We start from the raw sequence: 72,089 nt of genomic DNA on the forward strand, positions 1-72,089 counted from the left end.
AGGAGCAAACTCGGGGAAAGACATCGATGTGGCTAAGTAACCACCCAACTAAATTTCAATAACTTCTGGATGACAGTTGGCTGTTTGTTCTGCGGAAGTGTGTTAGATGGTGTCGGATACGCGCTCATTTTTTCTGTTAACTTCCCTAAGCTGTGAAGCTAAGTTTTCGTTCAGAGCAGGATTAATTTTTATTTAAATCTTCCCGAAAATGCTGTATTTATTATGGCGCTACCGAATTTTGTTCTCGTGGATATCTGTGCTGGATCATCATCGGAAGAGGGCTACGCACTTAAATGCTTGAATCCCATCTTCCTCCGCTCATTGATGTCGCCAGTATTCTATTAGCTACTCTCACCATTTTCTTTAATTTACAAGTTTGGTTTAGTAAGTAGCAACAATATAAAACCCGTAAGGGATAACAGGCAGTAACTTTGGTGGATTTGAAAGCAACCATTGTTTCATACGGAAACATAAACCCTCTACAGACGTCCCATATTAGCAGCGTAGTGGTTGCTATGGTATAACCATTTCTTAGAATTGCAGGTTTAGAGCTTATATAGAGAATTAGTAACTCAGCGCTCCACCACGTAGTCCGCTAAGTTATGAGCACGGACGATTCCATCGCAATGGCTCTGTTTGAGGCTGTAAATTTTACCTATCACCTAACATTTTTCTCTTATCTATCTTACATTAATCTTAACCTGTCATAAAATCACAGAAATAAGCCATCCATTGAGGGTGTGAGGAATTTTAACTATATTTTTGCTTCGAATTTAGTTATTGCTCATTTTGGAAGAATTCACCGCTTTTTTATTTAATAAAATATTTCCTCGTTTTTCATAATCACTGAAAGACATAATTTCTACGCCGATTTTTTTTCATTATTATTTCATAGCTTGTACTAATAGTGGTAAGTAATTCATTCCCAACATTTTTAATTTTACCTAGTAATTTTTTTTAATTATTGTTAACATTTAATTGTCAGTTTACGATACGCCGTATTCCACGTGTTATCGGTCAGAACCTCAACATTTGCCATATCTTCTTTCCAAATTGTGCGTCTTAGAAAGGGTTTTCCAGTTCCTTATGAGCATATCTATAAAATAAATATTCATAAATTTTTATTAGACTGTGCATATATGTGTTTGCCAAGGCATGATTATTTTCAAATATTACATTTCGCTGGGATATTCATTGCGTTTCTTAACATCCCTATCTTCTTGCGTGGGCGAGCCAAGAGAAAGGATAATTATCTTCATCTTCATTCAATGCCCACTATTTCTAATATGCGGTACTTTGTTGATTCGTAAGCAACTTCCTTACTTTAGTACAATCCAAAGTTAATATTCGACCGAAAAACGCCGTTATTACGAATCTTATAAGATGATGTCTGTCGTATGCTTGAAAATTATTGCCAGTAAGTTTGTTACGGTGGTTTTAATGAAAAACTTTGCGACATATTTTCTACTGTCGTTCATCTGACGCATTAACCCTCTAAATAAAAGCTCTATCCTACCGCTCATTGTGACTAATGATAGTTCAGCTTTTCCAAGTATGAATATTACTCTGGAGAGCCTAATTCAACTTACCACTGATTTTTTTAAAGTAATCTTGGATTTTTACTCACCATATGTACACATGACCGTAGTTAGTATAATACCGGCTTATTATTGCTCTGAGTCAAGCAATGATTAGTCTAACGGGGAATTAATGAATGCAGGTAGTATGAGGAAAAGTCGTAATGAGCAGCATTTAGTTAGATTGCATCGGCGATTTCCTTTATCAACTGAAGAATTCATGCACTCCTTAATTCCTGCTTCCTCCATAAAGCTAGGTGTGATTATTATGCTATAATTGGGACAAAAAACGTTGATTGCCATCAGAAATTTTTTTGGTGGTACTTAACTAAATCGACGATTTTCATCTTTGCACCACCTTGGTCATTGGTGATAACCAACATTGGTCATGAACAATATTTTTCTCCCCAATCCGCTTTTAACGGAGTCGGCTGTATAGCGTTAAACCCCCCCGACACATTTAATTAACCATACCTTCGTTAATGGGTGGAAAATGAGCGTGGCGTGTGAAAGGGTTTGTAATGAGGACTAAAGGCGAGGATGAGAGTTAAGTGGGAAATTGAAGTGAGCGATTCCCGGGAAATGTGGCGTTGGAGGGAATGGGAAGTGCAGTCGTGTCGGAGCGATGTGCCGTCTGTGCATTCGCGAATATTACATTATAGCAGCGGTTCGCAACCTTTTTTCCTTCTCAAAACCCTCTATACAAGGTGCATTCATTAAGTAATGTGACCATAAAAAATCATTCATTGAATGCATTCGTACAAATAATCAAAAAATCTTCTAAATATCACCCTCTTGCATCGATAAACTTCTGAAGGCGGTGTTTCCATGCATTAAAGGCATCTAGGAAGGCCTTTAGCGGAAATGTCCTTAAGGGATGCGTTCGATCGTGTCCCAATGTGCTTTCCTTCCAATGCTCCTTTTCACTGAAGAAACAAAAAAGTCAGCGGGAGTCAGATCAAGACTGTAGGGAGGCTGGGGATCCAATTGGGTTTGGGTTCTGGCCAAGATGTCTACATCTACATAATACCCCGCAAGCCGCCTAAAAGGCCTGGTATATCAAACCTGGAAATATACTGTGGCTCTAGTATTATGTTCTCTGTGTCGCTCTTAAATATATCCATTCTCAATTCTTCAAGCAATCTAAGTCTAGCGGGCAGCCTCCGAGTCTCAAGCAGTTTCCAGCATAATTCGCTTAACATCTGAGTAACGCTGTCTGTATATTTCGTTGACAATGAAGGCGCTGTGACTCGGCGCGCGTTCGTGTTGAACTTTCCATGCGACATTGATGTCGCTTCGGCTGCTTGCGACCCTCCTGTTCAGTCTTTTGAGATCTTCCAAGTAGAGAGCTGAGTTCATTGTGGTCCCAGTGGATACGAATTCGTGGTGGATAATACCTCTGACGTCAAAGAAGACAATGAGCTTGGTTTTGATCCTGGTTGAATCCATGAATATGACAGGAATAGAAGAAAAAACAACTTTGCTGTTTCCACATAGTATTTTTTTTTGACATCGACCATGGTTTCGTTACAGAGTAACATTATCATGGTGATAATGCTACTCTGATACTCTCACCTTGATAATGTTACGCTGTCGAAACTGTTACTCCAACGAAACCATGGTCGGTGTCAAAAAAATTACTATGTGGAAATAGCAAAGTTGTTGATCCTTCTATTCTTGCGGTCATGGATTTTCACCAAGTTACGCCCGCTACTATTAATTATATTAATTCCGTGAATATGAGGTTGATGGTCGTCCACTTCTAGGTTCGTTGGTGTTCTCCTCTCGGGCCTCCATGAACGACTTGTGCCATCGGAAAACTTGCAATTTGGACAAACGATCCCTCCCAAAGGCCGGCTTTATTAATGAAAACATTTCGGTGGCTTTCTCAAGTTTAACGCAAAAATTGATAACGAACCGTTGCTCCACTTTGTGCCGTGTTACATGAACCTAGAACGGGGTTCACGGGAACGCACGTCCCGACTCTCATGTAGATCGCAGCCGAATGAGCCCGGACGCGATTTGAATCTAACATCCCCCTCCACCCAGGGGCGCAGCTAAGAATTAAGGCTGGAGGGGGTTTAGGCGCAACTAATACTTGGGGCTGTGGGGGTTATTGCATACCCACCAGGTTAAGCTGGAGTTGCGGGGGCCCTCCAGAAAATTTTAAGATTAATGGTTCAAAATGGCGAGTTTTACGTCTTTCTGAGGGATATTTGATTAATCCTAACACTACTCCATAAGTAATCCAATTAAGTAAAATGGATGAAACTTAAAAAATTTTTCTCAGCTCTGGGGGTTTATCCCCCAAAAACCCCCCTTGAGGTGCCACTGCCTCAACCTAGACCAGAAGGTTAGAGCACCCTTGGACGAACCGTTGCGTCAGGAAAAATTTAGTCTCATTACTTATGGAACGCACCATGTATGTATACATGTGTATAACTAATACTATACCCCCAAAAATGTAACTTGTATATTTTATTACATAATTTCCCAACGGGTAGGAGGTTCTTTCAGTTATAAATAATTGTACACATAGAAACTTTGTTATAGATACTCCATTTAATATGTATACATATTTCCTGGTTAAAAGATGCATAGTTCCTGGTGTCCGCCATTACCGATTATTTTCGGCGTACCCTCCACTGGTTCATCGCGAACCCCAAAGGGGTACCACCGTTTGGGAACCGCTACATTACAGGATTCACAAGTCGATCGCTACAAACATGAATACTGCAAAAGAGGATCCTCAAGTCAGCCTTTAAATGTGGAGTCAACAACCATTTAAATAGGCTTACAAAGGTCGCCACTCGCGTAGCTGACGGACAAAGTGATCCGAGTCTCACAGGGAAATAAGGTATAATTAGATAATAACCTAAATTTATGTACATGGTGATGAGATCTATCAAATTCATAAAATTTCAATGCTATTCCTCGCTACTACAAAAATTGTGCTGCAAAATATTGGAAAAAAGTGGATAAAATTTCACTCACCGCGACGCGGACATTTTTTTTAAACCGATTAAAATGCGACGGAAGTGGTAACAGAAATCACCTTTCTTTGGGATGGAATTGGGCCTCTATGCAGTCCCCTTGGAATCGGCTAGAATCGTTGTCGCTCCGCACGCGTTAAAATAGGATTTCAAAATCGTCACTACCAGTCATCTATATCGACGGCTAAGTTGTAATAACACGTATCTCAAAATTTGGCCGGTTTGAGATAGGTATCTTAAACAAAGTGTAATGACATTTAAAAAATAAAATCCCTGCGAAAAACAACTTTGGTAGGACAACATATTGTCCTACAAAATGGATAAACGCGGGCTGAAGTGGACCTGAGGAAGCCAACTGGAACGTTGGCGAAATATTGTCCTACAAAATGGATAAACGCGGAAGAATACCCGGAAAAATCACTAAATATCAGGTATTGGGAAAGACGAATAAATTCTATATTAACAGCGTTAATTAATTGAAATTAATATCATTCATCAGTATGATATGAGAATCTTGATGCATAATTTAAAATTCAATTGGCATCGGCCAATCGTCTCAAGCAGCAAGTATGGAATGTCTAGAGGATGTCGCGTGCGGTATTCTTGATAACCTCACGAGTCCTTGCTTCTGATTGTTACAGTGTGCGTGATGTTATCCTGTATACGTTATATTTTGCCCAACCCCATAAAAAAGTTACATGGCTTCAGGTCTGGACTTCTTGCAATGAGCCCGAGAGACTCATGAGGTCCGCGTCCTCCTGGAAACTGCTCATTCAACCATGCACGCAAGAAATTTGCAAAGTGTGGTTGTGCGCCATTTTTCATAAAAATTATGTCATTAATGTTACCCCATGCAGATGCAGTGGATCATCTGATAATCAAAACCTTATTTGATGTCCCACAAGTACGCATTTTTAAAATTTTGATTATTTCAATATTAAAATTTCTGCAGCTGTTTTATAATACGTAATTATATACCAGTCACCCCGTATGTAACTGATATTGAGCCAAAATATTATATAAACTACACAGTTAATGCATGCGAGATGATTGTCAACTAAAAAAGACCATTTACACTACGGTTAATAGAGAAAGTCACACTGAACGAGATACAGCTGCCTAGTGGCGCCTCCGAAGAAAATGCGCGCGAATCGGCAGCAGATATTACGCCTAACCGCCAGGTTCTTGGACCTCCTTTCATAAAGTCCCCTTGTGTACGTTTATCTCCCGTCCATCTCCGCCGACGGGCCACGTTCGAAATTTTTCTCTCCACAGATTTGAGTTCCATTTCGCGTATCGATCTCCTAGCGATACCATAAACACCGTTGGTTTCATTTCTATCAATGTCATTTTCGCTCGCTGAGAAATGAACAGAAATGAAATGAAACCGTGGAACACCAAGAATGAATTTCGTCATTTGGCTTAGCCGAGATTCGAACCCGGAAAATTCCAGTAGCCGGTCACGTAGGGCATCAGTAACATTATCAGTCCATCTCATTCCAAGCCGATATTCAGGCTGTGTTTACCAAGCTAGGTGTTGACGTTTCAAGTTCAGGTTGTGGTGCAGGAGACGGGGGCCGTCAAACTTATTAAGCATAATTGCCAAATCTCTGTGATTTACATATACATGCAACGCCTTTATGTTCCTGGTAGATATAAAAAACGGTAAAAATCTTTTTCTTTTCATTTAGTTTTTATATCTCATTTTCCAGGTTTTCAGGGTGAATATTTTATCCGAAAGCGCATCGCAAAAAACTCTATGGAGTTCTTGGACGCATTGAAAATTAACCATTCATTAATTATATTTTCTGTCCATTTTTTATAGCCACACACTGTCCAAGTGTTCGGCGTGTTATGCCATAATCGGAGTCAATAATGTTGGTATAGAATGCAAATGTTCATAGAACGATTGTATAAATTGCCAATAACTTCGGTCGATGGGAGAATAAAATAGTGTTGAAGAGCCAGTGTTTTACTCTAGTATGGAAAATTTCTTACTTTACTTCATGTATGGTGTGATACGTAGACATCTCTATTAATGACACTTTCACTGGATGAAACGTTTGGTTAGGTTGGTTGAATGGTTTGAAAAAGTTCGTCGAGCTACGCTTAGGCGACTGGGAAAACGATCTTGAATGCGGAACAAAGGGAAGAAATGCCCTTGCTCTCTTTGTTGAAGAGAATATGGAGTCAGAATTGTTCTTCCAATCCAACATAACTCTCCTTACCTTTTGTTTTCGTTACGGACGTCATTTTTTTAAATAGCTCATGACAGTAGCACAAAGCAAAAGAGAGCTAATGGTGGCGCCATTACAACCGAGGAGAATGGAATCTTCACTCTTCTTTATTTTCAAACTCATTCATGAGGAAATGGGACTTAGCTGCATTCTTTTCATGTACAGAAGGTCTCTCGTTCAGTGTCATGAATTTTTGCGCCACTAGATACTCGTATAAGAATAAAACAAGAATACCTTTTGAATGAGAAGATTAAGAAGACGAGAGCATATTACGCTATTTTTAACGGAACCATTGGGAGCATCAACGTGTGATGGTCACGGGCTAACTCTGTCACTGCCTTCTCATGTAAAAGATGAATTGACACTCCACGCTCCATAAACGGAATTTACGTTTCCTTCTCGACGCCCCGCTTACCTGATAGCACTGGCATCTACCTCTTATAAATCAATTCCGTCTGCGAATGAAGATATTGTGTCATCCCCCCTTGATTAATATATATGCGTCAAGTCACAAAGGGTTTTTATGTTGAGACTACTTTACTACCGTTATTTTCTCCATTTGCATTTTTTATCCTTAATGACAATCATAAAATCTTTCAGAATCACTATCTTCTGTATGTTTATTTTGCTATCCTTATTGCCATGTTATTGTAATGAGAATTTTGAAATATTGGCAGTGTATTTATTGGGGCTATTGTACTCCTTTTGCATCTATTAATGCAGTCTGCTCATTTCTTAATGTTTAATATTTCATATCATCAAATGGATGACGTCTAGGACTTTTTCAATCAGCAAAATGTCTTGGTAAGTAGGTGATCATTATTCTAGTATTGGCGAAAGAATTTCTTAATTAGGTCTAACCTTTGATTTATAAACAAATTCAAACTCGTTTTGCATCCAATGAATAATGTGGACTCTTTGATCCAGCAAATTAGAGTTACCTCTAATGCTCCTTTTTTATATCACATATTTCAAACCTCCCTTACTTTTTTCATTGTTGGGGTATTTGACTTTTTTCATGGGTATTCCGTCTCATTAGCCATAGATATATCTTTGAATGTTCTTAGTTGTATATGCCGTGTCCTTCCCCTCCATATCAACATTGTCTAAATGCATTATTCGGTCAAACCTTTAAATTTGTATCCTTCTTCATGTTCCATTCCCGGCGAGTTTATTTTACGGCGAGATGAACACATTACCCCTTATTTTAAAAAGCTGTCCTGGTTTGATCTAAAATCAAGGATAAAATATAGCATGGCTTGTTTTATGTTCTCTCTCTTCAAATATGGTAGCCCTCTGTATTTAAAGGATCTATTTCTCCCCAGTTGTAAGCACACAAATTTTGTTACAAGACAAGATCCCTGTTTTTTGTATGCCCCACAGTTCCGCACAGCTGCAGTGCAGAAATAATTTACTGCTGTTGCCTCAAAGCTGTGGAACGATTTGCCGAAACAGGTTAAAGAGACTGCATCACAGAAAATATTCAAGAAAAGGATTGTCGCCCACCTACTCTCTGGCGACCCATGAACTCGGATCATGTAATTTAATTAATTAATCTGCTCACTGATGTAATTAATACCTATTGCTCTGTGAGAAGTAGTGATTTAGTTCTTTTTTTTCATTTTTTAAGCTTAATTTCCTTTTATAAAGTTGTGTCATTTGTCTCCTGGTATGTTTGATGTTCTTTTTCTGTTAGAAAAAGAAATTATTCTTATTCCAGTTCGTTGTTAAATGAAAACACTGCATATGTCAATTGGTAGTAATGCATATTGCCACTTCCTTTATTTGTTTTTTCAGATTGGTTTATTTTTATGTTGATTGTACTGCTCACCACTTTAATAATTTGTGTGTTCCAAAGCAGTTAAAACTCCTAGAGCAATACACGAGATAATTATTATTAATTATTCCCTTATTTTCTTTGTAATTTAGCTCACCGAAGATGTCATATATTGTCTTCCGGATGCGAAACTACATATATCATATCATTCCGTTCCACTACAACATCATACGCAGTAAGCACATTATTTCTACAACTGAATCTGATTTATAAGTTAGATCTGCATCATATTTGCCAATTTTTGTGGCCAAATTTTTCCATTCTTTTGCGTAACTGCTTTTAAATCATTATGGTTGATTTCCAGATTTCCAGTCAGATTTTTTATTGTGACCTCCCATGGTAAATAAACCAATGCATTTTGGACACCTTTCCTTTCTCAGGTGTTTAATGGCAGTCATTTTTCTTATAATTGATGACTGGTGAAAATTTTAATGTCAGTCATTCGGCTGGAAAATTATGGTTCCGCTGAGTTTAAGAAAATTTAAACTTGTCCATCTGACGTTTTCCGAAATGGGTCAATTCTTTTTTCGGCAAATTCCAAGCTGTAAAATATCTTAGGCGGCAAAAATACGATGACTATAATAATAACGAAAAACTCTCGAAAGACTACATTTATCGTTCGGCTCAACTTTTCTGCACACAAGGAAGAGGAATCTTCAACTTTTGCAAGCTGGCATTAAGAACCGCACAAAGGGGATACTTAGCAACCATTCCGTCCACTTCTTTTCAGACTATAAATAAGTGTCGGTTTTATTACCCGGTACACTTTATCCTTTGCGCGGCTCGGAAACTTCTATCTTTCGCTTCGTCAATGGGAGAATAAAAAATTATAATCGCTCCTCGGCGTGGAAAAACTCGTCCTTCCCAGCAGAACGTTATTCCTCAAAGAGGAGGCTTGTTGCGAGGGAATCACGGATTTTCTGATTGCGGGAAAAGGTAAGCGTGGATGTAAATTGTGAAGGCTTTTCCTTCCGAAATGCAGGCGTGCCTGCTTCAGCTCAAGTCTTGCAGTGATTCTAGCGATCGACCCTCCCTACCTCCGTTACGCATCCTTGGTTAACGTCCATCTCCCAACTCTAGGAAGTCGTCTGCCCATCGATTGTACCCCTATTTTTTTGCTAAGTTGCTCAGGGCTGTAGGAGAGCGAGCAGGTGGAGTAACGAGTACTGAAAGCCGGTCGTCTCCTCTCGCTTCTGGCCAAAGAGTACCCGCTCTTGATCCTTAAGCACCTAAAGCTCTATTTTTTATCATCCTCTCTTTCATTTTTGTTGTTGAGAACCTTCGCAAAGACCTTTGGTTTTCATCTTTTAAAGGTCTATGGAACAATCGCTTCAATGGTGGATTTCATCGCGTCTTTGTCACCTTTTTTTTTAAGTTTCCTTGGTATTTGACGAAATTATTTCTTTTTGAAACTATTGTTCTATACAAGGAGGCAAAGAATTTATCATCATATGCATAGAAATTTCACGCGAAATTTTTAAATGGGAGGCACGTTTAAAAATGTGAACTCTTTTCTTCTCCATGACTCATAAGCGTTCAAATTGTTTTAGCATTGTAAAAAGTTAAATAAAAAGATCAGAGAGCATCCTAGTCTGTAATTTTTCTGTTGGAAAATAACTGACAAATATGAAGAATTTTAAGAATAATTCAGAATAAATAGTAAATATCCCCTTGTCCTTAGAATGCGTGAATACTTACAGTCCTCTCGATCCCTTCCAGCTTATGGAGCAAAATTCAAGTCCCTTCCATTATATTGAATGAAAGTGGCCTTTTTCTAAATCGTGGACTGCTAGCCTGAAAATCTGCTTGAATAGATACTTAATTTTATTTTTTAGAATCGGATATTATCGGCTTGAGTGTTATTGCTACGAGTGTAAAATAATTTCCTCCTGTAGCAGGTATCAAGAATTTATTTCCTCTCTAGTGCAATATTTTCATGAGCATCTAGTGGCTCACCATTCTTTTGTCTTGAGGAAATTTAAGAAAAAAATCCTAAATTCCAATGGGAAAACATAGAGGAGCGCTTAAAAGGTAGATTTCTGATGCCGCTTTGAATTCATTTTAATCGGTTATCAAAAATTTCCTCCGTGCGGCGTTGGACACAGAGAGCGTCCAATTTTTTCCATTATTTTGCAATCACATACAATAGCTTGTATGATACGTGGCAAGATGTAGAGGTAGTTTTTAATATTAGTTGCATGAAATATTGCAATATTTCCATAGGATTTATTGGAGGCGTTTTGTTGCTACAAAAACATTGTTACAAGGACTTGATAATTCTGCTGGGACAACAAAATGCATCGCGTCCGAATATATACTGTGTAAATATTGCGATACTTCATTCAACCAATACGAGGAATAGCATTGAAAAGTCATAAATTTATTAGATGACACCATCCTCGACATCAATTTCGGTGAACAGTCATAACTATACCTTATTTCACTGTAAAATTCGGATTTCTCTGCCGGTTAGCGACGCGAGTGGCGAGTTTTATAAACCCATTCAAATGGGCGATAGTTGGCAATACATTTACAGGACGAGTTGAGGATATTGTCTTATTCAATACTCTGCCTATATTCAATGCGGAGATACTAGTCAATGAAGAAAAATACTAGCATCTCATTCTATTCATAGCTTTTCCGTCATCGTCTTTCTTTTCCTGCCTCATTCTCCTTAGGAGCATAGATGTCATGGCAGCGAAGCATGCTAATTATAATTTGTGAAGGAATATTGAAAATAATTCCATTTATTTTTATCGTTGCACAAACTCGTGTATTAAACAACTGCAAGCGATGTTACTGCATTGAGGAAAAGTCCCTAAGCAATCATTCTGCACAATTGTTATCTTCTGTTTACGTTCTATTTTTATGTATATGCCTTTCTTTAAGTCATCTATCTCTGAATACTCCTCCAACCTTCCTCTGTAATTTTAACCCAAAAGCCATCATTCCAATTACTTTGATACAGTCGTCAAGGTAAATAATCTTTCCGAGCACTTATTTTTTAATCTCTTGCAATGAATTTGTTTTTCATCCTTATGGTACTGTGCTCCACATACAGAACTTTGAAAAAGTTTTGCTGTCATGGGTTTTGTATTTATACAAAGTTCATTATCTTGCCTAATGGTACTTAGCTTGCACCATTGTACTTAATCTCTGAAGGCCTAGTTACACAATCCATTAATAAGTAAGAGTTAATGTTTGGATGTAAAAATATACAAATGTAATTCTGATGAACCAGAACGAAACATATACGAATACATAGACCAACTTAGAGCAGGTTTTATTATATGCTCATGAATTTGCATAAGTTGGGTGGTTACGCGATGCATGTCTGCGTCCATGCATTTGCACACTTACTCTTACATCTCAATTTATCGTGTAACCAGGCCATTATGTGAATTTATCGTTCAGTGTAACTAACTGTACTTCTCAGATGCTATTAGAACGACCTTATTTATTTTAAGTTTTCTTCTTCCAACCATTTACTCAAAGGCACTTCCACCTCCACTACCCTGATCAACTTGATTTTCTTTATGCTTTATCTCTTCCCCTAACCTGCTCTCTTTCTTCCAAACTATTTTTGCATCATCCACTGAGGTTCGTGTTTACTTACTGCTATCATAGGCAGTATATCCGCACTGTAGCATTTTCAAATCCAATTTCCTTCTCGTGATCCATAGACTGAGCTCCTTCTTCGATCCTCCCACAAGAATGCATCCTCAGAGATCGTTCCGATTTTTTGGAAAAAGTTATCACTGCCTCCTCTCCGAAACGTGGCAATTTTCTCCGTACGCGACCATTTCCCATTGCAAACAATGGCAAGTGATAGCGGAGGCCGGGGAGAAGATTTCGGGATTTACAATTGTGAAGTCGTTACGGGATCACTTTCCAAAATTGCAGTAAAAGACGCAATCATTGTGTTCACCCACCCTTCTGTTGCCTCCTACTTTCTTGGAGCAACCCACTTGGAGTCGCGGAACCCGCTTTCATCGCAGAAACCAGTTCCAATGCTGGAGAATAATAAGTTCTCCGGAATTCTTGGCGGAGAGAGTCTTAAACGCAAGGATGTGCGCGTTTGGGCGGCACCCTGTTTCTGCGGGTCCCCCAGGGGAGAGTCGTGGGCTCGCTACACCTTCCCCCCAGGCCATTCGTCTCTCCCCGCCCTCTCGCTTCGTGTCTGCGAAAAATTGACGATCGCGATGCACCTCATTTTCATATACACGGTTTAGGAATCTCTCCAGGCCTAATTTTGTGTTCGTATGCTATATTTCTAACGGCAATTATTAAAGTATTATACCAATTAATACTCTCGTTATTCGATGCTGTAAAACGTCATTGTCTGTCACCAATTGGAAGAAACATGTCGATAATTGTAGCCCTAAAGTAGAAAAAAGTTTTTGAAAAATCAGGTGTATTTCGGGAACAAACGCACATCGAAACCAAGCCATAATAACCACCACTTTTTCTGTAACACCAAGGATGACTTTCTGCGGTTTGAAAATGAAATATTCATTGCTTATTTAACAAAATGTATGGTTTGAAACGAAATGTATGTCCAGAGGGTAGACTTTCGAGTAAATGAGGAAGAGTAAGGAAGAGAATAGGATTTTTAGATAGATTAAAAAATAATAGGCGTTATAATGAAGTAGAGAGGGAAGCCAATGGAGAGAGGGGAATCTTCCAGAATACTTCTTCAGTTCTTCATGGAAAATCTTCTATATTATTTCTACTGTATAGAACCCTTTTTCTCAACTTATACGCAACCAAACTCTACAAATGAGGTACCAAAATTCACAGAATTTATCAGAGAACATGCGACGGCATATCTTACTACTTAAATATTGCTATTGTTTCCTAAAATTAGTTTTTAAATAATTAAAAAAAAAAAACAAAAAAAAACAAACAAAAAAACAAAAACCGGTAAATATTCCTGACGTTAACGGCGCACAAACTGATACATTTGTGCATTTGCAACAATTTCTCGCATTCTTTAAACAGCTTTTATCAAAATGCGGCTGATTCCACATTCAAGTCTCCTGTTGATACGTAAGTATGAGTCATCATGTGCGTTTAACAGAGGATAGTGTAATTACTTCCAATGTTGTGTTTAAAGAGGCCCACTGACCTCAATTTCTACATGAACATTCCAATTAAATTTGTACATAAGACCCTGTCTTTTTTTTCTACATTTTAAAATTAGAAAAGCGCCTATCCCTCTGTGGACCTGCATTGAAAAGAGCGGGGGAAGCCCGCTGGCAGCGGGCGCAGCACGCTCGTTACCTAAATTGGTATAATACTATAATGATAATATTAACACATTCAATGCGGGCCCGATTTTCATGAACGTCGTCAGAGACGGCCGATAAAATAAGAAAGAAAAATAGAGAGGGGTTTTCGCGCCATAACTTCCGTTCAAATACTGCTATTTACAAACGGTGCACACAGTTCGAAAGAGGGAAGCTTACTAAGGCCATGCACACGATCGGAAGACTCGGAAGTGAATATTATCCACGCACGGAGCCCCGTCCGACCGGAAGAGCACGTCCATTGACGTGCTCCAAACCTCTGTTCAAGGATATCTCTGACTTAAGGACTGCATTCCATTATGCAGCAGAAGTATATGCATTTCTATAAGGATAGAACATCTAGAGTACGTACAATGTAACTTACGGACACGGACACTTTTTAGGCACAATTTTACTCTTTTACGTACACCATCACCATGGGTTTTCTGACCGATCTCTAAAAAAATTAGGAGTATTTTATAAATAAAAGGGTTTCATCCAGCCGGCTTAAATTGCTACCCTATAATGCTTTCCGGGTAATATTAACCGTAAAAATTAGGTTTCCTTTAGGTCACCTCCGATTTACGAACACCTCTCACTCACGGGCACATTTTCGAAGACCGTTTGTGTCCGTATATATGAGTGGTTTCACTGTAGTAACAATCCGCCTTCATTGAGCGACATTAGGACTAGTAAGTCCCATCTTCCATAAAACCCCTTGTCATACATTAAATATTTACTGACGATTACATAATCAAGTTACTCTCAAAATTAAATAAAGTCAAATTAATAAAAAAGGGATATCGAAGTTACATTTATCAAGTTTAAAAAGATGTGAATGAAAGTGGGAAAAACTTAACGATATCGACTTTCGCCCTCGTTGTAAAAACCAACTGCAGGAAAACGCCCACACAAGAAGGGCGGCGTGAAAACCTATTGAGAAAGCTAATGTAAGCATGGTTGTATACAAATACAAGAAAATTTCACCCATTACCAGGTAGGTTTCCATGGAGTACTTAGGAAGCATTCTGACAGTCCGGCCTCCCTCTCCATGGCATTCCCTCCTAAATTCACAATGAGGCCTACTTCCCTTCATTCTATTTAAAAATCCTATTCTCTTTCTTCCCCTCCTTCGTTTACCCAACATTATACCCTCTAACACCTTTTTCAACATTCTCTCACCGCTAAGTACTCCCTCCATTCATACCTTCGGTCTCCTCCTCATCTAAAAGCTGCCTCACCCACCATATCCAGCACTTCGTCGTTCCCCCTCCTCTTCGTCCACTTCACCTTCTCCATTCTTCTCCACACCCACTCCTTGATGGTCTCCAATCTTCACTCATCCTCTTTCCTTAGTGTTTCCGCGCCGTAAAGCGCTACACTACAGATCAGACTCCTCACTAACCTTTTCTTTAAACTCTTTCAAAACGATCCTCTCATAAGACCCTTCCTGTTCATGAACGCCTCCATCGCTAACTCAACTCTATTTCTGATATTATTACTGCTGTGTCCGTTTTCTCTAATATGCTGTCCAAATATTCGAATTTAAATTAAAATAACTAGCCTTTAACCAACATTCATTTGTTGTAAACGTATCGGGGAATCAACGCAACTGTGCTACCATCTGAGAAATATTTTTCTTAATTTGTAAATTTAGCCCTATTTGGAAGCATACACCTGAGTTATCAAAAATAGACTCAGAATATTGCATGTTTGAATTGAAACCCGGGTAATTTTAATGGATAAACATGAAATTTTATTACTAATCCAATTGTGTATTTTGGTGGGCATTGAGTTACCTCAAGCCCCGAAAAACTCTGACAGGTCTTGGAATTACAACTTTTTTGGAAGGAAGAAAGAAATCTAAAAATTTTATTCGTCCTTCATTTAATAAATCAAAACCAGAACTAATACTTCCACGACTAAATTAAATTTCAAAAGTAAAAATAGCTGCAAGTTTTACTAGTACCAGCATGACTAGTATCTTGCAAGCAATTAGTTACACAAAGAACTTTTTTCTTTTCCCACGTCACTATACATGAGAAACTCGCTTAATTAAAATTAATGTTGTTTCGTTACACTTACCTAGCAGTAATAGTCACTTTTTTCAGCCGGAAATCACTTAATTGATTTATTTTGAATTCATCGATTTCGCTTGTATTGCGCTTAACCATCAATTTATTGACTCAACTAATGCTAGAGACCGAATTTTGTGATTAAAAAATACTTTCATTAATGGAGGGGAGTATATGAAGGCGCCGGAAGAGAAATGTAAGGTAAGTTTGGGTGTGCCAGTGGTTAAACCTCAATTTATTATTCAGGGCGGTTCACCAACCGTGAAATTATTCAATGTTCGTATCTTAAAGCACGCTACAGTTATAAGAATCAACCTTGAGCACATAAGCTTAAATTCGCTGAAATAAATGCATTTTTCATTGAAACTATGCTTTGTGCATTTAATTTTGCACATTTAGGATATTTTTATTGGCGATATCGCGGACCATTAATTTAGCATTAATTCAGTGAATAATTTTTGAATGACAAATCATAGGCTAATAAGTTAAATTACTAGTAGAATGTCTTTCATTCTCATTTATTATCTTTCAAGGCTTGCCACCAAAACATAGTTATTTGGGATTATGAAGACTGAATACTGTGCATGCACCGAGAATAAACTTCTGATGACTAAACCACATGCCAATGATCCCTTAGCAGAGTTCTGAGATCCCCAAGAGTTCATACCAAAACCAAATATACATGAATTTTCTTAATAACATTATCAAATCATCGAGCTACCACAATTCAGCTGCCTTGGCAAACTCAATTGAAAGGTATAACTTAATGGTGAAATGTTGAGACTTAAAAGTTCTGGTATAAATGTTTCCCTTGCACTGAAGAGTAGCAGATTGACTTAAGTTAATAACAGATGAGTGCACAGGCAGGAATATCCATATTTAATGATCATGGGCAATTTCATCGATTATAAAAAAGAACGATGTTATCCCTATGTAAAAAGAGTCGGCATAACCAGTATCAGAACCATTGCGTGTACAAAATGGACGATATGAAAAGTATTTAAATCTGTATAAAAATACAATACCTTTTTAAAAAGGTGATTCAAACGATTGCAGGGTGAAAATGGGCCTGCGTTACATAAAATGATACTTAAAATGTAGATTCCATTGAGTTTTTCTATTCAATAGATTAACGAGGAAAACCGAGTATAAAATGGTATAAATTCCTTAAAGATTTAAATCAGGGGCAGGATTTTTTGCAATAAATTTATTTCCGTTATACCGATGCAATGTGATATCGTTCAATAAGATTTTTGACTGTTTAAATTATTTCAAGATAAAATCATCTGTGTGAAATCTTTTTTTTTATCGCCTCATGTATTCAACTTTATAGCCAACTAAAAAGTTTGGAGACAATCCGGAAGTTTAAAATGAAACCTTAATTTTCTGGTTTGTTTCAAAGGAAAAATGTTCGGTAGAAAGGAGAAAGGATCTGGGATTTATTAGAGAATAGAGTGAACTACGCCTTATCGGGAATTGATGAAGTAAGTTCAATTTGGAGACATTTGGGGCGATTCGAAAAATGACGCGTGTAAACTATTATAACCTGAGGAATGCCTTTAATACTTCTTAAATAATGACTTCTGTCAGGAACTGAATTTTTTGCTTGCTTGTCAATATATCTATACCGAGAGTCATGTAATTTTAACATCTTTTCTTCCATCAGCGTTTTTCATCAAACGAAATTAAAACTCTCATTATCATTAGTATATTCCATATTAGAGGCAGTGCTGTTTATAAATGTACTACTTTGTTTCTCAGACAAAGTTTTCCCTATTCAGGAATTCAAGTGGAACAACGCTCTAAAGTCAAAATTTGAAAGAAATCCCCTCTGATTTTTATACTTGTGAAAATATGGTATGCAAATTTTCAAAATGCAGTTTTTCCCACGCCTAGTTGCGTTCATTGAGTTAAAATAATATATTTCTCCTGTTAAATCTGTTTGTTAAAGCAGCAGATTATAAGTTATAATATTCAATGTAAAGGCCATATCAGCTGCTTTTCAACTATGAAATAAATAATTTAATTAAATAATCAAGACCATTTGTAGGTCATTTGAAGGGCAAGTTTTAATTATTTGAAAGCACTATTTGTACTCGATGCTACTTCCACTGTTTTAGGCTAATTAAAAATGATGCGTGCTTTCATCCAATATTTAAAATAACTGCGGGGTCCATTAGTAAAAAATTACGGCTCAAGTGTCATTAAAATATGCTGACGTCATATTTCAAGAAATTTACAGTGCTACTCGATGATCAAATCAACCGGTTTGCCCATAACTTTTCCTACCCTCGTTAAGCTTCATGCCGAAAATGTCGTTGAAGTATTCAATGTGATGCTTTATCGCCGTCGAATTTCCATAAAAAATTGATGGAAGAGTGTCTTAATATTCTTTATCATTAAGGGTGCAGGTGTTACAAACCCGACAGCGATACAACTGCTCATGCAGAAAACATTAAATATCAGCGATTGGCATAATAAAGTTGCCAATTATCGATCCAAGCTTCCGCTTCGCCTTCCTGATGTAAACGAAAATAAGACGTATCGTAATTGATTTATTCCAATCAGTATTAATCATATGATTCGTCGATCGATCATCATTTACATAAAATTCGTCGATCGATATAACAATAATGTTAATCATAAATTATGGAATTTTATGCAAAAAAGAAATCAAAAATAGAAAGTACAAGATTTGTATGCATGTGTGTAATTATATGAAGTTATTTCGACCTGATAGTGTAGATAATTAAAATTAGAAGGACCTGTATATTTATTTAAACAATACTCCACTAAATTCCTGCATTCTTATAATACTGCTCCGTATGCACCAAAAAAAATATTAAAAAAAGGTTTCTACGCTTTCAATGGAAATAATTAGTGGCCTGAGCTAGATAAAAGAAATTTAACCCGCATAAAATAGAAACATATTAGATATTCTGATTTGCAAAACAGACGATCCTTGCTGTGGGTGACGCTATGCTGTTTAGCTTGCTCTTACCTACATGGGAGTCAATCTGTCTCAAGAGTGACCGACAGCGCCAAGACTTACCAAAGACCGAATAAGCGTTCTGTGCGAAGTAAGACAAGTAAGAAGAAGAACTGAGTCACTAAGGGAAAAGGAAATAATTCAGGATAAAAACAACAGATCGTAAATTCCGCACTTGCATTCAAAAATTTGGGGTAGGTACCTTTCAAGGTCCACATTACCTTGAAAATGACATAGTATGTTGAAACCATGGTCGGTAGTTGAGTTTTGTATAAAAATGTGGAATATACCATTTTTAGCTTTTTATCGTGGATATATCAAACTTCCATCAAGTCAAGTCTGAAACTATTTTATGCGTAAATAATTCAGCGTTGCAACGTTCGCCTTTAGACTCTTGTGGGACTGGATTTAACGTCACATCATCTTCATAAGTTAGCAAATTGTATTCTTTCACTTATCTATGCTGCTGAGAAACTCGTCTTCAAATGCTGAACATAGAAATCCTCCTAACAAATAACATGCTTTGATAGGAACATGATATTTTTTCCAGTAAATATGCGGAAATTGAAATGTATTTTCAATATCTCCCGACTTCTACCCTTGGCTATCCATTATCAATAAAATTTTATCAACTATGCTAGGGTTCTCCAAAGTTTTCAATCTAAGGCTTACATTATTTATACATATTTCCCACATTTATGTGGGCCGAAGGAATATAAAAAGTGCCAGCATTTTAATTTACTCAAAGAATTAGAGTTTAAACATGGAAATTTAAAAAAAATATCTTGGAAAAAATCAGGGTTATATAAATAGATTCTTGCCTTTAGTTTTATACACCCAAATTAGTGTGGCGAATGATGCTATCGTTTTAACTTTTTAATTTCTTTGTAATCAAGTTCCAGATTAGGTGAAACAATTGTCATAATTGAGTTCAAATTATCATCAAACGAATTTGCTCGATGGTTAGATTTCACATGCTTCATTTTGGAAAATGTTTGTAAACACAAGTATTCTGCTCCAAACACGGACAACACTTAAAGCAAACTTTATCAAATTTGGAAACTGATCTATCTGCAGACTTATATAAAACTCAATCAGATTTCCTTCTCTATACTTTCCTTTCATAACTAGCCGTAATAATTATTTTTTAAGGCCAACATACAGGGATTTGTTTGGCGGGCCGGATGTGGCCCGCCAAACCAGCATAGTTTGAAGACCCCTGATCTAGGCAGCAAATGATGCTCTTGATGAAGTAATGGAAACATTAAGAGATAATAAATTAATTTATTGAAAGTTGATTACACTTTGAACTTTTTGATAATTGATGAACTTGCTGTTAAATTTTTCACTAACTTTTTATGAATTATGAGGTAGCCAATATATCAATCCATTGATATTGATTTTTGAGTTATCTTGTGCGATAGAACATGATCTACTTTCAACCCTATTTTAAATCCTTCTCGATGCTTATTTTTGTAACCAAAACGACGCTGATGGCTTTAGCTGTTGTGCATCGTGAGCGTATCACTTCTATTTTTCCTGAATTGATAATCACTTCCTGAGTGTTGTATCCAGGGTGGTAGTCCTGTCCCAAGGATAAGACATGTGAGGACGGGGCACGCCCGGCAGTTGTTGGCGGGACTACGCCATGCGTTGTATCGTGCATAGCCCAGAATTAAAAGTTTATTTCCTAATGGACTCTTGTGTTTTCCTGCAATAGAACAATTTGGCGACGAGGATGGGATATTTGGAGTCCGATACTGTCGTGGGTTATGTGTCGTGTGGTTGAGGCTTTACGTGAGTTTCGGGAAAAAAAAAACTGATCGGTCGACCGCGCCTGTGGTACGTGCCATTCTGTATCTTCACGGACCTATTGCCTAAATATGAGTATAGGAGTTTTTGATCAAAGTGTTGAGAGCATCTCGACCTACCTTCTGCGCCTAAACAGCTATATGAGGACATTACGTCCTCCTGTTGAGGATCTCGGCAAGAAGGATTTCTTAATTGGTCACATAGGAGGGGCAGCATTGGAGAAGCTAGCTGTGAATCTTCACCCTCTCACACCGGACCAGCTGACTTACGAACAATTAGTGGAGGAGCTTAAGACCATATTTACACCGGTGCGCTTCTTTCGTGCTGAGAGGCTGATCTTTCAACGTCGTGTTCGTGAACCCAATGAAAGTTTTTCGGAGTATGCCCTGGCGTTAAAGAAGTTGGCTGCCACCTGTGATTTTGGGAACAGTATGGAAGATAGATTAATTGACCAATTTCTGTATGGTCTTAATAGTGAAGAAATAACCACTAAATTGGCTGGCGAAAATGTTCCTTTTAAGAGATTCGTGGCCAAAGCGTGCTATATGGAAGGATCTGCGGAATACGCCAAAAGCACTGGGGATAGTCCTGCCTCAGTTTCGGTAATTAATAAGAGATCTCAACCTCACTGTAAGCCATTATCACCAAAGAACATTGTGAAATGTTTTAATTGTGGAGGGCCTCACTATGCTAACTCATGTGACAAGCCTTTGAAGTGTACCCATTGTGGCAAGGACGGGCATTCAGTGAAATTCTGCCGTCAAAAGAGTAAAGATAAGTTCAAAATGAAAAAGATGGTAAAATCCGTGCTAGAACAGACACCAGAGGAATCTAGTGACGAAGACTGCCACAGGCATGTGGGGTTGTTGCAGTTGCATCAAGTGCAGGGAACCCAACGAAATCGGCGCACGTTGACTGTTCAGATTAATGGTGCACCTGTAACTATGCAAATAGATTCGGCCGCAGATGCATCCTGTGTAGGAGAAGATATTTATAAGAAACATTTAAGCCACTTGAAGTTGACGCCCACCTCTATGTTATACAATTGTTCCAGTGCCCCCTTATCATTACTCGGCGAATGTCAGGTTAATGTTATGTTTGAAGGAATTGAATATGTGTTACCTCTGGTTGTGCACAAAGGGAAGTTTCATTGCTTGATGGGTCTTCCGTGGCTAGAAGTGCTTCCTATAAATTGGTACAGTCTTTTCCCAAAGAAAGCTGTAAATGTGGTTGCCAATGGTAAAACTGTGTTAGAGGATCTTAAGAAAGAGTTCCCTTCTGTATTCTCTGGAAAGCCTGGGCTAATCAAGGGTTATGTCGCCCAGATTGTATTGAAACCAGATTCTGTACCAGTTTTTGTATCTCATAGACAAGTGCCTATTCCATTGCGAGACAAGGTAAGAAAAGAGTTGGAAAAAATGGTTGAACAAGGGATTTTGGAGCCCACGACCAACACACAGTGGGGTACTCCAATTGTAGTGGTCCCGAAATCCAATGGCGAGGTGAGAATCTGTGGGGATTACAGTTGTTCAGTAAACCGTTGTCTGAGTATGGATCATTACCCACTACCACTGATAGACGATTTGTCTTTACTAAAAGGTGAGTGTTTCTGTAAAATTGATCTTTCTCAGGCATATCTACAGTTAGCCGTTGGTAAAGAATCACAATCTATATTAACTTTGAGCACCCATGTAGGTTGTTTTAAAGTAAAGAGAATGCTGTATGGGATAGCTTCTGCGCCCGCTATTTTCCAGCAAACCGTTGAAAAAATCTTACAGGGTATTCCTAACTTATTTGTGTATCTTGATGATATTCTTATTTATGCTGAAAATTGGTGTGACTGTTCCTCTGTTTTAAAACAGGTATTAGGGCGATTGGCCCAACATAACATTGTCATTAACGTACCTAAGTGTGAATTTTTTGTTAACAGAGTCATATTTTTAGGTCATGTGCTAGATTCTCATGGGTTACATGTTGAAGAATCTAAGGTTAAGGCTATTGTGAATATGGGTGCGCCTTCAAATGTGTCTGAGTTGAGTAGTTTCCTAGGAGCTGTCAAATTCTATTATAAATTCCTCCCAGATGCATCTACTTTTATGGAACCCTTAAATAAACTATTGAAGAAAGATTTCCCTTGGTCTTGGGGTAAAGAACAAAAGGAAGCCTTTGCAAAATGTAAGACAGCCCTTAGTAGTAGCCAGGTACTTATTCCTTATTCCCTTAAGTTACCTATTAGACTAACTTGTGATGCCTCTCAAGTTGGGGCTGGGGCAGTTCTATCTCACATTCTCCCTTCAGGGGAAGAGCGCCCAGTGGGCTTTGCCTCAAAAACTTTTACCTCCACCGAACGCAATTATGCTCAAGTGGAGAGAGAGGCTGCAGCAGTAATTTTTGGTGTCACCCATTTTAACAAATTTCTTTGGGGGAGAGAATTTGAACTGGTTACTGACCACAGTTCTCTCACAATAATTTTTGGGTCAAAGACTGGTGTCAAGCCCCTCGCTGCTGCACGTCTTCAGCGTTGGGCAGTATTACTGCATGGCTACAGATTTAAGATTGTGTATAAAAAAGGGATAAATATCCCTCATGCTGATGTTTTAAGCAGACTTCCATTGGCAGATGATACACCAGTGGAGTCTCCTGAAAATGTAATATGTTTAGTTAAGACATTAGGTGTACCTTTGAATGCCCAGTCGATTGTGCTAGCCACAGAAAAAGATCCTGATTTATTAAAAGTACGGATGTACATCCAGCATGGCTGGCCCTCTAAATGTGATGATCTGCGGTTACAACCTTACTTTAAGAGACAGTTAGAACTCTCTATTAATAACCAGTGCGTCACCTATGGTTCGAAAGTTTGTATCCCAAAAGCTCTACAACGTGATGTCTTAAATTTGTTGCATGATCAACACCCAGGAATGAGTAAAATGAAAGCACTTGCTCGTGGTTATGTCTATTGGCCCACTCTTGACCAGGACATTGAAATTATGGTAGCTTCTTGTGAGCCATGTCAACAGGTCCAAAACTCACTTCCTCAAATACCATTTTCTCCTTGGGCATGGCCAAAATCTAAGTGGGAGAGAGTTCATGCCGACTTTTGTTATGTAGAAAATAAGACATTGCTTATTGTGGTAGATGCTTATTCTAAGTGGCCGATTGTTGCAATTATGAAGGAAACAAGTTCTTCTGCAGTAATTGAAAAACTTGAGTCCATGACAGCTGCATATGGGTTGTTTAAAGTGTTTGTCTCCGATAATGGCCCACCTTTTCAGTCCCAAGAAATTAGTGAGTTTCTTACTAGTATGGGTGCCAAACATCTGTTTTCTCCCCCATACTTACCAAGAGCAAATGGTCAGGCAGAGAAAACTGTGCAGCATGTAAAACAGGCTCTAAAGAAATCGGTGCTTGATAAATCATGTGAAGTATTGTCCTTGCAGCGTAGGATTAACAAATTCCTAATGGCTTATCGTACGACGCCACACACTGTAACTAAGATAGAACCTGCAGAGTTATTCCTGGGGAGGAAGCTTAGAACAAAGTTGTCCCTATTAAATCCAATGAGCATTGTGGAAGACCGGGTGACTTCCTGTAATGAGAAGGTGGCCTCCAAACATAGCACTAAATTACCGGAATTGAAAGAGGGTGATACGGTGTGGACACAGGGTGTTAAACACAATGTAAAACAATGGAAACCTGCGACAATAGTAAAGCAAGTGAGTGCCAAGTCCTTTGATGTCTTGTGTGATGGGAAACTAAAAAAAAATGTCTCCCTTCAATTCCTTCGTCCAAGAATTGTGTCCTGTGAAGATAAGAGAAATGAGTTTACCCCACCTGCTAATGTCAATACCGAGGAGGTTGCTAAAATCCCACTTCCCCAAAATGATATTTCCGAGTCAGACAGTCCAGGATCTGCTACCCATGAGAATACTCATGAACCCTTGCCTAGAAGCCCTGTATTGGCTAAGCCTTGTTCTACTCCCTTGAGTCGCCCATCACGAAAAAGGCAGCCACCAAAATATTTGAATGATTTTCTTATGTAATGTATCTTATGTTTTCATGTATTTAATTTTCATGTTTGTAAAGGGTTATTTTAGTGGAGGGGAGTTGTTGTATCCAGGGTGGTAGTCCTGTCCCAAGGATAAGACATGTGAGGACGGGGCACGCCCGGCAGTTGTTGGCGGGACTACGCCATGCGTTGTATCGTGCATAGCCCAGAATTAAAAGTTTATTTCCTAATGGACTCTTGTGTTTTCCTGCAATAGAACACTGAGCAGCCAAAATAAATACTTTCCAGAAATTGGGATTTTTTAAATATAATCAAGACACTCAGCTGATTGCTCATCTTGGATGGGTCGAAAATATGATGGCTCCATCTGTACTTATCCGGAAGGAACGAGAGGGCTCGTAAATATTTGGTTTAGAATCAAGTCCTGTCTTCAAGATTTAATTTATTGGGAGATTTATTTGAACCAAAACTGGCATGATAATCGCATCGTTAAATCCACGTTGAGAATATGTCCTCCAGATATTTACGGTGGCCATAAATTTTCCTGTGACGCACATTTCAAATCACCGGCTCGCTTTTGAAATGCGCAACGAACTGAAAGCTATGATGTCTATCCTGAACACAAGATTTGCTTTTTTAGATTCCACTATTTATTTTTCTGTTGAAACCATATGCATTTATTTCTCAATGTGCCCATTATCCAATCTCTGCCATGATTCACGAAAGACTGACACTCGAGCAATAACGTATGATGACTTGGTTATATGATCAACACTGAGGTCGGTATATGATATGTCTTGTACTCGGCATTTAGTTTATCCCGATGATGATGGAGTGTAACTATTATTTTATGTAAACGAGAATAACTACGGGCAGCGAATAGGAGCAGCCATGGGATGTTATTATCCCATGTTGTGAGTATTCTTCTCATGGAGATATTTGAATAAAAATCCGCACGATTATCATTAAAATATTCTACCGGTTAAGCTAAGTTTACTTGGGGAATAACACTCTCCTGTTTCCACGCCCATTCTGCAATTCCCTTTTCAATTAACAATATGGCCAACTCCCTTTCATACTATCCAGTAATGATATTTTCTTCCTTTTTCTTCCACGCTTACCTAACATTCTCCCTCTAGTACAGTTTTTCTAATAACATCCCCACTTAGGAGTCGATGCATCCAAATACTTTCCAGAAGCATTTTCTCCTCTCCCACCATCACTAACACTTCTTCGGTTGTCTTTCCGTCCGCTTCACCTACTTCATTCTCCTCCATACAGACATCTCGAATGCATTTAGCCTTTTCTCGTCCTCTTTATTCACCGTCCGCTTTTCCGCACCGCAAAGCGCTGCCACTGTAGTTAAGACTGTTTGAAAGCCTTTTCTGAATATTCTTACGTATCCTCTCATAAGCTCCTTCCTGAAAAGCAATAGTTGTTTAATATTCTCGAGACATTTGGCAGCATTTTCGTTCTGACAATCCTTGAGCTTGAAAACCAGGGGTAATCATTGAGCGGAGTTAGTTTAATATACATTATTATAAATTATATATTATAAAATACTTCCCATTATTGAAATTTGAATAAGGCATATCCTTTATTCATGAGCTTTTCAGATATTTTCTGTTCACTAAAAAGATTAGCGGTAAGAGGAAGGTATAGTAGCATGTACTACTCTTGTACTTGTAAATGAACTCTCAAAGCGTACTCAGATGTTAACAGTGAGGTCTCTGCTTGCATGAGCCTCAATACTTAAAAGTAATTGCTTGCCGTCCCAGTTTTCACTCAATGCAAATGAATCATTTGCATTCACTCCTAATGAAGCAAGCAATATTACGCTTAAGCTATGTTCGGACTTTGTTCATCTCTAATTTGTTCTTGTTGAGTCTTAATCCTCCATATGGAAGCCTTTCGGCATCACTTCTTAGGCAAACTTTGAAATCCCTTCTTACTTGGTGTGAAAGCTTCTGGTTGTTCGCCATTGTTTATTGCATCAGGGAATATGTTGTTTCCGTGTTGTAAATAATCATCCTCGTTTTTCCGTTGGATGTCTCGTGCTCAAAATGATTAAAATAGAGTACCGGTGGTTTGTATATCTCGCTGAAGGCATAATTGCCGAACATTACCATCGTACCGCAACGATTACACCTCAAGCTGTCGGAAGGGATTTCAACTAATAAAGCGGAGAAAAATTAATGGAAGGGAAGCTTATTCATTAGCTGACTTTCAACTGAATGACTAGGTTACTGCCTTTATCGAGCATTTTACCTCCAGCGACAGAAGCTGTCATCTCTGAGGTCAAAGGGAGAAATATCAGGATTTACAGTCTTTCCGCCATGCATAAATCTTTCCGCTGCCAACGTTCTCAACAACTCTGACCTAATTCGATAAGTTACTCAAATGATGGAAACGTATGCTTCCTGTTGCTTGATATTTCATATCTTTACTTAAGTATGCCGAGACTAGCTACGGTGAAAACCTTAGTGAGTCAACCGCAATGCAAATTGTGTGAAAATTACACAATGAAAGAACTAATTCGCCTGCAGCAGGATTCAAAGCCGAATCCGGTAATCCCCCGGTTTCCGGTAGAAAGAATAGGGGGTACCGCGAATGATTTTTTTCTCTGAGGAGTTTTCGCAATATGTTATACCTTGCTCATCCAACGAGCCCGGCTATCGCGGCTAAAAATCATAAATTATTTCCCGAAGGATCCCTATGAAAGTTCTTTATTACACCTTTTTTTATAAAAACAATTATTCTTTGGCAGTTGCATATTATTTTGCTTAGCTACGGCACAAGAGTCGACGATGATTCTGATCTACCTTGCTATTTACGTTATAATGAGATTTGCTTTTCTATTCCCTGAAACAATGGACGCATCGATTTCTCTCTGGCTAATTAATTTCCTCATTTTTATCCAAAATGCATGCGAGCCAATGTTGCTGTTTCATTATTCCAAAGATACAGCTACAAATTGCCGATGATTTTAGTCTCTGTCGGCAACAACTATTGAATTGTAGATAATAAAAGTGACTGGTTTCCTTACTACTAAACAGATTCCCAATTAGTGATCAATCAATCATTTGGTTAGTTCCCTTATAGTATGCATGGCACATACAATTATGTCGTTTAAAAATTTTACCTCCAAACTACTCAGTAGCCGTCTTGCAGGTATTGCAAAAATTGTGAGCTTTAATGAGAAAATATTTTTTCACATTTTCATCTTACATTTACTCGAAGAATTAATAGCAAAAATATTTATATCTCTATAAACTTTAAGCTGCCAGGGAAGCTTCGCAGTTGTGACAGATTTATTTCTGAAAGATTTTACTAGTTTCCGGTTTCAATGGCTTAGCGCTTCAGGTAATGCTTAATTCCGATTAGAAAAATCGACGGGCATAAATTAAAAAGAGAATTTGTATGCAAATGAGACAATCATATACACAAATCACTAAAACAGAAAATTACTATTAATCTTTTACGATAGTACATCGGTTCAAAGTCTAATGAGATAAAAGTTAATATTATATCAGCAGAATCAAGCATGGGCAAATAAAACTTTTTTTCCTTTAACAGCCGAATAATTTATGAATACCAAAGCATAAAATGGTATTTAGATAAGTATTTCACTACCTTAACAAGCATTTTATTTAAGTTTACCCCTTTGATTTGTTAACACCTTTCAATTTATGAAGAGGAAAATTCTTGAAAAATCATGAATTCTTGAAAGTTCTTCCCTATTTCGTGAATTCACGAAGCAAAGCCGCTAACGTTAGAAAACACATCACATTTTACAGAAATTTATGCGTGGATTAGCTGCAACCTGAGCAGGTAAAAAAACTGTCGTATATACTAAGTTGTTTAAATGATCCAGTCACATCTTACTTCTCTATTTCAACTTTGTCAGTCCTCTCCCATACGAAATACCTCATTTGTTAACTCACATTTTTTGCATTACAGTCCTCACGAGAATAGCATTCAGCTGGTAGAATAGCGGGCCCGACATTCACGGAAACATTTGATGCCCAGCAGTCGTGTTTAATAATGCCAACCCCTTTTTTATCCCATCTCCTTCTTGTCGCCTGCCTTACCCATCTCATCAAAATGAGCAATTAATGGATTAACTGTCATTGTCTGGCTGTATCCCGAAAAATTAGGGAATGGGGTGTCCTTGGAGGGTGGACTTCATTCTGGAGGATTTATTTGGAGAGAATAATAATAATAATAAAATGCCTTTATTCTGGCGAGGTTGAGACTAAGAAGTCCCCTCGTCCACCTAACCCCTCGATAGCGCCAATGCGAGCATATTAAAAAATAAAAGAAAAACGTTTACAATACAAAGGTTACACAATATACAATATTTGTGAAATGTCAAAAACATGAACAACTGTATGTGAAAATTTTGTGGAAAAAATTTTTCTGTTTGTGGGAAAAAACATGAGGATTAGGGTGTAGTATCCTCCAGCGAAAAAACCCACTTCAGGAAAACGCCCACACAAGAAGGGGGGCATGAAAAACCTGCGAAAACCTTGACCTGCGATTTATTTTGACTGTATCTCACTATCATTTTTAGGGGGAATTGAACCCCCTATCTTCTTCTCCGCTCACTACGGCTTTAGTACAGTACCTTTGCGGAAAGCGTAAACCTTGAAAACTAATTGCCGTCGTTGGTCAGTTAAACATGGACACTTAGGAAGGGCTAGAAGAAAGTTTGAGCCTTCAAGATGAGGATATTGAGAAGAATGGAGAAGTTGAAGTGAACGGAGAGAAGTTAGAACGGCGAAGTGCTGGACATGATAGGTGTGTAGAGAAATGTTCCAATTATGATGATAAGGGGAGAGAAAATTTGGATGGAGCGAACACTTATTGAGAAGGGTTTGCTAAAATCAGTTTTAGAGGGAAGAATTTTGGGTTAGCGAGGGAGCGGAAGGAATAGAATAGAATTTTATACGGAATGAAAAAGGGTAAGACTTATTATATAAATTGATGATGGAACACTTAATGGGAGAGGAGACAGGCCGGGAAAACAAGTACAAATATTAAGCAACCCTGGCATGATCAGAAGAATACTTTTAATACTAATCACTGGTCTTCCAATTCCGAATGAATATAGCTCGCAATGCTGCATTTCTGATGACTCTGCGGTAAGTAATACTAAAGCGCATATATTCAGTAGTACCTATTTCTTTATGCCGTACATATGTTTCTGAGAATGTAAGCCCAACAGTACTTTTGCCTATTTCATCAATGCTTTCCAAAGATATTTCGATCGTACCTTGCACTTTTAGCCTTTAGTGATGCTCAATTGAAGGCACTAATTCGATGTATTTGCCCACGTGTTGTTAACCGCGAATAATATTTGGCTCTTTAATGAAGAATATACCTATGATGTGAAGGTTTTTCCGAAAATACAGAGCAAACTTAACCTTATGAATTGAAATCGGTAGTAGAAAGAGCGCGAGATTTGGAATCGAGATGCGAAAGAGCAAGCAAAAATATTACCAGTAGTATGCACTCTAATGTCTGTCTACCTTAATTCTAGTTAATATGATTAACATTGAAATGGCCTTTTGATGTCATGTGCCTCGTATTTAGAGTCAAAATTTGGTCGATGTGGTGATTAAGGTGAGGAAATATATATGGAAAATTCATATTACGGTATTTTTTTCGACGCCAGCAGCTCAGTGGGCTTATTTTTTCGCGAGACGACGAGTGGAAAGTACACGTTTTTTTTTCGATTCCAGTGATAATCTTTCCACCCAACAATGTGGCATTTCTCACTCCATAAATGATTTTCTGCTGTAGAAAAATCTGACAAAGGCTTTCGTATGAAGTCCTTTATTGCATGGCAGCGAGACATGGATAGTGGGGAGAGAGGAGAGGAAAAGACTCCAGGAATATGGTGCTATTGAAAGGGTGCCCAAGTAAGCTGGCAAGATTTCATGATAAATGAAGAGGTATTGAGAAAAGTGACCGAAAAGCTTTCCCTTTCGTAAATAACAATAATAATATGGGAAAATCTATCAGTCATGTACTGAGATGTAAAGAGTTGGAAGGGGTAATTCTTGAAGGGATGCTGGCAATTGAACATTTATTTGTAGTCAGACGGGTCCCTCCTGAGGCTTGTTAACATTCCTGATGGTATGTGGAGAGTAAGCTGTAAGTTAGGGAGACCACAAGGTGGAATCCGATGGGCGTAAGGGTTGTTTCACTTATACACTCTTAAACTCATATCTTTTCATTAATTTCTAATTCACATTAAAAGATAATTTAATGGTAAATGCATCTGAGAAAATATTGAAATTGCAGGTAGTATGCTGCGATTTCCTGACGGCATAACAGTCATAGCCGAGACAGAGATTGATTTGAAGAGGGCTTTGAGAAATTTGGAAAGGGCATTAGCCAGATATATTTCCTGAAAATCAACAAAAAGAAGAAAAAGATTAAGTATGCAGCAAAAGAGAGGAGGGTAGGACAAACATTATGCTATGAAAATAAATTCTTGAAGAGGTGAAAGAGTTTTCTTTCCTCGGAAGCCTAATCACCGACGATGGACGAAGGAAGGAAATAGTAGAATAGCGCAGGCGAAGAGGGCTTTCTAAAAAACGAAGAATCAAAAACTGAGAATAAAAACATAGAAGTAAGGAAACAATTCATCAGATGCTATATATGGTGTATGTTTCTCTATGGATTGGACGTTGACCGCAGCAGGGAAGTCAAGAGTGGAAGAATTCGAAATGTGGTGCTACCGAAGAATGATGAAGATAAAATGGATCGTTCTAGTAAGCAAGGAGGAAGTGCTGAGAAGAGTGGGTGAAAAGAGAAGCCTTCTAAAAATCTTAAGGATAAGACTGAACAACTTAAGGGCCACATTATGAGACATGATGGCCTGATGAAAGCAATGGTAGAAGGACAGGTGGAAGGGAAGAAGGGCAAGGGACGGCCCCGAATGAGTTACATAGGACAGGTTATTAAGGATGTAAAAGAGAAGAAATACGTCACTAAGAAAAGGCTAGCGGCTGGGAGGGAGGAAAAGAGAGCTGCGTCAAATCAATCGTAGGATTGCTGACAAACGATGATGATGATGATGATGACAAAAAAATCGTGAGTATCGTCGGTTTTCAGGCTTACTGACGCAATATCTTGTCATATGAATTTGAAATACGTAGTTCCAATAATTCCTTATTTGCTATATTATGATCTTGTGCGAGCCAATACTGGTTACCATGCAGTCTTTGCTGAAATAAGCCTCCGGCGTTGTTCCATGTATTTATTCAGGAATGCCAATGTTAAAGTCTTTATAAGTTCCGATTTATTATTTCACCATCCCGTGCCACCGCATGTGGCACCGGTGGTGTATGCGAGGCGGCGTGAAATTCCGGAAGTCTTTTCGCTGCAGAGCGCCTTGATAAAGGGCAGTTGAATCCCCTCGGCCTTCTGGTTGATTGACCGGCGCAGCCGCCTAGAAAATTACTCCGAAGATGAGAGGCTGCCGGGTTCCTCACGCATAGGGAATACGGAGAACTTCACGGCATAGCGCATTTAGAGTCCCAACGGGATCTTCATACCTTTCATATCCGCCTAAACAGGGTTGTAAACGCGGAGGCAATCTGATGGGGAAACATGAATTGCCATGGTTCCCATGTGCGAGGCATTCTTGAAATCTTCAACCCTTGGGTGCATGACTGAAATCGCCGCGAACAAACGGTTCGCAATTTCATCTCGTTTTCAAAGTAATTGAAGAAATATCCTCTCATTATTTTTTTCCTCCATTGAACTTGATACAATATAATGGGAACAGCCCATTGAGAAGTGGAGCCAAAACATTGGGAGAACGATTCCGCTGAAACCAAAAAATAATTATGGGATAAATCGTTGATCTATGAGTACATAGTATTTTGATAGCTTTATCAAAATTAGATGTAATCGATTACAGCTTTATCAAATCCTAGAATGCTTACCACTTATCTAGTTAAAACTAGCTAGGTGTTCGAAATCGTCTCTTGAATGTTACTCGTTTCAACCAAATTCCGATGGCCAACTCTATAATTATTCTATTCAGCGGCTCGTTACGATGAATAATTTCCGGATCGGAAACGTTTTAATTACTGAATACCCTTACCAAAACTAATCATCTCCATTTTTATTTCATAAGATTTTCTAAATGCTGATTTATTGATTCTTTTCCTCATTAGAAGTTCATCACCATCCGGTTGACACTGCATCCTCCGTAAAAACTATGATATTTCTATCCACATCATAGAGAATCCGCATGTCTAGCATTCAAATCTCCAGTTTATGAATTCAATCATATTGCGAATTCACCGGTACGAGACGGAACAGGTGATGGTCACCATGCTTAAAAAACTGTTCGATGTAACTCATATGGGGCCACCCTTTGCCCCATGTATTTCTTTTAGCTTCAAACCTCAATTAAGGACGGATTGGGAAATAAAGGTGAGGCGGGACTTCCCATATTATATTTTTTAGCCGAGTCGTAGATTTTCAGGGGAATTTTCCTCGAAAAACAAATGCTTTCTCTTCGCCATATTACCATTATAGTGTCTATAGTTCCCTTTTTAATAGAATTTCAACCTGTATGACTGATCACAGTGATAATTTACAGCAGTAAAACAGCTTCAAATTGGACTAAACTCTCATAGGAATTTTCTATATTGAGTATTTACATGAAAAGGCTCTTCATAGTAGCCTAAAGCCTACCTGTAAAGCTGTAGTTGATCCTGGGCGCGGAGATAAAGATAATGATTTGTTTCTGTTTCAGAACTCAGTTACGCACGGCTGGTGAAATAAAATTCAGGCGGGACTTTCCATGTTATATTTTTTAGCCGATTTATAGATTTCCACGGAAAGTTTCCTCGGAATATTAATGCTTCCTCTTTACCATACTGCCATCATTGTGATAATAGTTCCCATTGTAAGATTAATATTCAGTTAGTAGTTAAAGGCTACTTTTTAACTATTATTAAAATTTCAGTTAAACTGTGTAAATTTACATTTAAAAATTGAATCATCGATAAATTAATCAATTGATATTATTACAGTCCTCAAGTGTTACTACGCTGCTACTAAGTTACTATCACAAATTTTGTTTTCAAATACTATCTAATAGTTTTTATTTGCATGGTAGTAACTTAGTGCCCTCAGCACTCTCTTTTTGTTTTGGGTCTGATCGCGTGTCGTTATCCTCCTTGCTTGGACTGTTTCCGGCAAGCGAGCGCGTGTCTCATTAAGGCTAGGATGATTTCTGCATGCCTGGTGTAGAATCACTCCGCGCCACACACCCTGGTGGTGGCTTGCTCGGTACCTAGTGAATGTAGATGAAGTGTAAATCACGGACTAAATTCATCAATTGCCACACCTCATTGGCACAACCCTGATGTTATTTTTTTCAGACTGCGCATGTTTGTAAGTCATGGTTCCTTCTCCTAATATTTATTTTCATTTCCCTCCATGTTAATTTTCATTCGCATCAGATAAATTTCGAACTCGCAGGTAATGGGATCCGATATAAAGTAATTGCTTGAATTACGTACATGCATATAATTTTATCGTAACTATGAGCCCGTGGGTAATTTTCTGCGGCCAACACAAAGCTGACTTCTTTTTTTATTGTTGGTTGCGAGGGAAGGAAAAATTGCCTTCGCAGTGATTGGCGTTCTTAGCATTTATGACGCAAAGAGTGGTATATTTTGCGCCTTGAAAATGAATCAAAACTCGTTGTCGTCAATATATTTTATGCTTCAATTATTCTAAGGAACTGGATGAATGCGTCTTTTCTAACTGCTTCCTGAATATACCATCATAAAGCCATAACAATTTCCCACCGGGAGTAATAAATTCCCCGTTTTTATCTAAGCCAAGGTTTTAGCTTTGTCTATAAGATTTCCGATGTTAGGAAACAAAGGGACAAACGCATGCCATGTCCTGCGTCTTTACAACTCTCTTTTTCTTCATCTTCGAATCAAAAGGAAGTGATTCTTTTCTTTTCCCGAAATAAGAAGCTGTTTCATGCTCGTTGCCCTTCTCATGATTCGACGTTTATGAAAAAGGATTGAAGAAAGTCACTTGAAAGGACTCATTTCTCTCGTCAGCTTACGTTTTCATGTTCACGCATTGGTTCTTCTTTTACAGCTTTCATCATTTGGCCTTTGACTCAAATGAAAGCTTTTCTTAGGAGATATTGTCTTGAGAGATCCACTTGCTCTTCGTCGATTGCCTCATCGGACCGTCATATTTTTTCGTTCGTTTTTATGTAGTGAATTCTAAATTTGTACGAATTTCTTTCTTTTTATGAACAGTCAAAAAGTTTTATACTCTGAGATAAAAGTGAAATATTTCCTCACTCTGAAAAACTAATGATTTTTTTAACTTCTGCGAAAAAAAAATTTGATTCAAGAGGTATTTTATGTAAACCCTATGAGTGCCTGGCTGAACCCCAACTGGGACTTGGCTCGATTTCGCTATGCAATACGAAGGAGAAAGTATCTGATAATAAATCATACACAGAAAAAAAAACTAAAAAATTGTTTCATTGACTCATATACTCGGAGTAGTTAGGATAGGATCCTGGTTGCACTCCTTATCATTATTTCCAGTGAACTTGCTTGTGCGAAAAAATTATTCTATATTTTCTTCTGTATATTTCGCGCAACTTCGAACGTGTTTCTCTTTTTGCCCGTTATCATGGTCAATTTTCTTTTAAAATTGTAAAAATTAGCTGCTGCTATTGCGGAATTTAATAGAAGATATTTATTAAAAAATATTTGGAATATGGCCATTTGGAATATTTAGTAGACGACTATGAAGCTACACTTGCCTAGTGTAGGATAGTATATAATTTTGAAGATCCTATTGAAATATATGAAATGGGTCAAGATTCTTTCAATCTTACGAGCACATTGAAAACAAGAACGACGCTTAGTCCTATGCCAGAATCATTCCCTGCTCTTAATATGATAAAAGCTCTCCTAAGAATAAAAATTTCATGGTTGCTATCCTATTGCGAGAAAAGGCCGAAGTCCGTGACTTGATTCCTTCCAAGCTTTTCTCCTGGCAATGCATAAGTTTTCATTATTATTTTTCCGTTAGTGATAGTGTCAAAGAGTTTAACAGAAAATTTTTGCTAATCAAGGTGGATTAGTATGATGCAATCATAATGTCTATGACTGTGTACACGCACACAAGTATGATACAGTTTACACAATTGCAAGTCTTTAGTGACCTTCCCACATTGTTTGCAAATATTGGCCAGGCTTACCACTAAATTCTAAGCCATTGGGTTAGCTTCAATTCCAACTCCAAACATGGAACACTTCGATAAGGTCTATGGCAGAATCCCTCAAACTAATCAACCACCTAAACATATGAAATACCCAAACATTAACACAATTTTTGATAAAGTATTTTTACTAAAAAAAAGGGGAAGCTCAATTTTAAAATCCCCACGAGTTGGTGATTGAAGTGGGAGATAATAACTTTATCTGTTCGACGTACCTGGTAAGACAGTTATCAGATATTTCGCATTTGAAATGAGATTTCGTCCAAAATAATCGAATTTGGGCCTACTTCATTTTCATTCCCTCCTTAAAATGTTCAGCATACGTTATCCATGACGGCAATGAGATCTAAAGTCCTGGACAATCTTGGCAGGACATGTTGGAATATTAGTTCTTCTACGCTGTTTGAATTTTCGTCTTTCATTCTTAAGAAAATACGAAACTGACAGATTTTTGTGGGTTTTTTTAGGTATTCATGGCTTAAAAGTAATGCAAGGTTAAGGTTTGCCTTCGGGAACAAATGCCCCACATTAGTTTCTCTAAACTTTCGCAAACGCGTGGCAGAAAGCTACCTCTTTTTGCCCTTGCGGCGTCAATTTCGTGGGCACCCTTCGACAGCCAGTTAAGTATCCGTTAGAATAGCCTTGAGGATTTTTGTATTTCTCCAAGGACAGTGCTGTCAATTTCGTGTCACTTCACTTTCAAGCGGTGAATGATGCAGGTGTGCCAATATTTCATTTCATCGTTTATTTTAGGAAAACACAATGCGCTTGAGATCACTTTATGAGTTTAATGAATATTTAGTGATAGACCAAGTATTAACTCTTACAAACTTTTGATTTAATCCATTCAAATTACCATCAGCCATGTATTGCCAAAAATCCCAATTATTCTCATTTTGCGTACCTAAATTTCTCGTATATTTCAACATTTCAGCATTACTTACTTACTTACTTCCTTGGCACTACAGCCCGGTATGGGCTTTGGCCTCCCTCACATTTCAGCATTCCGTATTCCTATTTTGCTTATCCAAACGTCTCAAAAATTGCGTATTTTGCTGCGACCTGCTTGCTGCTCATCGAGTTTTCTTAGGTTGTTTTTCTATCTTTCGATAATTTGGTATCTCTATCTATAGAAAAATTATAACTAATATCGAAAATTGAAACGATTTTGGAAAAATTTTAGTTTCTAAATAATTATGCTGCCTATTGTATTCCATATTGATGCGAAGATTCATGTAGCTGCACCATTCTGCGTGGCTCCTCTGATCAAACGTCTTACTGTGAAAAACTTGATGGAGTTATCATGTTGGATACATGTTCGGTAAGTACATTTTTATTAATACCTTGGCAGTTTTTTTTAGCCTCCTTGGAGGCCATATTCGTAGATGTTATGTACTCCGCGGTACAGTTTAGTACCGTAGATGGGCAGAGGGTGGTTTATCAATGTATTTCCAGTCGATTCCGTACAATTAATGAGATAATATTTCGAGTTAAGTTACTAGTTACAAAACAAACTTTGGATTTATAACAAATTAATGTTATTTTTGAAGTTTAATCATGTTAATGAAGAGTAGCTACGGTCAGCTCCTAAAAATGTTGTTTATAAACATAAGCATCGGAGTTTCCACATTCAGCGTTCCTAAATTTTTCTTATTGGCATCACAGGCTTTTATTTAAGAAAGTAAACTTTTTCAACTAAGAGAATTGAAAAAAAAATGCTTTTTTTAGTTGCTTAGTCTTGGCAGAATCTCAACTGTACTAACAGGATGACGGATGGCGTATAAAATCCCTCACCGCATGCTTGAAGAGACGGGTTGAAGGGTTTAACTATTAGTTAATATGCTAAGTAAGTTCCGTTTTCACATAGTACCAAATTATAAAGGTGTGCAATTGTAGTATTGGATGAAAGCATAAAAATCAACTGACCCTAAATTATTATTATTCTTTTGTAAGTGTAGATCTCCTGTAATGTGTCACAAAAACAATTTGTAGGAGTAATCCATTGAGGAACAAACATAAAAATAATCAAATGCTTTGTGGGCTTTATGAGGTACAAATATATAAATGCCGTTTTTTTTTAAGAATAGCTTCATAAAATTTATTTAATAACTAAACGAAATATTTGCTTGAAAGCTCGGGGGCGATTTTAGCAAAAAAATGCGTACTCTATGCCATCTACCATTATCTTTCAGAAAATACAGGAAACTGCCGCATGCAGCGTAAGGAAAAGTTGATTTTAGATGCCTCGTTGTGATTTTCGGAGTTTATTTCCCTATTTCACATTTTATCCATGTTGCTTTTCATTCCAAGATATCTTCATCTAAATTAAGTATGCAAGCCGCCTCAATAGGCGAGTGGCGAGTGTTAGGTCACAAACCGTTTAAAAAAAAATTGAAATGCTCAAAAGAAGTTCCGCCTAGCTTTATCAAAGTCTTTTATTAAAGTATAGGCTTCATTAAAGTCGTTCGGGGTAAAAACGAGTTCCCATACCTATCCGTTCGGCATAATATCTCTCTTGAGATAACGTTTCTGTCGAACCTGGAAACATAGTACGATTCTAACATGATGTCATCTCCCATGATTGAGGGTTTGGAAAGAAAAGCACGAAAGCAATGAACAACGACACTGAGCGTGCCAAATTTAAATTCTAATGGGACACATAGGAAGGGGGAAATAGAAAACTGGAGGCGTTCGAGATGTGAGAGATACGAAGAATGTAGAAGGTGAAGTGCACGGAGAGGAGGAGGAACAACGAAGTGCAGGACATGGTGGTTGAGTAGAGGCAGCTTTTGATTGAAATACGGAGGAGACAGAAGGTATGGAATGAGGGAGTACTTGTCGGGGAGGGCATTTTGGAAACATCTTTATAGGATCGACTGCTAGCTAAACGTGGGAGAGGAAGGAAATGAATAGAATTTTTAGATAGGATGAAAGGGAGTAGGCCTTACTGTGAATTGAAGAGGGAAGTACATGAAGGAAGGGGAGGCTGCCAGAATCCCACTTAAGTCCTCCATGGAAACCTACCTTAAGCGGTAGAATACTTTGATAATAATCCCGTGATAATGATCCTTTGATAATAATCCGGTAATAATGACTGAAATCTCACCCTTATTTCGCCCCTTTTTTGATTTATTTTCACAATAATCCGCCCTTTTGAGTAGCTGAGTAGGGTGAAGTGAGCAGATGTTTTGATCCTTGGGAATTTGTCTCTTCTGGAACTATCAGTCACTCTTACCTATGTGGGCTATCGACTCGGCGAATTTCAGCTCAATTGGGCTCCGGACGGTTGTGTCCCATGCCCGCGATATGAGACCCTTAGCGGATTCAGATTCGATCCCCTCCTCCCCCTTGTTTCGAGGCTCCTTTTAAGGTCACCGTCGGATGGCAAAGAGAAACTGCACCAAAAGCCCCGCCCCCCTTCGTTTCACTCGCTGTAGCTATGATCCGTATCAGATATCGATGCATTTTCGTCTGTTGTCTCCAGCGGAATCGAAGCCGATCTCAATTATATGTTACTCCGCACTCGACCTCCATTTTGGAAGTAGTGCAATCGCACGGACGGGATATTATTCTCTCTCTTTTTTTCCCTTTTCGCGAACCGTTTTCACTCCAATCTGCGTGTCCATAAGTTTGTTGCACGTGCGCGAGATTCCTTCGGTAGGGCCTTGGCTTTTTGCCCGCGTTCAATTAGCTCCAGTAAATTATGGCATCCAATCAATTCCCCACGGCCTGTATACACTTTTCTCCTCCAGAACTCTGTCGCATTCCCCTATATTCCCTCCTCACCAATGAAGGAGGGTATTCCCGCGCCATACGTATGTTTTCTTCGTGATTTTTTCTCTTATGTCTTAGATTTTCCACTATTTTAGCCATATTTTTTGTATGAATTACATTAGAATGAAGTGAGTAACTTTTTGCGCTGATCTAAAAGCTATGTGGGAGGTTTTTCTGCTTCATCTTAGCTGCCGACAGAGGGAAAAGTTCAATTAACCTCAAAGATATGTTTTTTATTTCATGGCGACGAAGCGAGTCTGATAGTATCTCATTCAGTGAACAAATGTTACGCCACTATAATAACATGCATTTCCAATTTGCTTTTGTGTGTTCAGGTTCACAGTGTGACGTCGTCAGGGAAAAATGGAGATTTATGTGCATGTTGTGGAATGAGTAATGAAGTGAAAATTTAATTAATATTCTTGTGTTGGCTTTTGCATTCAAGTAAAGCTGTCGTAACTCATCCATTAATAAGGTTCCTCGTTTTTTAAGAAGCCAGGAATTACAATACTATCATCGATATTCGTGTCAAATAATTGGATTTTTGGAAATTAAGTTAATATTATATTAAAATTTGTTTGTTAATTAACAATCTGAATTTTGCTCCATATAGAAAATTCCTCCTTTCGATAATTCCTCCAAATGAATGGCTTATTGTAATTTTACTTTATTTCGTGCCTGACAATCGACTGATTGAAAATTGGCCTTTAGACAGAGGTACGGGATAATTAGGGTACGTATAAATAATCACCGATATTCTATGATATTTGACCTTAAACCGATTAAAGATTGATATCTATATACCCATTCGATCTCCCACACTCTCCCTGGAGATGTATTCGACTCAAACTAATATTTTTAAATTAGTTTATTAACTATGGGTAGTAAAATTTTAGATTCGCAGAGAAGCAAACTGCATTTTATGAAAAGGCTTAGTGAGATTCCTAAAAAAAACAAATAATGTATCAAATTTATACCTAAAAAGGCTAAATAATAATTATTTTAAAAATTTCAATGAAATTTAAATGAACATTGGAAGGAGGTGCATACTCTTAATGGCCCTTATACTCGTGCGCGATAATGTTATACTATATCACTTTTCGGCTGTCGGATAAACTAAAGATTATGACGTAGTCATACATAATTCTTGGTTGGTATATGCAATTCTTTCGTCATAAAGAAAACAAGAAAGAGTATGTTTTGACCAGTCCTCGCCTCCCCAATCTTGCTGTGCATTGTAAGGATAAAATCGGTCCTCTCACCAAGCACATAATTTTATATAGAAATTACATGTACCACGATTTTTCCGAAAGCCCATGTGTATTAGGTAACTTACTCCATAATATTTAACAATTTACACAAGTTAGGCTGGGAGCCGCTAGAGACTCACAGGCTACGGGCTTAGATTTCTTGTGGGAATAAGATAGCTACATGAAGAATATTATCTTGGTACCGCACCATATGTCTTGGTGTTATAGGAACGATAAAATTGGAGAGATATTATTCCGAAAGGATAATTACGACTTCGTTTTGCCCCCAAAAAATAAAGAACATAAACAAATGGTTGGCCGAATCAAATCACTAACAACCAGTACATATTTGTTTTCTTTCTTCACGCATAAATTTTCTCTTAAATATTAGCAGGTGGTGTCCTAACACCTACCGTCATACGCGGGTACCTGGATAGTATATTTATTTAGATGTAGAACACAGTATAGCCTTCATCGTAGTAGCCTGAATTCCAGGAAGTAACCCCTGAGAACATGGTTTCTCCCGCATGGATTATCTCAGGCAGGAATTTCAAATTTTTCGAGGTAGATTAGATTCCCAAGTTTTTTTTTTCAATTATAAAAATCTACATTTTCATAAGTTGCTTTATTTACAACATAGATATAGGATATATATATATCATAAAGGAGATAGACATAGAAGAACCTGATGCTTCTTTCAAAGGGTTATTTGAAAAGGTTATTTTAGAGGTTTTTTAAACTTCAGTACATTTTCAAGGAAGAAATTCACTACAGAAAATAGAACCATGATACATTATTAAATTTAATAAGCAGTGAAATCCTCCGTTTTTTTTTATTTTTTTCTTCGATTCAAAGACAGAAGGAGCAAATACCAACGCCATTTCTTTAATCCTTACTTTAGTTTATAATTGAAAATTCCTCAAATCCATCTCTAATGCTTAAAAATTCACATAATATTATTCAAACGGAAATAAATAACCGTGAGTAAAATTTTCGATATTCATTAAGACTCACCTCCCTTGTACCCTTAAGCGAAATTGAGTTGCGGAAGAAATGGTATTTAAATACGAGCTAGCCGCGGCCGTCATTCCGAAGGTTGATTTCCTAAGTGGTGGCTGGGGTCACACCGCATAATGACTGAAACAGTGAGTTAAACCGAGAATTCAATGCGGGATGGGATAAAGAGTTTAGTTACTACGCACCACTAATGGCTTTCCTCATAAATCTAACCCGCTAGGAAATCCACGATGTGCTAGGTAAGCATTGACTTAGCAAGTGACGGCTTTCGGTGTAGCGCAAAAACTACTATTCCAGTCCGATATCTTCTGCTCCGCGTCCAAACAATGTCTTTTCGCTTTACTAACAAATATGGCGCTGTTAAGGTAGGCTAGTGTATTTATTACGGTAATGGTAAAAAAATTTAGTTTCTTCAACGTACCGTCAAGTTTTCATTCATATCCTATCGTGTAAATTAACATTATATTTCTCAAGTAACTATAAGTGCATATTCTTCTTATCTTATTATCTTCGTAAGCCATTATTGTTGTACAGGTACCTCATCACGGGTAGTTATCGTAATCTTCCCTTTTCTCGTTCCTTTAACCTGCGGGAGTTCACGATTTTAGCTGCTAGCTAGTGCAGAAGAGACCCCCTGAAATGAGGACTGGTCTGGAAAGAGCCCAAGTGCAAGATATCCTGATAGCAACAAAAAATTTTGGTAAATGCCGCAGTCAGCGTGCAAAACGTATATAAACGTTTCCGCAGTTTGAGGGTTAATCTACTGGCTGAAAATAGTGTTTCTTGTCAGAGATGTCGGATTATTACGGCATGTAGAAATAATGGCCGATATTTTTTTTATATTTTGACCACAGTCTGAAAATACCCGATGATTTCCCGACGTATACTAGCGTTGAAGGCTGCTTGGGTGCTCCGCCGGCAGATCTCCTCCCGACGTTACAGGTGGTATGGGGGTGCGAGTCGTCCCTCAGACCTGAGGATGGAGTACAACTCGCACCCCGAAACGTCGGCCGCCACGGAGGAGATTACTCAGCAGAGCACTCGAGAAACCGTCACTACCATTGACCATAATCTTGTTAAAGATTTATATCTTCTTATTCACGTTCTTCAACTTAAATTCAGCACAAAAATTGCAGCTTTTATTTTTTTTTCTTAAGATGGTTAATCCATTATGATTGCCAGGAGGCATATACAGATAGGTTAATTTGGATAGAGAGTAAAGCTTAGAGTGTAGAATCAAGGGCTAAGATAAGATCATCGCCGTGAGCTGGGAACTCTTACCCTAGCCCTAGGCGGGCTAACACCTGTTTTCCTCCCTGTTAATGATCGCTTAAGACAATCGAAAAAATTGTTTCGCAGATATTATTCCTCATCACTGGTCAACAATCCTAAGATTGGTTTGATGCAGCTCCCCACTATATTCTCCTATCGGCTATCTTTTCACACTTATTCATTTCTTTTCTTTCAAATCCTTCTTTATCTGTTCCATATATTTAATTCGTGGTCTATCTTTTCCATTCTTGCCATCCAATTGTCCCTCGACGATTGTCTTTATCAGACCATCATGTCCCAAGATGTGGCCTGAAAGGGTGTTCCGTCTACTTATTAAGGTTTTCAAGAAGCTTTTCTTCTCTCCTGCTCTTCTTAGGACTTCAAAATTACAAACTCAATCAATCCACTTGATATTCATCATTCTCAAGTTTATTCTGCAGGAATTGATTTGCTAATGTCAAGTCTATCCGTTTGATAGGATCATGAAGAGTCTGTGTGCATTCTAAATTAAGTAATCTGTGTTTCTATGGGAGCAGCGGTAATTTTAGTACTAGTTAGAGCAATATGTAGCGTGTAGATTATTGTAAAAAAGCTTAACAGCTTAATCTTTTCCTTTTTTGCCTTCTACTTGCCCCTCGACGATTGTCTTTAACAGGTCATCATGTCTTAAAATATGACCGATTAGTTTGCTCCGTCTTTTTATCAAGGTTTTCATGAAGCTTCTCTTTTCTCTTACTCCTCTTTGGACTTCCTCATTACCGCTTCGATTAATTTAATCCTCATCATTCTGCTGTAACTCCACATTTCGAAGGTCTGTATCCTTGATTTCTCCGCGGCTGTCATTGTCCATGCGTCACTTCCCTATAGAAGCATACTCCAATTTTTCCTCATTGATATATTTTTCCTATCAACTTCAAATGGTATTTAGATTCCCTGTTTTTGGACTCCACCCCAGCCAATTATTTGCTCGAATTAATTCTCCGCTGTCTTCGCCCAATTCCGCGGGAAGACGGCGTAGTTATTAAAAGATGGTTAATTCATTTTGACTACCAGGAGGCGTATACAGATAGCCAAATTTGATTGAAAGAGTTCAAAGCTAAGAGTGTACGAAATGGGGCTAGGCTAAAAATATCGCAGTGAGCTGGAAACTCTTAGCCTAGTCCTAAATGGGCTAACGTCTGTTCTCTTTACTGTTGGTGATTACATAAGACAATCGAAAAACTAGTCTCGGAGATATTTTTCACGCCAATTTTAATTGGCGTTTGGATTTCGTATCTTTGGACTTCGTTTCAGCCAATTACGGGCTCAACTTAATTAACCAACCATTAACGGTCACATAGATGATGCATGAGCCTTCACAGATCTCCTAAAATTTACGTTTAAAATGGTATGTGGACATGAAATTTTCCCATACTTTGAAAAATGTCCTCGGGAGCCGAGAATTTAACGTGAATAGACTGAACGCGTTCCTCCTCGCCTTCGCCCTATTCCGCGCGGAGACTTCGCGTGACTCTTAAAACTATAGATAAGTTATTGCCCCGCATCCATTAATCCTGCTTGACTACCGCATCCCTAAGGAGATGCAAAGCCTAAATAAGATACTGCCAGTCCGTACGCTTCCTGCGCCCGTGAATAACAAAGAGGCTCCGTGCGCCTCGCGTTAACCGTGCGAGGGGCAAATAAGCATTAACCGATGGCCGTAAAATACCAACCCGTGACTTCCGCGCAGAGAGGGGGCACTCTCATGCAGTAGAGTAGACCTACGAACGTATACATTTAGAATATTTTTGCCGCGGGATAAGAAAATGCGAGGTAGAAGAAAAAACAATAGACGGCGTGGAGGAGGGGAAGTTAGAGCCAATAATAGGCCTTCGCTTTTCTTCAAACCCCCCCCCCCCCCCCAACACTTCCGCTGCAGCGCAGAAGAACAAAAGAAGGAGGCAATGCGATAAAAGAGTGGACGCGGGAATGGGTGAAAAAAAATACCGCACTAACTCTGTTGCCGTTCATTAATCTTGAGCTTGCGACCGCCGCAATGCTATCCAAGAGTAACCAATCCCGCGAGAGTAACACCCCCTCTATTTTTTGCGTCGACGTTTCTTTCTTTCTCTCAGCATCGTTTCATTTGCATTCCCCGCAGAAGGAAATGGACGAGTTAATGAAGACGAGGACGCTCCTCTCCCCCACTCTCGTCTTATCTCGGGGCGGAAAAGAGCTGGAAGGAGGGGGATGGGGTAGGAGAGGAATATTCAGAGGAGGAGGGGGTAAATCTTAACGGAATTGCGAAGTGGCTGATGAGATGGATAATGGGCGAACTGTAAGGATATGTACAGAGGGGGCCAGACAAGGTTTTATGCTTGTATTCCTTTGCTGAGGTATCCATATTTAACCCTCTGAAGACCGAACTAACTAACCGACTGCTTTTATTATTTTTTTTCATATCCTATTTATTTTGCAACTAATTAAGAGATATTATGAAAGGAAATCCGAACAAAAATTTTTAAATGCGTTTTCAAGCATGTTCCCAATTGGGAACACGCCACAAATTTTGCTATTACTTGAGAATTAAATATACACTAGACCAAAAAACTAAATTTAACAACGTAATACGTACTGATCTTTTGAATAAATGAGCAAGGGCCTGACCAGGATCATAACTAGGGGGGCAAGCCAAGTTGTGACATTTTAACATGGAAAAGGTGAATGAAACCATTGTTTGAAGAAAATTATAAAACGCTTTATTAGTTTATGAGATTATTTCCTTGAAAAAATAGTTTTATTTTTGTTACGTATCTTGTACTAATAGATATCATTTTTTGTGGGTTCAAAGAAAATTTGTTGAATAGTTTCGTTTCAATTCAGTACTGATTTTGCTTTAAGACTTTTGCGATGTTTGCTTCTAGTGGGGGGGGGGGCAGCTGCCCCTCCGCTGCCCCTAGCCGGGTACGCCCACGTAAATGAGCATTTGTCACTGGAGAGAGAGTGTAGGGGAATTTATCGAATAAACCGCATCGGTACCCACTACAGAGGTAATGAAAATAACCAATTTTGAAAGGCATAATTAACGACCAATGTAGACACAAGCCATGCGATTCACTTAAGGAAATATTGCTATACTTTATCTCCATAACAAAAGCTGTAAAAGTGATCACAGATACGAAATATAATTTTCATTTTTTATGCCTCTGTTCCCAAATGGGAGCATTAGACTGTATGTGTATACGGTTAAGAATAGTTGATGCGTAGTTTTCCGCGGCGTTGTCTAGATGATGTCTCCATGTTCCTGGGCTTCACCGCGTGGATTTTTCTTTATGACGACAGTTTCTCCGGTATTCCAACCGGCGTCTTCAGGTCGATGTCGGGATTCAATTTCTGCTGACTTATATAGTTCATTTTTGGCGCCAATTTTTCATGCTGGATGCTGATTGGTCCAACTTCTTTTCTCTCGTATGACCCTCTTCCACGAACTGTGGAGAGGGTAGCCGTCTTCTCTATTCATGTTTTCCGGTGTCTTGAATATTTCGATAGCCTCCTTTATTAGCCTGGGATAATATTTATTTTCTTTTGCAACAACTGTTGCTTCGTCAAACAGTATCTGGTGTCCGGGTTCGCCCCATGCATGCTCCGCAATGGCAGAGAGCTGAAATTGCTTATTTTTTGTGGCCCTTCTGTGTTCCTGGATGCGCACTTTCATTGATCTACACGTCTCTCCTATGTAGTCTTTGCCGCATGAACATGGCACCTTATAGACACCTTCTTGAATGTCGTGCGGCAAAACGTCTTTTGGACCCAGTAGCACATCGCCAGTCTTGGTGACACAAGTGAATCTTGTTACGACGTTGTGCTGTCGTAGAATCCTAGAAATCTTCTCTGAGGTGCCAGATACAAACGGAATTACTGCGTGTGCCCTTGCTTCCGTCTGATCCTCCTTCTCATTGGTGTTTTGATTAGATGTTAAAACGTCTTCGTTTAACTCCTTCTTTCTTCGATTTTCCGCTTCAGCGGCCCTTTTCAGGACCAGTTGTCTACTGTAGCCATTCCGTCTCAGTGTTTTTACGAGTAGATTTTTCTCCGATGATATGGACTCGGCGTCGGAGATATCGTAGGCTCGTCGCATTAGTGAGGAGATCACTGAGTGTTTCTGAGCTGGATGATGATGGGAGGCTGCGTGAAGATAGCGATGAGTGTGCGTCTTCTTCCTAAAGACAGCGTGTCCCAGTTTTCCGTTTTCCTTCTTTTTGACTAGGACGTCCAAAAATGGGAGCTGGTTGTTGTCCTCTACTTCCATCGTAAACTTGATAGCAGGATGTTGGGCGTTTAGATGCCGGAGGTAGTCTTGTAGGCATTTCTCTCCATGCGGCCAAATAACGAAGGTGTCATCCACATATCTTAGCCACAGTTTAGGTTTCTTACTGTAGCTGTCCATGGCTTCCGCTTCAAATTTCTCCATAAATAAATTAGCCACCACTGGTGATAGTGGAGAACCCATGCTCGCCCCCTCCGTTTGTTCGTACATTTGTCCGTTCCAGGTGAAGTAAGTTTTCCTTAGGCAGAACTCCACTAAGTTGGCGTAGTCTTCCGGGAACCCTTTTGTTTGTAGTCCTCGTATTATTTCCAACGAATCGTCTATGGGCACGTTTGTGAAGAGAGATTCAACGTCGAAGCTGACCATGATGTCTTTGTCCTCCATTGTCACTCCTTGAAGTATTTCGACGAAATGTGCTGAATTCTTCACGTGCGATGACGTCTTCCCCACGTGTGGCTGTAGATGCCTAGCGAGATATCTGGCGAGATGATATGTAGGTGCGTCTATTTGACTCACAATGGGTCTTAACGGGATGCCTTCTTTGTGGACTTTAGGTAACCCGTAAAACCTTGGTGGTTTCGGAGCGGTCGGAAGAAGGGTACGTAGCTCCTCACGGGGGATGGAAGATTTCTTGATAATTTCTTTCGCCTCCCGAATCGTTTTAGCCGTCGGGTCCGTCCTCAGCACTCTGTATGTTGTTTCCTGGAGGAGGGCTCTAACTTTACTGTCGTATTCTTTTCTCTCCATGACGACTGTGGCATTCCCTTTGTCTGCGGGTAATACCAGAATGTTGGTGTTCTCTTTCAGTTTCCTCAATGCCATCCTTTCGGCTCGCGTCGTGTTCTGTTTAGGCGGTCGAGCTTTTCGCAATGTAGCCGCTACGTCCTCCCTGATGGCATCCGCCTCTGTCTTCGGTAGCCTTCTGATAGCGGATTCAACCCCGGTGATGATTTTCTCCGTCGGTATGGCTTTAGGGGCCAAGGCAAAGTTTAGGCCTTTGGAGAGTATAGCGTTGGTGGCTTCATCCAGGGGTGAGTCTGTCAGGTTGATGACAGAATGGTCCTTATAAGGGCCGCTCGTCGGGTGCTGTCTCGAATGAAGTTTCTCGTACTTGTTTTCTTGCTTTTTCCGGGTCGATGATTGTGTATTCCGGGAAGAGTCATACGTGATTCTGTCGATGGTATCCCAGTCAGCGGCGTTGAGAATTCTCCCCAGTTCGAGGTGGAGAGCGAGAAGTTGTTCTGAGCACTCGCTTAGAGATCGGCGAGTGTGCTGTATGCGTTCTCGGAGTAACGCCCCGCTAGCTCTTTGTATTATCCTCTTCGCTTGTCTAGTGTCGAGGTGATGCTTGATTTGGACACATGTTGGCATTGTGTCCGTATCCCGGCAACGTTGAAGGAAGGCCAAGGAGCACAAGAGTCTCTCCTTTTTCTTCCTCAGCTTTTCCAACCTTCTTGTCTTGCGGTTGACTTCCTCCCCATAGAGGCGCGTAAAGTTGATGCGTAGTTTTCCGCGGCGTTGTCTAGATGATGTCTCCATGTTCCTGGGCTTCACCGCGTGGATTTTTCTTTATGACGACAGTTTCTCCGGTATTCCAACCGGCGTCTTCAGGTCGATGTCGGGATTCAATTTCTGCTGACTTATATAGTTCATTTTTGGCGCCAATTTTTCATGCTGGATGCTGATTGGTCCAACTTCTTTTCTCTCGTATGACCCTCTTCCACGAACTGTGGAGAGGGTAGCCGTCTTCTCTATTCATGTTTTCCGGTGTCTTGAATATTTCGATAGCCTCCTTTATTAGCCTGGGATAATAATGGTTAAGAATAGTTTTCTGAAGATGCAGTTGTGTTAACTGGGTAATTTCTATATCCTCAGAGGTTGGACGGTATCTTTTTGAATCCTAATATATTTATCAATAAATTTTTTTTAAACTATTTTGTGTTCTTTCTAGGATGTAAGATAAAAACGTAGAGTTAGGAAAGATGAATTACATTATTTTTATTTTATATCTGTACCTAAATTTCTAAACTACGCGTATTTTGTATTGCTTTTTGCCTTGAGTGCTTGTTTTCATTATGATTTTGGCGAACCATCGACGTTAGAATGTATGATTACCATATTCCCTGTGGTTTTAGCCTTTGTTTCTTGTTACTTGACCTGACAAGGATGAATAAATATACCTAAACGTTAGAGTTATCTGAAGTAAACATTAATTTCTTGCAATCTTCTTAATACAATCTAGACAGGAAACATCATATTGCTATATTTTCTATGATTAAATATTATATTGATGTAATGTTATTATTGACGGACTTGGATACAGGCAAGTATTCCCATGTATCAGTGATATCCTTTTGGAGAGAGAGCTTTGACTCTGATCGAGGAGTCACGGGTTTAAGTCCTGAGTGAAATCTTCTGATACTCCGAACAAAATCCTCGGAGTGCGAGGTGGCCCTGGAAAAGGAACTAGACCCCTTACCCTGAATGCTTGAAATACACTGTCCTGCGGCTTATCTTGGAGTTTCCACCATAACCTATTCAAATCAAACTTCGCGAAGCTTCGGTTTGAATCGCCGAGTGAGTGATCGTTTTTTCTTCCTACTGAATACAACGATTTCTGATTGACGTGTGCAAAAATATCTTCGTTCGTGGTAGTGACCATTACGTTTTGCATGCATAACATATTGTTATTGTCACCAAAATCATAGAAAAAAGTGAAATTATAATATGTAATCAAGTCTGTTTATGAATGAAACGAGGCACATCATCAAAACCTAGTTCGCACAGTATTAAATTTATGTGGAAGTACAAAGTGTTTTACATTTCATCATGTTGAGTCGATTCCATGACGTCACGCCCAACCCAACGAATTATAACGAATTAGGAAGATATCCTGATCATGATTCAAATAAAAACCGAAACGGCGGCAAAAAGAGATAGCTATTAATTGAAAGGCATTCAGAGAATAGGTAACTTTTTTACCTTCGCATGAAAAATTTCTTATTAAAAATTTAAAGATAAATTTCATCAAAATATTTGTTGAAGCCTATGATGGGTCTTATATTGGGATTAAGAAGGTGGATTGAATGCAGCAATGGATACGAGGGAGCGAAATAAGCGAAAATATCCAGTTTGGGGCCAGAGAAAAAAAATACTAGATTAAAAGATCGAAAGAGACACCAAATTGAAGTAATTATCCAGATGTAATTGAAAAAAAAGAATGTAAGCTGATCTTGAATTTAAGTGAATGACGAGGTTCAAAATTAGTCCGTGGTTTCTATAACCTGTGCGACTTCCTATGTGATCTCTATCCGCCTGATATTTCCCTAAGAACATAGCTCTTGCCAATCTTTATCCCTATTCTAAACGACCAGCTATATATCCAGCAATCATTTGAAAAAGGTCAGAGGGACGCGACATGGAGAAGAAGGAAGGGGAAGGAGTGCAGTTAGGCAGATGAGTTTTTACCGGGAAGACATTCCAGGATTGGAATCGACTCGAGCCGAGACCTTTCCTCGCAATTAGTGAACGGGTAAGAGAAATCCTCAATTTTAAAAGAAACTCTCTGGATTAGAATCCAATGACACATTTTCGAAATTTGAATGGATTTGGCTATTATCGAATGCGAATGTATTAGCTGGAATTAAACTGAAGCCCTCAAAACACTACATATGTGAATACCTTTGAAAATAATAAGCTATATACCTGGCGCAAATACAAAGTTAGATATATATTTTCTTACATTTTTTATTGATTTTTAAATAGCATAAATAATATTTTAAAAAATAACTCGAAATACATAAAAAACTAGATATTTTTCATATTTTCAATAAATGTATTGCAAAAAAAGGGATACTCGAGCACAAAATATGATTTAATCATTTTTCACCATTTTCATATTGGTTTATTATTTTGAAATTTTGCTTCCTAATAGCATAAAAGCCATAGCCTAGTTTCCTCATGGAATATGAATACTTGGTACCTTAACGTCGTTATTTTGTAGCGGAGCTGTAGATGAACTTCAATTCGACCCCTAAAGCATTAGTGACTATCATTTTTTTGTAACCAGAATTTCGAATTCTACGTTTCGTTAACTGGAGAAGAAAAATTAAGTCGAATCTCCACTAGACATTCTTTTTCTTCCCCAGTTAAGGAAATTTAAAATACAAAACCATCAAAATAGCTGAATACAGAAAAGCAATATTAAAATACTCACGTAAACACGAATGCGAGTAATAGGCTTGTTACGCCACAAACAGATTTACTTTTTGCCATTTTCTACTGCAGCACTTTTTTTAGTTTGGTGAACTCAGTTTTATTGAGAACGGAATACAAGTTTTATAAATTATTTGGGAAGGGCCTTTATTATGAGCAGCATGGGTAGAATGCGCTATACCCTTGTGTGGAATTAAGATCGTTCGTGATGACTACTACTCTGGGCCCCATCTGCTCCCGTCCAAGTATGCAGGCCATTGGTTGAGGTATCGGAAGCCTTTCATTGAGGAAATCAAAAAACTCATTATTCGCCGTCTTCCAGGTGCATTAGGCTTAACTGCAAATCGATAGCTGTTCAATTCAGCCCACTAGGCACTATCTAAGGTAGATGTTTTTTTTCGATACTTTACCCTCTCTTATGACGGTCGCAGTATCTTGGCTGAAAACAAACTTCCGCGATCTTTCTCTTTTCCAGGTTGCAGGTCAACGTAAAAAGTTTTTTCTATTCTTCTCCGAGATTCTTTGCCCAGTTCTCATTGGTTATGCAAGCCGTAGGGCATAAAATTAGCCCAGCAGTCACGCGCCCCACTCATTTACTTTTATGACTCTTTTAAGAGGGTCCATGACCATCACTGAAAGAAAGTTTTATATTCTCAGAGGCATCTTGAGAGGTTTTCGCTTGTTTTAAAATAATTTCCATGTAAATGGGAAAATAAAAAAGCGAATCTATAGGAAGTAATTCCCAAAATCGTATCGAACAAACAAGGTACTTTCGGAATTATGCTGGAGCAGCATTTTGTATCTTCTGCTCATAGTTACAGCTTTTTTACGTGGCCATAGTCAGGAATAATAAAATTTACGGTTCCTCTATTGGCAGATATTCTTCACTTAAAAATAAGCTAAGTTGATCTCACAATTTTCTCGGTGTTTGATAGTACTTAATAATTCCTTTTGTGAAGACAAACGCGCATTAAACTCCTCTCGAATAATTCTTTGTTAATAGACTAAGTTTCGCCTGAGTTTGTAAACAAAGCCACATATTTTTTTATTACTGGCATCAATTCTACATGGATATTATTTAACTTGTGATTGTTAAACACGTTATATGAGTCAAGGTCATTCACGCAGGTTGAGTGGTTTAATCTTCCATTTATTATCTCTGGTTCGCGCATTCTTCCTTAATAATTGTGAAAATAATTCCGGTTCCGGATGTCTTATAGTTTAAGACTCCTGTACTTCAGTGGGTCGAGAAATGTTAACGATGCCAAAAATTGCCAATTCTTTAGGAAATTGGTTCAATTTTTTAATATAAACAGAGATGAGCTAGGAAAAATGACGCAATTAGTGATTTAAGAGTGAATACCATTTTGTTCTCGTGGGGAAGACTATTCCGGCCTTCCAGCCTCTAAATGTAAGCAGAAGAAACATATTTAAGAAATTTTCCGGCGGTGACATTGTGATATATTTTCCAACATGAATAAAATTTGAATTTTTTACTGCATTTCGTTTACAGCAAGTTACCGCTCTTTGAAATGATTTCAATCCTCCTTATATAATAAATACCTGCGCGAACTGAAAGGAAGGTTATGGAATGATTGAAGTTGAGGATTTTAATGAACATTCACCAGAATCTTCTTCAAAACCTACTATGCCTCTGCTATGACAGCTATGCCTTCTTAAAAGTGTACCATTATGCTCTATTATCCGTTTTAAAATTATATTTCATAAAAATTTGAAATTAATTCAAAGTCACATCCTCAAAGGAAGCAATTTTGGAACACTTTCTGCCGTTCGTATATTGCTTTGCGTCAGGAAATGTGGCGGATGGATGGAAAATGTGGTAGCCCTGCGGAGACCTAATTACATCCACTTACGTTTAACTTTATTTCCACGTCAATTCCTTTGCATTATTTACTTAAGGTGATATTTAGAAGCGGTTTTACATGAAAATATTGTCAGAATTCCTCTCGCTTCGATATTCACGTTGGTCTTCAGCGCGAAGACGTGTGGTTAAAGATGCAAATCATGCTTGATGTGAGAGATGTTTGTGGGTATTGAAGCGTAAGTTGTATTCACGTATTTATTATGACAAGCTCCGACTGGCGAGCCGGGGCGGACCCGGGCAGCGGAGTTGTAATTTGACCACCAGAGCCTCGGGGGCGTAATTCAGTAAAAGCTTAATCAGCGGGTGGATATTTTACCTTCCTGAGATGAAAGAAAAGCAGAGCACATAAATAAGAAACTAGGCATGGAGAAAGATCGGAAAGAAGATTAGGAAAGTCATGGGTACCTGTGAAGTCGATAAACTCTTTTCTGAGAAACGGTTTCCTCCAGTGATCGTCAAAGCTACTTTGGAGTCGTCGGTGAAAGCCGTCCCCATCCGCTTATTTACTATTTCTGTCGTGGATCTACGCCGAATTTGCCTCTTTTGAGCCTGAATTTCTTTCTCCCGCAAATAACCAAGGAGCATTCGCCATAATAAAGATATCAACTAAATGTTACACGCCTTGCGGTAGAAAAAAATATAATCTTGCCGATTTTATGCCTTTATCGCCTTAAGAAATGACTTTTTAGAAGAAAAGGAACATTATTACTTTTTAACGTATCAAATTCATGAGCTCGTTTCCCCTAAATTACTCACCTTCGATAGTAAAGATAGGAAAAATGTTCCTTTAATGGCTCTGTGGTTGTGTGCTAGCATGTCGTGAAACACATATTTACTCCCACAAAGCGGAAAGCATTTTATCATTATCTCGAAAATAATACGTATTGGGTCGCCATGATTTATACAGGCATCAAACAAAGCCTAGAATCACTAGTATCGCAAAAAATTATCTTTTTTTAACACTTTCTTAAGAATTGAACTCGATAGCTCCTTTAAGCTCATGTACTGGCGGAAACTGTTGGCCATTCGTGATAAAGATAGAAAACTTACCTCGTTGATAACTTCATGATTTTGTGCCTGAAAGAATAAAATTATGCTCCTGTCGACAGCCATTTTTTCCCTCAAGCTACCTTTCTCCAGATTGCATATTCATTTTCCGAATGCGAGTGCTCAGAATATTCCGCTGGACTCATCTCTGATGCATATCAGACAAGGAAAACGGCACCCAGAAAGGGACACGCGGAGGCCATCGACCAACTAACGTGGCTTTACACATTCACATATTATAACAGCTTGTACACTGGGGTGGATTATTGGGGGCGGTATGTACACTGGGGACGGTAAGTCTTGGAAAAATATAAGGGTTGGTAATCATCGAGGAGGCTCAGCAATGTAAGTTATTAGTAGATACACCAGCTAAGCAAACAATATTTACAGACTAATGGATTAATGGATGGGTAATTGGTTCAACGTTTCGAAGGCTGAGTCTGACGTCGTCTTCAGGGTTAGAATCCGGAGCCAAATTCTTTTCGGTATATCTTTTATTTATTTATATCCTTGGTTTCCGTGATTGTTACTTTCGTATTTTATAGCGATTGATTATGGTATTCCACGTATTGCTTAGTTGAAATCCTTTGTCTCTATTTAATTTATTCTATACTCTCGCTAGAGAAAGGATTGAACTGCGTCCCGTCATCACTCCCAGAATTACGGCCGTAATCCACCCCTGCCTGTTGGCTACCACTAATGATATCTACTATTGTCATTAGAATTGTGGTGATATTTTGATTGTGATGAGAATAATAATTGTACGTAAACTAATACCCACTCGTAAAATTAATTAATCCTAGACAGTGGAGGAAGATAACAAATTAAAGTCAATTTTATTGATTTCAAAATCGCTCAAAAATTTTGACTCAAATTACAGATGAATAATAAAGAAAGCTGGTTTTCTTCGAAGGAAAACCTGTGCCGAGGTTCCCTAATTGGTTAGATTGTACGTACGCAACTAGCCCTTGTACTTTCAAACATAAGTGAAAAAAATTACATTAAAGAGTTACATTTAATTCTTCCACAAGGAGGGAAAAAAAAGAAAAAAGTCAAAAGATATCAGAAAAACCTTCAAATTTTTTCCGAAGCCAGTATCCTTGAATATGCTATATTTAAGTACAACTGAGTACATAACAAGAACGAGGAGTATCAAAGGAGCAGAAAGAACATCAAGACAACGCTTTGTGCCATATTAAAGAAGGCATTCTTTTTAGATAAATGGGGGACATATTGCTGTGTTCAGTTAGTTTCTTTGCCATATTAAACCACCTAAAAACATGCTTCATGCCTTTCGTACAAGGTGGGGCCTGTGACTATAGGGATGTGAAATAGGGAGGGAGATGTTTGGCTTGTGTGCCATGTTTTCTCAAAACACTTAATCAGCGAATGGAAAGGAAAGACGGTGTCAAAAACCCTCTTTCCTCGCCCATGTTTAGGTATCAGTTTCATTGTTCATCATACTTAACTATATAAAACTTTCGACATTATAGCGAATCTTTTCGTCGTACTTGGGCTATCCTCCCAGATTGGTGTCCCTGGAAATTGCTGTATTGCTTTGGGGGTAGAAGCGTACTAGAGCATGCGCGCAGCTATGAATTAAGGATAGGGGGAGTTTTAGAAGTAACTAATACTGGGAGGAAGCTGGTGCCCTCCCCCCAGAAAATATATAAGATAAATGGTTCAAAATGGTGACTTTTACGGCTTTATGAGGGATATTTTATTAATCCTTACACTATTCTATGGGTAATATTTACCCAATTAAGTAAAACGAGAGTGCTGCGCCCGCTCCCAGCGGGCTTCCCCACTCTTTTCAATGCAGGTCCACAGAGGGATAGACGCGTTTCTAATTTTTAAATGTAGAAAAAAAGGCAGGGTCTTATGTACAAATTTAATTTGAATGTTCATGTACAAATTGAGGCCAGAGGACCTCTTTAAACACAACATTGGAAGTAATTACACTATCCTCTGTTAGACGCACATGATGACTCATGCTTACGTATCAACAGGAGACTTAAATGTGGAATCAGCCACATTTTGATAAAAGTTATTTAAAGAATGCGAGGTATTGTTGCAAATGAACAAATGATCAATTTGAGCGCCGTTAACGTCAGGAATATTTACCGGTTTTTTTTTTGTTTTTTATCTAATTATTTAAAAACCTATTTTAGGAAACAATAGCAATATTTAGGAAGTAAGATCTGCCGTCGCATGTTCTCAGATAAATTCTGTGCATTTTGGTACCTCATTTATAGAGTTTGGTTGCGTATAAGTTGAGAAAAAGGTATCTATACAGTAGAAATAATATAGAAGATGGATAAAATTTTAAAATTTCTCTGAGTTCCTGGGGGTTTTATCCCCGAAAACCCCCCTCGCTGCGCCACTGTACGAGAGTGCAGAATTTGTAGTTTGGCAGAACCGAAAAATGATATCTGTCTTAAATGATGACCTGTGTTTAAAAATAATAGATGGACGTAGGTGCACAAATGGATCATAGAGGACATACCTTCGTACCGCCGCGCGCTAGACTCGGTGGCTGTTGAGAGGAGGAGGGGTTGGGTCCGGAGGATGGGGCCGCAGCTTCCGCGGTTGCCCAGGGCGACGTGGGGCTTATCTCTGTGGGGGTCATAACGGAACCGCAGCCTTCCCTCGGTAGATCGCCATCATACCCATTCCACTCACCACTGCCCTTTGTTTCCGACAGTGGCGCCGCGGCGTGTCGGTTTATCCACTCACCCTTGATACACGCTAATGTTTTCTTTCACCCCCTCCGTCTGGCTATTTCAATTCTTTCACACTCAGCATACGCTCAACTTTGAATTGGTCAAATTCATCAAACATTAAACCACAGCCATCCGCGAAGCCTTCATTTGTGTAGCTGATTGTGAGAGTTTTCTTCATGCATACCTACATTAGATTTTTTAGATTCGCTTGAGGTCAGTCCAATATTACCCCGTCATACATGTAAGTAGCATTTTAAATTTAAGGGAATTTGTGGTCCAAGTAGATATTATTGGGAAGGTATTTTTATTTTTTGGGACTTACTCATTTATTTCTATTCGTGCCGGATACCACATTGGAAAATTTAACATCAGAAAATTGTAAATTGTTTTGAAAATTTTCTTTGTCATAGCCAAGGTTGACAAGCGAAACAAAACGAAAATGTATCGTTTCAACTCGGAGGGAAACGAAAATACGAAGCCTGGGTTTAGTTTCGTTCTCGCACGAGGTTGAAATCAACAAAAAGTTTAATTTCGACCCGGGACGAAACTTTACTCCTGGGAACGAAACTAAATTAATCAAAACCCCTCAGCTCATAGCTAAGGGCCGTATTCTTAGTCGACCCTACATATCCGTCCCTAAATAACAAAAAGCCCCTACATGCGTTTCTCAGTCGACCCTACATAAGTGGTGGGGGGTGATTCCGTCGTCAACTTCTCTGAGATGACGTAGATGATGGCGCAGCGCCAATTTTCCACTCTGGCGGCGCACTGGGAATTAACTATGAGACTAAGAAAATTTCTTGTTGTTCTTATTAGTTCAGTCATTTTTATAATTTATTTAACTTGGTGGTTATAAAGTGGTAGTATTATTACATTTCGGCTGTGTTTCTGTACATTTTAAAGTAGTTCGTGTGAGCTCGACTCGTTTAATATGCATTACAACGTAGATTCTTTAATCGAAGTGATCAGCAGACGATATTTGGCCGCCATGTTTTTGTAGGGTGTAGGATTGGTTCGGGTACCCTACATTAAGTAGGGCCCGTTTAGTTCCAAAATCGGCCATATGTAGGGCTTGATTTGGCGTATGTAGGGCGATATCGGTTTATGTAGGGGCTGATGACGTATCCAGGGTCGGTTGACCCTACAGGGTCGACTAAGAATACGGCCCTAAGTTTCGATCCCAGAAGTTGAGTGGGGGAGGAAAAGAGGGAACAGTTTCGACCCATTTCATGACAGAACGTAGAGAGGTTAAAACATTTATCTTCGCCATATTGCGACTGAATACTGCGTTGCGCATTATGAGTGGATAAGTATATGCATCTAGAAGCGGTAGGGCGAATCTCTACTCCATTCAACCACACTTCATACTCGGTGTGTGGGTCGAAACTTAACTGTTCGAAGGTGAAGCACATGGTCCTTCCGGTGCGAAACATAATTTTAGTTTCGTTTCGTCCCAGAATTTTAGTTTAGTTTCGACCCGGAGTAGTTAGACTCCGATTTCGTTTCGACCCTGAGTTTAGGGTTTTATTAATTCTCGTTTTGTTTTTACATTTCGCACCCGGCAATGAAACAATTGAAATTTTACTGGTTTTGACTTACGTTTAGTTTCAATTGCCATCTCTGGTCCTAAGGCCCCTTGCACACACACCGATTTTGGACGGCCGGTAAAATATCGGCCGTCCACATTCCAATAGTGAACAATTGGATGGCATGGGAGCTTCCACAAACACACATCACGCGCCGGCACCGGCAAAATGCCGGTTAGCTGCCGGCCATTGTCACTGTGGATCGCCGGAGCCGGCTCAAAAACATAGCAACTTATCGTTTGACCGGTAAAACATCGGCGTGTGTGCAAGCATCGCTTCGCTTCGGCCGATATTTTACCGGCCGTCCAAAATCGGTGTATGTGCAAGGGGCATAACACCTCTTGCCACAAGTCAACTAAGGTGGTTCACGGGAAATATTTAGATTTTAATGGAAATTTGCGAATGGAGATTTGGCAATCATGGAAATTTGCGCAATGATTGTAATTTTTAGTTTTAATTAAACACTTTTCTTTCAGAATGTCAATCAATTAACTGGATTTGATTTATTGACGGAGGCTTCCACTGTGTGGTACAGTAGGCGCGCCTAGGATTCCTGGTTGCCCTTCGCGTCGATTCATCTTTATGATGACAGTTTCGCCGGCGCTTCATACGTTTTCAAAATCTGAAGACGCCTCCAGCAACGCCAACGAATTAATCGACACGGAGGACAAACAGGAAATATAGCTTCAGCCGAATAAAAGTTATTTTGCCACAAGTTATAGCGGATTATAGTGGCTAGGAGTCAGAACAACTGTTAAATCCACCCTTGCTATAAACTCACAAGGGGACTGCATAGAGGAGGCCCAATTCCATCCTGCAGAAGGCTGATTTCTGTTGCCATTTCGGTTGCATTTAAATCGCTTTTCAAACATGACCACGGCGCTGTTATGAATACAAAGCGATCCACATTTTTCCAATATTTTGCTGTGTAATGTTTTTCATTGCGAGGAATAGCATTGAAAAGTAATTAATTAGAAAGTTCACGTCAAAATTTATTTCATGTATAAATTTCGGTAAATGCCCCCAATTATACCTTATTTCCCAGAGAAACTCTGATCAATCTGTCCATCGGCGACGCGAGTGGCGACTTTTGTAAGCACTTTTAAATGCGCGGTGGGTGACAACAAATTTAGAGACAGCCTTAAGGATCCTCTTTTGTAATACGAGCGTGCTGCGCCCGCTCCCAGCGGGCTTCCCACGCTCTTTTCAATGCAGGTCCACAGAGGGATAGGCGCGCTTCTAATTTTAAAATGTTGAAAAACTAAGGTTAGGTCTTATGTACAAATTTAATTGGAATGTTCATGTACAAATTGAGGTCAGAGGACCTCTTTAAACACAACATTGGAAGTAATTACACTATCCTCTGTTAAACGCACATGATGACTCATACTTACGTATCAACAGGAGACACGAATGTGGAATCAGCCGAATTTTGATAAAAGTTATTTAAAGAATGCGAGATATTGTTGCAAATGAACAAATGTATCAGTTTGTGCGCCGTTAACGTCAGGAATATTTACCGGTTTTTTTTTTTTTTTGTTTTTTTTTTTAATTTAAAAACCAATTTTAGGAAAGAATAACAATAATTAGGAAGTAAGATATGCCATCGTATGTTCTCTGATAAATTCTGTGCATTTTGGTATCTCATTTGCAGAGTTTGGTTGCGTATAAGTAGAGAAAAAGGTACCTATACAGTAGAAATAATATAGAGGATTTGTGTACATATGCGACTTATCCCATAGGATAGAAATTTAACTGACGATCGATCACTGCCACTGAGTTCATGTTGAAAAGATTGAGGCGTTACAGTAGGTAGAGTTGAATTCGACGGGACGCGCTCTACAAAGGAAGGCGAAAGCACCCAGACAAGCACCTCATGTTAAAAGCGCCAACATGGTCACGGATAATCCGCGAACGGGCTCCGTACTTAACCGTTTCCTGTATGTCTTCCACTTCTCGCCTACTGGTGAGAAATCTCGGCCAAACTTGAATGGTTCTGAGAAGAAAGTCTTGGAAAAGAGCCGAGAAAAAAATCGAAGACAAGAAAATTACCGAAAACTGACAACTCAATGCGACCTGACACATTTCGTTCGACTGGAAGAAAACATTCCCTGACGTTCAGCAGTGAAATTTCCCAATTTGCCGTCACGCCTGCTTCATTCAGAGAGCAAACAAATTCGTCGTACCTCAGGATACCACAATTTTGCTGGCGGGAGATATTTCCTCCGTTAGCCCATGCAGCTGTCGACAATAAAATAACAGAAGCTGTCGACAATAAAATAACAGATTTTGCTTGACATCTTAAATTTTCAATGGATTTAACAATTTAATCTGCACAAATTTCGAGGAAGGTGCCAATCTTAATTTTTTGTGAGCATAATTTTTTGTGAGCTTTCTCATTATATCTTGGGGTACAGAAAATACGGAGTCTAAGCCAATATTTTTTAATCGTGGTATTTCTTTGCAATAACGTATTTTTAATGACGACTCCACGAATTTTTTCCATGCATAACAAATTAGAACGGTGGACTTAATTTTTTTCCCTTAATTTCTTGGATGCAAGTTTTACAATTAAAATGGCAATATCGCTAGACATTGGCTCTGATACGAACAAGACTCACTCATTAGTCTGTTGACATTGAACAAAAATAATATTTATCTAAATCAGTTGATAAGTTAGCGCTATCACAAATTATGAACTAGTGTTTCCTTAAAAGATTTACACCATGATACTTTCCACCGAAAAGTCAACAATTTCAGAAATAAGTATACTTTTAAGTCATTGTACACCTATTATTCATAAATTAATGAAATTATTAGATGGAAAAGGACATGCCGCAATTAATAATAAATGGCTAATAAATAAATAGTGATTCACTTCCAGATATTCCTATTTTCGTCGAAGTTCTTGAGACCGTAACTGAGCGAAAACGTTTGGACCATACTGTACAATTCTCATATTTGTAAGTGATTAGAGTAAGCTCTAATCATATCCCGACCCAACTTTTTCCCAAATCAACGCCGAGTCGTTTCTTGATTCATTTATCTTTCCAGATTAGGAAAAACTTCCCTATTTCTGACTTACTAACTGACTAACACATTGTGAGGCATTTTTTCATACTACAGCTCAAGCAGCCTAGAAACTTAGGATCGACTTTATGTTTTATAGTACAATTAATGCTATGAATTAGTTCTAAGGTCTAATAATAAAAGTGAAGAAGCGGGAAAAAGATAAGTACGCTATATATTTTAGATATTACCCATTCAGGCGTTAATGAGATCAAACGGTAGACATTTTATTTGCACGTTCCACAATGACATTTTTGTCCCAATATGTGTATCATTTTAGAGCCAGTTAGCGAAGTAGTGTGAAGTTTTGGTCTTATTTTATGCACCTCGAAATATTCTCCTCAAGATATCACTTGACATAAATAATCACGTGGTTTATTTTATTCTGGGCTGGTACTAGTTTTCGTTTTGTAAAATTGTTGTTCCACCTTTGATTGACTATGTACTTTTGAAAAACCTTTACAGAAACCCAAAAAAATAATAATACAACACCTAATGCCAACATAGCACAATAATCACTTACACAGCAAATTAGTACTCGTTTTAATTTTTTTCATACCAAATTCATTCTATCCTTAGTCCATTTGCTTGCTCGAAGCCATTCGAAGGATTCCCGTTAGTTTCTCAAAAGAAGTTCGGAATTTTGTCCGCCTGGATTCTTTATCACTGAGCAGGGAAGGGAACGGGAGAAATATTGTAGTTTTCCCTTGGAGAAACCTTGGTGAAATCTTTAACGACGGCCAACCATTCCAGAGTGATGGAAACTCGCCTCCTTTGTCGGATGGTCATGTGAGGGACCGTTTGGAACGAGGGCATCACTCGGCGAAATGGGTTCGACATACCGGAACGGAGTTTATGGGTTCGGGCAGGAGTCTTAAAATTCCAAGGGTTCACCTTCGGGTCATCTAAAAGTATATAAGTGCCTCCCGCGAAGGTGGTCCGTCCGACCAGGTCCGACGGAGGGATTTAAACTTTGATTGCTGAACTCTTTTAGAAGAGCGGAATTTGAGATGATTTTGAGCGTAGAGGGACTTTCAATTTATGGCGTGAAAAAATATCGATGCCAAAGCTTATGTTTATCCCGTATACTTTTGTTTGTTTTTTATCAGCTATATAAACGTTTCTCACGATAGAAAAACAGTTGTTCTGATTTTTTTTGCTTTTTGTGGCTGATGCAGTTTAGATTAGGGAAAACGAAGGGAAGTGCATTAACAGCGTACAATGTTACCACATGAGCCTTAACACGAGAAGCTTTATCGCTTTTGTTACTTTTCATTGCTTGCTTAGTATTTTCTATTAGCATACAACCCTATTTCATATGAGAAAAGCTCTTATTCTGATTATATTTGTAATTTGTGATTGATGCAGTAGGGTCCACCGATGAACAATTCGTTATCAGCATATAAAATTGTAAGAATTAAAATTCGTTTAGGGATGTCTAAATATAATTGGACTGTAGAAAGACCTGAAGCTAAGTAATTTTAAGTTTTTTTCTTATTCTCCGTTTACGCAGGCTTAATTTCACTATTCCAAGACTGGACCATCGTTGAATAGGTTTCGTAAGCATTATTATTTGCATGTTTTGGTCGTTGGAAATTTGAACCTGCCCTATTTTTCAATTAATCCTTAAATGAATGCATCAAATAATGATCAAAATAGTTTACTTTTTCTATCGATAATCGTTATTTTTAGTTTAGCTTCTGATGAAGACGTATCACTACCGATCATCGTATTTTCTACTTTACCCTTTCATTATTAGTACTAAACTTTTTCAAATCTGAAGCTATCTTGTTGAAACGTTCAATTTTTTCATCATTTAGAACATTTTATCTTAATCATTTTTTGGGTAGAAAAGATATCTTCATAAAACGGTTATTAGAAAACGGAAGCTACAACGGCCATAATATGCAAATAAGAATGCTACCAAAAGCCAATTCAAGGGCAGTCCAGTCTTATTGAAATCAGCGTGCGCAAATGGAGAGCTGGTCAAATTATGAGACATGACGGCCTCATGAAGACAATCTTTGAATGACAGGTGGAAGGGAAGAAGGGCAAGGGACGGCCCCGAATTAGTTACAGAGGACAGGTTATACAGGATGCAAAAGAGAAGAAATACGTCGCAATAAAAAGGCTTGCGAATAATAGAGAGGGATGGAGAGCCAAGTAAAACTAATCTTTGCATTGTTGACTAATGATGATGATATATTAGACACATTAACCGATACCTAAAATATAAAAATTTAAATCTGAAAAAAATTCAAATTTGAGATAAGGCAAATGTTAATAATGGCCTACTTTACGCTTACTGAAAATCTCATGGTGATAACCTACCTATATCAATTGCCAGTAATAGGCCACGAATAAATAGCGGTCGAGCAAAAGTATTGCGTCCTCTTAACAACGCTACTATTTTAGAGGGCACTTCATTCTCTCTCGACTGGTTGCATTTTGTCTTTTCCCATGTGAAATTACTACACTAGTAATTAAATTTGAAAAAAAACTTACACAATTGTTGCATATATGTCGTTCAACTATCCCCATGTGTACGCTACAAATGGTGTTGAGATAAAGGCATCAGATGAAGTAAAATATGTGTGAGTAATGATAACTTCAAACCTTTCGTGGGGAACACATGTAAGAAATATTCGTGGCAGAACTCAGAATCAGTTAGGATGAGTGCTATTTCACACCAGTCAGACCACACCCTGAAAACGCAGAGGGTATATGGGATCCATGAGCATATGGGATCCAGCGCAGAGAAATAAATTATTCGTAAACTTAATGAAATACGAATAAAAGTTTCGTTATTCGTCAAAAACTGTCGGGAACAGAAAGCTTTAAACAGCTTTTAAACAAAATAGGCTGGGAGCCGCTGGAGTCTCGGAAGTTACGTGCTTAGCTTACACTGTTTGAGAAATTAAGAATAGATATTCCACATGGAGCGATTAAGAATAAACTTAAATGTTTTCTGGGCCCAAAAGAAACGGTAAATAAAGAGAGACATTTCGCCGAATGGATATGCTCTGGAATTTGTTCTTCCCCTGACAATAAAGGACTACAATAATTGCTGGGTGGAAATGTGGTGGTTGGTCTCCTAACAGCCTCCGCCATATGCCTGCGGAGGCAACTTGCGGAGAGTAATGCAGATGTAGATTAGTTTTAAATAAAAAATTTGAAACAAAAAGGCCAGTCAAGTGATGCACCCTCTTAATTAAACGTTGATTCGCGGCTGCCCCGGACACTTATTCAGTGGCGTAGCGAGGGGAGGATCCGGGGGGTTCGGACACCCCCGAAATATAAATGCACACTCGCAAAAGAAAACCAAATATTGAATGATCATGAAGTTATAAAAATTTCTTTGAAAAATTAAGTTTTTTCAATTATGAAAAGTGTTAAAATTAGTTCAAAACCTTCTACTTAGTACCCTGTTTTTTCAAATATTTTTCCCCATGGTATTGGACACCCTCTGCCCCCCCGAAGAAAATTCCTGGCTACGCCACTGCACTTCTTCGTCCGAGTCTTGAGTGGTGAAGCTTTTCCTGTCCCTCGCGCTTTGTGAATCTCTGTTTTGTTCCGTGCGATCGCTTCCACACCCGACGGCAGCTACAAAGGTCGCCTCCGGAATACCTCCGCCTGCTCCTTCGAGGAAAACCCTCTCACCTCCCTGCCCTTAGCGTGCTCCGACAATCCGATACAGAATTTAGTTCTTCATTTTCGGTTACTACCGCATCTGTTGCTGTGGAAAAGTTTCGTGGAACGTCTTCGGTTCACTTCGATTCCGAATTATTATTCAGGGAACAGTGCAGTGTCACCTTTTCAGAGTGTTTTTTCATTTATCGGCTGAAAGTCGTAAATATTATTGTTATTTTAGGAGGAGAACATGTTAAATGACCAAAATTTTGCAAGCCTTACTCCTTGGGGCGGATTTAAGGGCTTCTGTCCCGCAATGTTTTTCCATTGTAGTGAATTGCCCGCACCTACCATCTCAGTGTCTCTTAACTGCCTAAAGTTGAGGACTGGTATCTGGGTCTCATGTCTAAAATTTGCTCCTAATGCTTCAAATACGATGTATTGTTAAGGATTGCTACCACAGCCGTAAAGTTTACAATTTTTCGAGAAATCAGGAGAATTTCGTAAACAAACGTCTTTTTATGAGGACCAAGCCATATAAATTACAGTTCAAGCTGTTATATAAGATGTTTCGGTAAAAACCAATAATGACCTTTAATTTGAGCAGTATGCAAACGAAAATTATAGCGTAATTTATGGTTTCCCGGTGCGAGGGCATTGGCGAAAAATTACCAGTGTAGGCAACCCAAATACCACCCTCCCCTCCCCCCGAAGCAGATTTCTGGCTGCGGGGCTGACTCTCTCGCCTAATTCCCACAGCCGAAATTATTTTCTCTCAGCATTCAGATGTCTCTTACCCGTCCATACGTATCTGTGCTTCCTTAGATTCTACTCCTCTTACCCGACTGGTCAAGGGCGAAGATGATCCGACAGCTGGCAAAAAAATACAATGTGGCCTAGCAACATAATAATATAAATTATCTACCATCATATTAATTTTTTACTGATGAGTGTATTCCTTCATTTCCGTATCTAAAACCTTTTGAAGAGAGCCCTGGTCCAGAGGAATAGGGAGCGGATTGTGGCCTCATCTGGGTCAGGTAAAGGAAATGAATAAAATCAAATCAAGAACCTGAGTACTCAGGGTAACGATGTGTTGTAAACAGCGATAGAGGGGAGAATGTTTGGAAAACGAAGGAGAGGAAGGAAGAGGATAGAATTTTAAGATAGAATGAAAGGGGGTAAGCCTTTATTGATATGGTATTTGGAGGAGGCGACTGACATTTGAGGTCATTTGTGCCATGAGAGAAGATTATGGAAGGAAGGTTGGAGAAAATCCCGCGGTCGGCATTAGCATGCTCTCAGCGAAAGGCGCCAAGGGGACCATGACTTAACGTCCCATCCGACGGACGAAGAGTTGTGCTTGAAATATTCCCCACACCACATTCAAGCATGGACCGGGCAGTCTCTGAAAAGTCTCAGCCACCGAGGGATTTGAACCCGAGCCCACTGGGTGGGAAGCCAGCACTCCAACCACCACACCAACCCGATTTCCCATAAGCCTTATTGTGAATAGGATAGTTTCCTTCATCAAAGAAAACGAAAGGCATTGATTGCGATTCTTTACCCACCATTAAAGTATTCATAATATAAAAATTATTTGGTTTTAGAAATCCCAGTTTAGACGAATGGCAATGGTCATTTTTATCCTCATTTGAAAAAGTCCAGATTGGCGCCCATGCGATGCCACTCCACGTGACGTCACAGGGACCTAGTTTCTATACGAGTAGATAGGAGATTTACATCGTCTGAGATTACCTATGCATGCATGAGGCACAGAGCTCAGGCAAACATCTATTAATAATCACTTATTAAAACTGGCTAAGGTCGGAAAGTTTTCTTCGTTTGATAAGGTATTAATAATCCTTATTTAAGCCAAGCGCTACCAGCTAGCAGGGCACTCAGCTACCTGCTAGCATCCTGCGTCGTATCAGCGCTCAAAGCCTCGCCCCAAGGTCACCTCACAAGGCGGCAGGGGGAACCAGAAATACGTCACACGGACTTTTTCCATCATTCCTACTTAGCCGTCCCGTTTTTGCGCGCTTGAAAAAATTTCACTTTTCGTTTAATCGCGAAAAATAGATATCATCATTTAAAAATCTAAAAGTGTGAAATACGTACTCCATGAGTAATAATCTTTCGATTTAGGCAATAAAAAAATAATAGGAAACCACCCTATTGTTAGAGGAAATACACAAAAAATGGTTGCCAAGGAACACGAGTGAGTCTCGGGTCTGTGCTGACTTCGAGTGGAAAATCAAATGCACTACTAAATATCTAGCGCATCTCGTTTGTTTTCCATACCTAATTTCAGTACTTAACTGTGTATAGAAAAAGGAAATCACTTGTACCCCTTGGCTACCAACCCACTCATATATTTGGGTCCTTTATCGTTAGTAGGAAAAGCGCATTCCTATAATTATACGTTCGTCGAAATAAATCTCTTATTTTATCACTTCTAGAAATATAATACGGTTATGAGATGATGTCCCTCATGTCACTTTGAAATGTATCTGCTCTTAAAAGCATTGTATGAAACTAGTGACTTTGTACGCGGTCACGTGCATGGACGCAAAGTTAATTACACCTAGGATAAAACTCACCATGAAAAAAATATTTGGCTTAGCCGGGATTGATCGTTTAAGGTTTTGATGAAATTCGCACCTTTTTCATGCATTTTGCTTAGTTCGCGTTACTCACCGTGTGGCGTCGCCACTAATCGGAGGCGCCTGTTTGCAATGAGATCGAATCTTCATTGTTCATTTCCGAAGGCCGAGGGTGTTCTGAGTTGGATCGGGTAGCCTCGCATCAAACTGTACGTGTTTCGTGGTGATAGATCGTGGATTCACTTGTAATTGTAACGGTAGCGGGGAAATTTTCATGGTTTGAAACCCTACCCCACCGCTCAGTAAGGTCTAGGTGAGCCTTGATATCTTGAGATGCATTGCTATTGATCATGCTATTCACCACGCAAATCTAGCCCATCATCAGAACTTATTTTTATCTGTATATATGTTCAATAATCGATGCACGGCTCTGAGTCCATGGCATTTACCCATTCGGACAAAACTTGTAATGCTTACTTCAGGATTCTATAAACTAAGCATTTGTTATTTATTATCTCCTGACAGCGAATCCCAACGAAGTAGACAGAAATATTTTCCGTGAAAAACTTATATACGAGCCAACTTCCATGGTAATTGGTGAATCGGCATCCATATCCCTTGAGCTCGGGTGCACAGACATCCATTCTCATATATTCAGCCTCTCAAAAAATTCTCTAGGATTCCTTAAAAATATTCCACAGAATTTCGTGTAGTATCAAAAGAGTTTATTTATAAGCACCGTTTAAAGAGAAATTTCCTCTGAATTCCCTACAGTTTCCATAACAATTATAACAGTTTTTGTAGTTATACACTATTCGCTGAGAAGTTCTGTATAAATTCCTAACTTTCTATATTAGCTCTGCGCTCTAAGAAGTGACATCTAAAAACAAAAAAAAACTCTTTTAAAACTTAAAAAACGCTGTTTTAGGAAGAATTCGAAATTAATATTTGTAAAAAATAGTTAATACAGAAAACGACGACTTGGAACACATTCAAACTCAAATCCCTTTTAAACCCCCTGCTGTAGTCAGAAGGCCACAGCAATGAAGTCAAAGAAGACCTTAGACATAGCAAATCATTAGTGCTGACTTACTTTAAGGGTAACGGCGGAGCTAATATAGAAAGTTATGGCAAGGAATTTCTGAAGAACATCATGGAGAATTTCTTTAAAATAACAAAAAATGCTTCAAAGAATTCAGAGTAAATTCCTTCCAAAAAGTGCTTTAATAATTTTAGAAACACTACAGAAAATCTTTCATAGTTTAAAAAAATCTGTGGAATATTTTTAAGGAATCATGCAGAACTTTCTGATAGGGTTAATAAGTAATAATGGATGTATATGCGCGCAAGAGTTCAAGGAGTATCGATGACGTTTCACCAATTAAATTAGCTTCCTTTAGAAAAAGTTATAAACCTTGAACAGAAATCATAGCAATGAACAATATCCTCAAAGTTCTAAGTTCTCATTCGGTAGAAATTGTTTCTTACTGCCGACAGAGATTTTTCCCCTGATTCACGCTGTCTCTGTGATCACACCCGGTGGAGATTTCAAACGCGATGGGCCCCGAGGCATCTTCGCGATCGCTTCCCGCCTTCCGTGGCCGGCCGAGAATGCCTTCCGTGCACTTACGCAATACTTCAACGGCTGCAAATGAATCCAGTTCATTTGTGAAGGAAAAAGGGAAGGGAAGATATTCCATTAAAAAGTGGCGTCGTGACTTTCCCGAGCGATTCGGCTTTGAACTGGACCCATCGCTGGACGACCAAAACCAAGTGGCGTGCTTCTCTGGGTATCCGCGTGTAGAAAGTTATGGGTCGGGCTTTAACGAGTCGAGAATGGCACGAAGGTTGGCACCGGAGGAGGGCCCCAAGAGAGGTTCTCGTTTTGTTTTTACGATCCGTTCGGAAGTGACCAACCGATCGCCTGGTGACCCAGTTCGAGGTGATGGTGAGGCTAGTGACCGCCCGGCCGGCCGACCGGGACTTGCCTTTAACGACGCCGAACCCTATACGTCCTCCCTCCCAGGAAGACGCGGGAAGCCGCAGGAGGCAAAACGGTTGTGCTTAAGCCATACGTTTCCTCTCCCCGTCCTACTAAATCACTCGGAGAGGTCCCTGGAACACATTTTTTATGCTCTCCAGTCCCAGGGGGATGCGAGTTTCGGGTAGGCTACGAAAATGGAAACACGAATTTCGATGAAACTTCATCATTTGTCGGTGATCTCGGCATTCCCTCCAGAAAGCTTTGAGGTTGTCGAGTTTTAGTGAGATTTGGCTTGTTGTCAATCACATACTCTAGCCACCTGACTAACGCAATGACATGAAGTCGAGATCATAGGAGACCAAAATAAATGACCAACTAATTTCAATTACACTTAAAACTTGGAACAAATGAAAGGATTGTCATATTCTTTGAATTGATCATGTGGAATTGTTCTTCATTAATTCAGCTGTAAACTTTGCAACATTTGAGTTTGAAAAAGCATCTATTTCCCGAATCTATAAAACGGATATCAATAAAGCTTCTTCATTTGTTAGAGAAGGATGATGATCTTACCAATCCCTCTATATTGGCTTGAGATAGTTGTGGCTTACATTAGTCAGACTTGGCTACTACTAGAAATATCTCGGGTTCACATTAAGGTGGAGTTGTTGAATTACACCGAAAAAATCATTCCGTTACGACTTAAAACCTCACTTAACCGCAGGTTTCTGAGCTACTCCATCCTTAACGTGAGGAATTCACTCCGTTGCAATTTAGTTTTTAGGCTTAACCGCAAGTTTCTTTCACATTGACGGGCATAACCTTGCGTTCAATGATAAAGCTTGGGTCGTTCATCAATACTCCTACAAATGAATTCATAAATTTCATAGCTTATAATTTCCGCAGAGGTCAAATTATCTAATATTTGTACTGTCATAGTTGCTTTAGAGATAAAATTTGCCCTTACTTAATGAAACAAGCTCTAAAACTGAGGGGTGGAAATGTTGATTTATATATTTCAATTACATATCAAACCATGTCATATGATTAATGCATTATGATAAAGCTCAGACTTTCAAGGGTCATACGCGTTCGGTACGTTTGCCCTTGTAAATCAGACCTTTATTTGTAAACACAAGAATGATTTTTACAGCCAGACGTATCGAATAATGTCAACCATGAGTATGTAATAAACAAAAGATGCATTTTTGTTATTAACTAAGCATGCATTGCTATAAATTTTTGTTCATTAAAATGCTTTGGACAAATGATCAGAACTCAAAAATATTTACGACTCATTGGGGAGTCAAACGTGAGTCCCATCTCCTCTACATACCCACACAACACCCTGCAACCCACCTCTAGGGGGTTTGGCAGGGGATGATCAATCACCAGCATGCAAGACAATTCTCACATGCACACCACGCGTTCTCGCTTCATTTATATAGATCCGCAAAAATAGTAAATGTACTCTTGAGAATGATTGCTGTACATTTCAAATCTAGGCCGGCAGTAAAACCCTAAAGCACGCAATATACTAAACTATACGTCCTGTCTGTTTTAGGATCACCGCTGGCTAGTTTGCGGTTGTTTCCGACACCGATTTTTAATA

The 72,089-nt window shown here is 38.8% G+C and overlaps 1 protein-coding gene across 1 annotated transcript; it reads right to left on the minus strand.

Moving 5' to 3' along the window:
• Positions 1–31,212: 31,212 nt before the first annotated feature.
• On the minus strand, positions 31,213–49,103 carry LOC124161442. The gene is made up of 2 exons (XM_046537762.1): positions 47,840–49,103; positions 31,213–31,229 (listed from the first exon to the last, which is right to left on the minus strand). The coding sequence occupies exons 1-2, from the start codon at positions 49,101–49,103 to the stop codon at positions 31,213–31,215; spliced, it is 1,281 nt and encodes a 426-aa protein (XP_046393718.1).
• Between the last annotated feature and the right edge of the window lie 22,986 nt (positions 49,104–72,089).

The sequence above is a fragment of the Ischnura elegans genome, chromosome 6 (genome assembly GCF_921293095.1).
Source record: "Ischnura elegans chromosome 6, ioIscEleg1.1, whole genome shotgun sequence".
NCBI lineage: Eukaryota > Metazoa > Arthropoda > Insecta > Odonata > Coenagrionidae > Ischnura > Ischnura elegans.

Excerpts from the sequence above, each read along its gene's own strand:
- LOC124161442 (XM_046537762.1), bottom strand. The coding sequence starts at position 49,103 with ATGCCAACATGTGTCCAAATCAAGCATCACCTCGACACTAGACAAGCG.